At 38.3% G+C, this 72,089-nt stretch overlaps 1 protein-coding gene across 1 annotated transcript; it reads left to right on the top strand.

The window, feature by feature from the left end:
• Nucleotides 1-16,468: 16,468 nt before the first annotated feature.
• Nucleotides 16,469-67,483, top strand: RPF1 (ribosome production factor 1 homolog). The gene is made up of 9 exons (XM_053693309.1): nt 16,469-16,713; nt 24,994-25,050; nt 26,778-26,858; nt 32,616-32,711; nt 32,962-33,115; nt 34,773-34,855; nt 56,283-56,464; nt 56,669-56,795; nt 60,050-67,483. The coding sequence occupies exons 1-9, from the start codon at nt 16,507-16,509 to the stop codon at nt 60,089-60,091; spliced, it is 1,029 nt and encodes a 342-aa protein (XP_053549284.1). The 5' UTR covers nt 16,469-16,506; the 3' UTR covers nt 60,092-67,483.
• The last annotated feature ends 4,606 nt before the right edge of the window (nt 67,484-72,089 follow it).

The raw sequence follows: 72,089 nt of genomic DNA, 5'->3' as shown, positions 1-72,089 counted from the left end.
GTTTCTGGTAATGGCTTCTACCTGAATTGCACCCATTAAGTGGTCAATATTAAGGAGTTCTCCAGTTATGGCTCCTTGTTTGGCTAATGAATCCGCAAGGTCATTGCCTTCCTTATCAGGACCTAGAACTCTGGAATGACCCTTGGTCTTTTTCCAGTGTATGGTTAAATCATTTGATACCACCAGATTATCAATCTCGCAGAAGAACTTGCCATGCTTGACTGGTTTGTTATTGCTTTTCTGTATGCCATTTCTTTTCCAAGTTGGCAGGTATTCAACAAAACTGTCACGCACATAATTTGAGTCAGTTATGATCACAAATTCATGAATACCATGTTCAATAGCCATTTCAATGGTTTTGACAACAGCAGTTAGTTCTGCAACTTGACTGGATCTTGGTCCCAGTTATACCAATGCCAGCGACTAATCTGCGCTCATTATCAATAGTAGCATGGTAAGAACAACCATCAACATATACCCAAGGTAATGTTTGACAATGGTCCTCATTGTACATTTTATATGGGGAAAACAATTGTTCCTCCAGAAAATCATCTTCTGATAATTCTTCCCCAGGATCTCTAGCAGTACAGTCGTGGAGCTCAGCAAGCCCTTGTGCGACTGGATTCTTTTTATTCTGCTTGTAGCAAATTTCTAGTGGCCAGCCTTGTAAGGAAAGAGTCCACGCTGTTATGCGGCTATTAGACAAATTCCCATCTCTTATTCTCTCACTTTGCAAATATAGCAAAGGCTGGTGGGCCATTTCTACAATAATTTTCTCGCCCTGTATAGAGCTGCGGAAATTTTGTAGAGCCCATACAGTAGATAAGAGGGCTTTTTCGCAATCGTTAAACTTTATTTCTACTGGGGATAGATTTTTGCTCGCATAAGCAATGGCTTTGTTCAAATTATCATGTTTTTGGTATAAAACAGCACTCATGCTTATATCTGTGTAACCTGTCTCTAAGAAGAAAGGTTTACCACCTTCAGGGTATGCTAAGCAAGGTGCTTGAGTGAGTTTTCTCTTCAGCTCTCTGATGGCTGTCTCTTGAGACTCACTCCAGTGCCATTTCACATCTCTCTTTAGAAGAAGTAGTAGTGGTTTAGCTAATTCCGCATAATTATCAATGAATTTGCGAGAATAATTTGTCATACCCAGGAATGATCTCAATTCCTTTAAGTTAGTTGGGTTTTTAGAATTCACTATAGCTTCCACCTTTTTCTTTTGGGGATTTAATCCTTCAGAGGTAACTTCATGTCCCAAGAAGTTTATATGAGTGCGGCACCATTGAGCTTTTTGTAGCGATAATTTGACACCTGCCCTTTTAAGTTGGCTGAGGACGTATTTAAGCTCTGTGACGTGTTTTTCAAAGTCTCTGCTTTTGATTAAAACATCATCAACATAAGATAAGGTCCCCCTTTCCAGTGCATCGGGCATAGCCTTATGCATGAATACAGCAAATTCATGTCCAGAATTTATGTATCCAAATGGAAGTCTCTGGAATGCATATTGGACCTTTTGGAAAGAGAATGCCAGCTTATATTGGTCCTCTTCATGTACCTTTATGGTCCAATATCCCTGCGCACAATCAATGGCAGTGAATATTTTGGATCCCTGCATTTGTGCTAGGCATTGGTCAATATATGGCACAGGCCAGCCAGACATGTATACTCGTTTGTTTAGCTGTCTTAAGTCAGCACACAAACGCCATTGTCCATTGGGCTTAAGGACACCTAGAATAGGATTATTATAAGAGCTGTGCACCTGTCTGATAATACCTCTTTCTTCCAAATTCCTTATGATCTCTGCAAGAGAATCATATGAGGCTAAGGGAAGTCTGTATTGTTTGACAAATACAGGTGGTGCATCGGGATCTGTTTGTATTCTTGCAATGTGCAAGTCTGTAGTACCACAGTCATAAGAATCCTTAGCAAAAATATCCTTGTACTCCATCAGGAGTTCTCGCAGCTGTTGGCGTTCATCATCGCTGGAACAGCCATTAGCTAAGGATATTTGCTCTTCGACTATTTGCTGAAATCCTGGAAAGATTTCAGGCTGTCCTATTTCATAGGCTTCTTCCAGTCTAGAGGTGAGATCCCCTTGATTATAATTTACATTGCTCCCATGACTCTGGGTATTGGGGTAATCTTGCTGTTTGATTGGCTGATCAAACACTAGAGAGGCTTCTTCAATTTTACAGATGCCTTCCTCTGAGCTGAAGGGATAAATAGATTGAACATTAAATAGACCCTCTGGCATGGATGCAAAGGATTGTTCTATTAATTGTTCTTCAGTTAAGTATCCTTCAGGTATTAGCCCAATTACATTATTCTGGAATCCAAAAGTGTAATAACTTGATTCCAGTGCATATCTTATGGTAGTTCCCTTGGATAATGTTATATCCTGTGGGGTCATGTTATGCACAACAATATGTATTGGAACAGTTCCAATATTCACCATAGGGGTGTAAGTCACTGTGATACCCAGATTTTGTATTCTATGGGAGAGGCAAATCAGTGTTTCAGAAGTTTTTAATTTCTGACCTCTCTTTACCTGTAAGGGTAAGAGAAATTTATCAGCCCTAGCAGGAATTATGATATCGATAGATACCTGCATATTCACAGCATATGGCAATTGCTGGTTTGATTTCAGGGCTGCATTTTCATCCTGAAATACTTCAGGGTCCCCCTTTAACCTGCTCCAGAGGCAAGAGTTAATCAAATCTATTTGTATGGCATATCTATGTAAGATATCATTGCCAATGTATATTTGATTATGGGGAGTATTTAAAACTAAAAACAGGTGCTTCACTGACTTATTACCAATAGAGATAGATAATAAGCACTTAGCTGTGATGTTATAGCTTTCAGACCTGTCATCCAGGCCGTTGACACAGTGGTCTTGGGGAGAAAGATATTTAATCACTTTAGGTTCAGCTATTTGCGCTAATAAACCTTCGCTTATATAGCTAGCTTCCTGTTTTAAGTTTATTTTAGCATACTTGGTTTTACCAAGGTCATGCACTTGTATAGGGATAAATAGATCCTCTTTAACTCTTTCAATCCCTGTGAGGTATTGAGCGTGGCCTCCCCCCTTAGGGATTTTATGATCCCCCTTGCGGAGTGATATGGTTAATATATCGCCATCTAGGGAAATATTCGCTATCTTTCCAGGCGAAATTTTAAAAGTATTACCATCAGAGCCACTAAAAGGAGTCTGATCATCTATTTGTAGAATAGTGATTTCAGGTGCAGAGTTATTCCTGAAATGAATCTCCACAGCATCTGGTTTCTCTTCCACCACGTGACAGCTATGTCGGGTGCGAGATATACCAGATTTTTCATAATTGATAGGCCGTTTAACTTGTGACCAAATTACATTATTTATGCAATCAATTATGGTGCTTAATCGTTTCAGGAGATCACTACCAATAATTAAACGATCAGTTGGCAGATCCACTATAATGACAGGGTGTCTTATGACCCTGTTCCCCAATTTAAATTTTAACCAGGCAGTACCGTAGACTTTTAGGGAGTCACCCCCAACACCTATTAGAGAACTGTCAAATTCTCTTATTTTAGGTTTGTGGGGTGTTAGCTCATTTAGCTGTGTGTAGTACCTGTGAGATAAGATAGTTGCCTGTGACCCAGTGTCAATTAATCCCCTGATAGGGTTGGAGACTGAATCTTGCAGCTCAACTAATACATAATATCTTCCTGCAGTTTCTACCATTTCACACATAAAATTGGCGTTAGCATACATTTGTGGGCTTCGCCACATGTTACCTGAATTCGCCGTGTCATTCGATGCAGAGGAACCTTCATACCTACCTGTTTCCTCTATGACAGGGTCGGCTGGATTCTTTTGTACTGCATCTGTGGAGATAAGGTTAGGGGAGAGCTGCAAGGGAAGAGCTTTGTTAATTTTTCCCGGATGAGGTTGCCTGTCATCACAGCTATTAATTGTCCGTTTTCAGTCTGTGGGGAGAGAACATGATTAGTATCATTGATATTTATTATTACATTTTGTATATCTCTCCCCTCCCCCTCAGGTGATGCTGCAGTATTTATGACTGTGCCTGTGGTCCACTGCTGACCACTGGCTGTACCCCTAAAAAAGTATTGTTCGGTTGCTGAGCCGTAGATTTTTGACTCATATTAGCGATTTGTTCGCTCAACGATTTAACTGGGTAAACAGCATATCTACCTGATTGTACAAGTTACCTCTACCCCTGGGTCTATCTCCTGGTGCCCCATTGTAATGATTCCTGGACCATTGGGTTCCCTCAGAATCAGGGCCGCTATTTCTATTCTGGCGTGGTTGCCCCTGGGGTTCAGCTTGTTCCGCATTAGTACTTTGGGGGGCATTATATACCTGGGGTGTCTGGTTACCTTGAGAATATCTTCGCCGTTTATTGTATCTACCCTTGCGCGGATACCAATTATTTGGTGAGTATTCTCTTTGTGAGTAATTATTCACCTGATTATGTCCCCCACTTTGGTTATAGTCTCCCTGTGCCTCAACCTGTGTAGGGGGAGGGGCAGAATTAAACCTCTGTGGAGATGGCCTCTTTTTAGACTCCAAATTGAGGGGGCTAGGTGACACCCTAGTTTCTGCCACAATTTTGGGTTTTGACTCCTTTTTAACCCCCTGCTCACTGGACTGCTGAATAGAGTATAACTTCGTACTCTCTTTGATCAGCCATTCCAATGAGCAGTCCTCATCAAAATCTCTAGCTAAGTTGATTTTGATGGGTGTAGGCAGTGCTTCAAAAAATAAATTAACAAATTCTGAGCCATCAAATTTGGGATTATCTTCAGCCATACTGTACGCATTTTTCAATACAGAAAGGAATTCGATTGGACTCTGATTCGCACGACACTTTAAACCATATACCGCTATTTTTGCGGCAGTTTTAGTGCGATATTGCCCGAATTCTTTTCTGCATTGTCGTTTTACCCCATTCCAGGAATGAATATTCATATCCTTTAGTGAAGCAAAGAATTTGTGGTGCTTACTGTCAAATACCCAAGGCAGAAATTCAATTTTCAATTTCTCACTTGTAACATTCATTATAGCTAACGCATTTTCAAAAGCCTCTAAATGATCAATTACAGATGTTGTTCCCTTATTGGAGAATATAGGTACTGCGCGTTGTACGAAGGTGATTATTTTATGGGAATCATATACTTTATTAGAATTATTTTGGGATTCTCTGTTAGAGTTTCCCTCCCCCGCGCCAGCTGCGCTACAGCAGTCCTCTGGATTTGCATCATGAGGTGACTGCCTATTTGGGAAATCTACTTCTGACCCATTAGGGGTCATTTGTCTATACTGTTCCATATGTTTTTGTACCTCGTCCCTGACGCGTTCGCTAAAGGAGTTAGCATTATCTGCATTATTCTCACTGTTAATATAAGGGTTTTCATTATGGCGATATGACCTTTTTAAATCGCTTAATTCTCTCTGGCTTTGCGCAAGCTGTTTATTTAAATCTTGTATCTGCGCGATTAAGTCCATATTATGCTTATCTAAGGTGGCTAGGTTTTGGGCAAATTCATCCATTTTATTTTTGGCTATTTTTAAACCCTCTTCGCGTCTGCGCGAGGAACGAATACTATTTTCTAGCTCCTGTATTTGCAATCGTTTGTCTGTGACACAAAACGACATTTCGGCAATAATGCATATTAAGAGGGGCCAAGATTTTAGTATTAGTTCTTCTCGATTTTTGGGAGCTTTGCATTGATTAATCATTAATAATTCCTGGAAGAATTCATTCTCTTCATTCCACGTATTATTATTAACGGTAATATTTTTAGCCCTAGTTTCAAGCATATCCATAAAATCATTTAATTCACCCGCAATATTAAACTTCCCTTTAAGGTAACTTAAGATATCTTTCTTAAGGACCTGACCTTTAGTAATAGGTATTGTAATGGGACCAATTTCATTGCTATTTATAGAATTAAATGAGTCCCTTCTGGCTACAGACATTATTACATTGGTTTAGTACTTAGTTAAACTAAAACGCTAATACAATTTTTGCCAATAAAAAGAGAGAAGAAAAAACATTTTATATTTAAAAAAAAAATATTATTAATTTTGAAATATGAAAAATTAATATTTCGAAATATGAAAAATTAATATTTTTTATTAACTTTGAAAATATGAAAAATTAATATTTTTGATTAATTTTTAAATATGAAAAATTAATATTTTTATTAATCTTTCAAAAATTAATCTTTAATAATATTTCAAGATATTAATATCAATCTCGAAATATGAAAATCAATATTTCAACTCTTCAAAAATTATATCTTCAAAATATTAATATCGAAATATGAAACTTTTTCTCTCTTTTATAATAATTTCTATCTACCACAAATATATTATATCAAATATGATGGATATTATTAAATCTCAGAAAAGTGCCTCCAATTGTTATGTCAGTATATTTATGAAAATCTTAGTAGTGCTATCCAAATAATATATATCAGCTTATGGCAGGGTTATGACACAATACAACCAATAATTTTCTTTAAAAATAGAAACCCTTAATAAACATGCATCTACTAGAAACAATAAAATTAATATAAATACCTGAACTCTTTTATTTAGTTAATATCCATGAACATTTTTGAAATATATTTACAATATTAGAATATGACACAAAATTTATATGCGTTAAAACCAACTATTAAGATATGCTATCCTTCTTACAAAACCCAGAAAAATATACCTTCACAATTCAGCCTTTTATTTATTTAACACAATGGGACTAAAAACCTTTAACATCCAAGCAATACAATTCTAAACAGTGTTTATAAAACAATAGGATAATATATATATTCTGCTATTTAACTGCAATTTATCCTAATACCAAATTAACTGACAATATCAGAACTTGCATAGATGAGTTACTTAGCCAATCAGACACAGATTTAAATAATACCTAGGCTTATGACTACCAATTTAAAATAAATATACTTCACCAAATAAACAGCAATCCAGTTTCCAATATTTCTTAACAGGTCCAATTCACCTCAGAAATTCAAAATTGGGGTAAAGCATATGGAGTCCAATAGTAGGTGTGTGCTTTTGATTAATAACTGCAGCAGTTACTCCTTTTTGGATCAGTCAACACAACCTAACTTTTTAGTCTCTATGCTGGGGTTTAAATCATCTGATCTCACCCCTCCCCGTTTTTGTTTGTTCTCAGTCATTGGTGAATGTTGGAAACGCCCACGGCCTTGTCCCTTGTCATTTGAATACCTTATATTTAACAGCCAAAAGGCTTTCTGGCTGTAGTTCTCTCATGGCAACACCGGGTGGCAGCATACAGTACAACATAGCAATACAATACAGCATTTCTGAACTTTTTTTTTTTTTTAAACAACTTAATTATTTTCATAAAGTGGTTATTTAATCAGATTACACTCTCTGCATTAATCATATATAACCCCAATTACAGATGGTTAATATTAGGTTATTTTTTCTGATTATTCTGATACCAAATATGTTATATTATTAACATTTTATTATATTAAGGTAATTTAATACTGCTAATTATTAGCTTAAAATGCATTACAATTTTATTGGTATCCTGGCATTTATATGTGAATAATAGCTTATTTTTAATTCAGTATTGTACTGTATTCCAAGTGAATCCTGTCTATGTAGATCTGAAATAAAAAAAAAATGTTAATGATCACTTCTCTTCAGGTCCATAAACATCTATTCATCTTCTTAAACACACAGAGGCTAAGATATTCATGCTTTCAAAATATACATATATATATATACATATATATATATATATATATATATATATATATATATAAATCTCATATACATTAAAATATATACAGTTGTTTTGAAATCATAATGTAAGTCATGTGCCTTCACTGTATTATCCTAACATTCTAACTGCCCTTTCAGTAACTTCAGTTGCCAGACTTTTTGTCTCATACTCACCACATGGGGTCAATCCACGGGTAGTTGTAAAAGTCTTAATGCAGCATATTTCCTGTTTAGCTAGTAGTGCAGATGTGTATTTGATGTTTAAGGATGATTAACACCTATGTGCATAAAAGCTGTTTCCCTATTATTCTGATCAGTTCCAAAAGGGTATTTCAAACATTTTGTCTCCATATATTTTGTGTGGTGTCGCCTATCTGACAATCTATCCTCTTAATTTGCCTTTTATGACTCATCCTGTCTCAAACTGTAAGTTGATTATAGCAAATTTGGTATGGCCTCATGTTCCATTGCCCCCCCCCCCCCCCCCCCCCCCTGTGTGTTTAGCATAACTTTAACAATGAGTGGGGGAGATCTCTTAGGAATACTCCTTTGTCCTACAGACCATGTGCACATCCAAAGATTTATTAAATAAAGATAAATATACTTCTATATATTATTTAATAATATTTCAAATACCTTGGCAATATATAAAATATAAACATACAGTCATTAATGCAGATGTATAATATTGGGTGAGTTATATGATAGAACCTAATATCTCAATGGGTTTTTTGGTATCCAGTGAGAATTGAATGCAATAAAAGCTGTGAATCGCTGAATCAGGCAAAAGGAAATTAGATGAAGAGAGGGTGAGGGAATGTACATAGTAAGTATCTGGTGAGTGTCCAAAGAAACATGGCGTCTATACCTGGTGATAAGGGAATAGGGGAGTGGGTAAGAAGGAAGTAATAGGATAAAGTGAAGATAGGGAGAGACAGAAGAAGAAAAAAAAAGGGGGGGGGGGGGAATAGATAAGCATCAAGCTGAAGTTGTAATAGACAAGTACATTCTAGTCTGAAAAGGATTCTATCCAAGGGTACCACACTTCATAATAGAAATCAGTTTTGTCTAGGGATCTATGGGAATATAGTTCCATCTGTTTAATATAATTTGCAACAGAAAGAGCTTGTGATGTAGGAGGAGGGTCTTCGTTTTTCCATGCTCGGGCAATAGCCAGTTTTGTGGCCATCTACAGGTAAACTTTTTACCTGTAGCTTTAAAACATTTACGTTTGTTTTTACAAAATGAAATGTAAATGTTTAACAAAAATTCAGTATTCGCTTTGTTTAAACAAAAAGAATAATGAATAGTGCAGCCACCGAATATTCAGGAAACTTAATTTTTTTGGCTGCATATGTGTAATGGGTTTTATTCCGGATGTTACACGTTCAAGGCCATTCCAATACATCAGAACACACATTTTTATATTATTTTCTGTTTCATTTTTTTTTTAAATGTATTTAACTCACTCGATTTTACAAGTTTAAAAAAAAAAAAAAGATTTAAAGGGACAGTCTACTCCAGAATTTTTATTGTTTAAAAAAATATATAATCTCTTTATTACCCATTCCCCAGTTTTGCATAAACAACACGGTTATATTAATACACTTTTTACCTCTGATTACCTTGTACCTAAGCCTCTGCAGACTCCCCCCTTATTTATGTTCTTTTGACAGACTTGCATTTTAGCCAATCAGTGCCCTCTCATAAGTAACGCAACGATGTAATCTATATGGCACACATGAACTAACCCCTCTAGCTGTGAAAACCTGTGAAATGCATTCAGATAAGAGGCTGCCTTCAAGGGCTTAGAAATTAGCATTTAAGTCTACCTAGGTTTAGCTTTCAACAAAGAATACCAAAGAACAAAGCAAATTTTATGATAAAAGTAAATTGGAAAGTTGTTTAAAATTACATGCCCTTTCTGAATCATGAAAGTTTAATTTTGACTAGACTGTCCATTTAAGTTTGTGTGCATGCCCAATTTACATTAGGGATGTGTAATTATTTATTTGTTTAGTAAAGAAATGTAGAAATTGTCTCCAGATATATTTGTATAAAAGTGCAACACACAAATATCTGTGTAAATCCAGATATTTGAGTTGCACTTTTGTGCAAATATATCTGGTGTCGAAAATAGCTTAATGCCGTTGACCACGGCCATTTTCGACATTTGTTTACTAAAATATGAAACTTATACAAACCTAATACAATAACTGGCATGTTTATTTATTATTGCAATTAGGTTTTGGATATTATAAAAGATTATTATGATAAGAGGGAGAGAGAGGACAGGGACTGAAGAGAGATGAACATAATTTAGAGCATTTATTTGCAGAAAATGCCAACTAGTCAAAATATCAAAAAAGATGCAGTTTTCATACCTCAAATAATGAAAAGAAAACAAGTTCATATTCATTTTGAAACAACCCAATACTAATGTTTTAACTTTAAGCAAGATTTCAGAAATCAATATTTGGTGAAATAACCCTGGTTTTCAATCACAGCTTTCATGTGTCTTGGTGTGCTCTCCACTAGTCTTTCACATTGCTGTTGGGTGATTTTATGCCACTCCAGGTGCAACAATTCAAGCAGCTCAGCTTTGTTTGATGTCTTGTGACCATCCATCTTCAATGGGGTTCAGGTCTAGAGACTGGGCTGGCCATGACAGGGTCTTGATCTGGTGGTCCTCCATCCACACCTTGACCTGGCTGTGTGGCATGGAGCATTGTCCTTCTGGAAAAAACAATCCTCATAGTTGAGGAACATCGTCAAAACAGAAGTAAGTTTTCTTCCAGGATAACCTTTTACGTGGCTTGATTCGTGCTTCCTTCACAAAGATAAATCTGCCTGATTCCAGCCTTGCTGAAACACCTCCAGATCATCACTGATCCTCCACCAAATTTCACAGTGAGTGATAGACACTGTCACTTGTACCCCTTTCCAGGTCTTCGTCTATCCATTAGACCAGGGGTCTAAACTCACAATTGTGAATCCCATGGACCACTAACGAGTTTTTTTTTTAAAAGGTACAAACCTCTATAATGTGTATGTGTATATATGTATATATACACACACACATACTGTACATAACTAGTATAACCATAGCTAAGTTTACATTATGTATATATTTACAGATTTTTAAGAATTATTTTTTCTAATTAACTAATTGAATGACAGAACTGAGAGAATACTTCCAAATGACAGATGAAGGGTGCGTGCCAACTTTTGAGCTGGAAACAGGCAGAAAGTGGGAAAAAAAGAATTATGTTTAAAAGGACCACAAGACTTCCAAGTTACCTCCCCAGTTAGGAATTATTCAAAACTACTTATGATCATGGTGTCAGTTTTTTCCCTACTTTGTTTGCCATGTGCTGCTGGCAGCCATTTTACTCACCTTTCTTGCTGAATCTGGTTCAGAGTGTGTGATGCTACTCATTTCCTGCACACCCTCTTATGGCCAGACTGTTGTACATCATCCGTGTGAGACAGGTTGCAGTCTCAGAATTGTGATGTTATCACTTATTATTTAAAGGGCCTCTGATTAGTATGCTTTGCCCTTGCGTTGTCTCAGACCTGTTTGTGAGTTCCTGTGTTCCAGTTCCTGTATATTACCTGGCTAGTCTGATGTCTCTTCTGGTTCCTGATTGTTACTGACTTTATTGTTCTTCTTGTTCCTACTTCTGGCTCGTCTGACTACTCGCTTTGGCTCCTGACTTGGCTCGTCTGACTACCAGCTCTGGTTTTGACTCCTGGCTTGTTATTTGACTTGTGGACTTTTTATTATTTTTGTTATTAATAAAGGTGTGATTATTTTTGCAATTCTCGTCTCAGTCTGATTCCTGGCATCCTGACACATGGACAGACATTGGAGTCATAAATTAAGTTTATATCAGAAAGCTCTCAATATGGATGTGAGCTAACCACGACTGATGTTACTGGCAATTACTGGAATTCAGGTGGAATGGCTTTGTGCGCGGGAAAATTATTAGAATGAAAAATCATTTATATTTAATAAATTAAAAAAAGAAGATGGAGGGGAGGAAGACAGTGATTTAAGTCCATCTGAAGGAATTAGGAAAACTACTACAAAGAGACAGGTAAAGGGAAGAAAATAAATAAAATAAAAGGGATAACATTTTTTTTTAAGATTTTCTTTTTTATAAACTTTAATTTCACTATTTCAAGCCAATACTGTACCAACCTCTGCTGGCTTTAGAATGGAAGCATCCTCCTCTGAGCAGCGCGCCAGGCAGGAGTGGTTAAAAATACAATCTAGCTATGCAAGTTGCGCAGTACTACGCGACGTGCATAGGGAGATTGTAATTTAACTCCTCCTCCGTCAGTTTTCACTAATGTCCAGCCAGGCACTGTAGGGAGTTGTGGGGCGACCAGGGTGACACCATCAGAGATTAATTCCTGCTTGATGGTGTCAAGGACCACCAACAGCTTCTCATGGACCACCAGTGGTCAATGGACCACTGGTTGGCGACCGCTGCATTAGATGACTAGGTGCTGGGCAAAGCTAAAAATTGCACTCATCAGAAAAGATAACCTTACTCCAGTCCTCTACGATCAAATCCTTATGGTCTTTAGCAAACCTCAGCCTGTGTCTTTTTTGCTTCTCATTGATGAAGGCCTTTTTTCTAGCTTTGCACGACTTCAGCCCTACCTCTAGGAGCCTTTTTTTAAGCGTCCTCACCATGAACTTTACCCTAGCTTCCATTTGCCATTCTTTTTGTAGGTCATTTAAAATCATTCTACAGTGGTTAAGTGACATTTGAATGAGTTGGTTGTCAGTGGGGAGTCGTATTTGCCCTCTGCCAGTCTTTAGCTTTGTTGTTCCCAATGTCTGCTGCTTGACCTTGTTCTTATGAAACACTGTCTAAATTTTTTTAAAGATGGCAGCAACCTGACGCTCACTGTATCCCTCTGCTAGTAAAGCCAGAACTGAACCCTTCTTTTCCTCACTCAAAACTTTTCAATTCTTATGGCATGGTCAATAGTTATTTTTTTATTCCAATTACTTTTGAGGTACTACTAGCACCGTTTTTGCCACCCAGCTGGTCCTATTGCAAGAGAATAGTGATGACAACATCAGTGGTATAAATAATATAAAATAATATAATAGATGCCCTTAATGACAATATTTTTATTTGGTAGAAATGTTTTCAATAATTTATAGAATAAAACAAAAATGTTAATTTTACTTATAAATATTAAAACCAGATAAACTGAATATTGTAGTGGTCTCTAAATTTTTCCCAGAGCTGTATAATTTTGTGGTGGTGGGGGATCCTCAAAGTGTTTATACCCTATGTTCATTATATAATTTATAATTTTTGTATATAAAAGCCATTGATGTATATCTTCATATTATATTACATTGCATATATGTATTTAAGAAACAACTGTTCAGGTGCTTTTGATCAACATGAAGATCTATAAAAGCAGTCTGGTCAGAGCACTAATCATGCCAGTAAAGAAGGGCTGAGATGAAGCCCAAAACATGTTTGGCATACAGTGCTGACAGAAACTTGGACTTTTTGCTGGACTAACCTTTGATTTTATGGCTTTTTTCGTCTTTTAAAGTTAAATTGTGATAATAAAGGATTTTCTTACTGTTATGGATATGTGCTAAATTGAGACTGCAAGTACTGGATCACATAGTATACACGTGGAAACATTCACCTTTTTGTAAGGCTTTATCTTTCTTTTCATGTATCTAAAAAAAAAAACAACCTGCAAAAACTAATTTCAGGGAGGTGGCTTCACCCGTTACTGCGCCGCCACCCCCCCCTGCCCAGACACCTTGAAACCCTAAATAAGATAGAGACTTATCATTAAAGTAGCTTCCCACTAAAGTCAAATTAAAAAAAGTAGCTTTATTGCACAACCACATAGAATAAACCTATTTTCCAGTGATCGTACGCTTGTTGAATGCTTAACTATTTTAGAATACTACGTTTAATTACGTGCAGTAAATAAGGTAGTATTTGTTTTATTTTATTAAACTCAATGTGTGTGTGTGTGGGGCGGGGTTGCTTACTGGTGCATGCTTTGAGGGTTCTATAACGTCCCAGCACCTAAAGGCATTCCTTAAAGAAACACTTTTACCGATCTGGGCCACATTGGATCATGGTACTTGGAGTTTCAGGGAGATTGCATTCCATTTGCTGGCATCAGGGAGCCGCTATTACAATCAGGGAGACTCCCTGAACTTCAGGGAGAGTTGAGATGTCGGTGTTATGTCTATTTTTAAATGATAATATTGTAAAAACTGAATAAAAAGATATAGAAAATGTTTACCATAACATTGATGAAAATGTATCATTGTACATATCACAAACTGAGATAATTTGTTGTGTACAGCATTATTACCATCGATATTGAATCAATTAGGTACCATTTTCCATTGTCTACATATGTTTTGCTTTCATGTAGGTCTAAATCCCCCCCCCCCCTAAAACCAGCATTGTAAAAGCCAACTTATTTACCAAATTACATAGTTCTTACAGATTTATGTGGGTTTACCTAATCCAAGTATACAAAAGCCTGATATTCTGGTTTTGCCTTATAAATAAGTTGGACAGTCTAATTATTCAAATGTAAGTGCTTATACTCAATTGCAATGCCTTTAAAAAGCCAAAAGCACCCAAGCTGAGGTGTTTACACTGAAGACTCTGACACATTGATGTTTTTTTTTTTTATAAAATTATATTTAACAAATATTAGTGCAGAAATTAGATTCAAAATGGCAAGATAATAACATTTGATTTAATATTGTATCAGCAGAACAATGTAAATAAATCTTTTTATATATACAATATATTTCAGTTACATTTTAAGGCATACATTTGCTGGTTGGATGGAGAGATCTTGCACCCCTAAGCTACATGCATGTGTAGATATGTCTAGGAAAACAAGATCCATGCTATGGGAAATCCTGAGAAATTTGTTTGCAATCCCCAGAGTTCTGCCGTCCTACAATAGGTCTTTTGTACACAATCAAAAATATGCCCATGGGATGCGATAACGTGATGCTACTGTCATATAATACACAGGTAACAATTGCAAAATCTATGTTTATCCCTTTAAGTGTGCAAGATGACATGTGGTCATCATAAACACAATGTATTATATGCAGATGACAAGGAAGTGTCATCATCGGTGGTGGGGGGGGGGGGGGGGGTAGGTGCTTTTGGAGCTCATAGTGGTCTAGGGCTTTGGCATTGCACAGGGACTCCAGTGATGTCCAGTCATGTTACATCATCAAGAAAGAAGAAGAGCTGGATGGAGCAGTTGGTATTTAAAGCCCTAGAAACCTTGAAGAGCGACCATTTGAAAGATAACCTCATGCTCTTTTTTAAATGGTGTGTGTCTTTAAAGGGACATTAAACACTAAATACATGCTAGATAGAATGATGCATTCAAAGAAAAGATTAGTCCATGACTAACATGTAGATGTATTTTTTAAAGTTTCATTAGTTGTTTAAAAAGTGACAAAATAAGTAAAAGTTTTAGTGCCTATAAAACACTGGGAGCTGCCATGTTGTAACTTGTGTTACCTTCTCTGCTGTGGCCAATTAGGGTCAGTTATAAATAGGTCACTAGAGTGTGCAGCCAATGGTTGTGCTGGATTTAACAGTGTTCTGCACTTCCATTTCTAACAGGAACTGAAAAGCTCACAATTTCAGAATGTAATTACAGGCAAAGAGGACAAAATAAATAATGAAAGTATATTGCAGAGTTGTTTTATTATATACAATTTATCATTTTATATTACCATCTCAAAGTGTTTAATGTCCCTTTAAGCACTTAAATACACTTTTATAAAAGTGCAAACCCTCTAACAGGCCTAGAGACCTCCAAGACCCCTTAGTTAACTATGGGTAACTATGCCCTTTATTTATATATGGAGAACCACTTCTTTACACTATAAAGTTCAGGGGGGGAAACACATATTATTATTTATAACCTTGTTAAAATTATTACTAAAAATTGAATTTTCTTCATACTTTCTGTTGCAGGTTTCTTACACCTCATGATATATGCATAAGATAATGGTATAAGTTTGAATCTTCTGGGTCTCCTGAAAAAAAAAAAAAGATATATGTGTTGGTTTCTCACTGATAAAATGGTCTACGTTAGAGCCTAAATATTTGCAGCATTTTAAAACTGCAAAACAGCTCAGCTTTGGTGTGAGGATGGAGCAGCAGTTGATGGGTTAAATAGAAATAATGAAATAAATAAAAACTTGTATTTACTCTAAATGATTCCATTGTTCATCCTCTAGTGTATATTACAGAGGGGAACCACTTGCAATTCTATCAGCAAGCAATTAAGGAGCAAGAACGGTTCATCATTTCTGACTTTTGCCATACTTTTTTTTATCACACACAGCATCCTCAGCTGACAAACTTCAGAAAGATGTTAGCAACTGTGATACACGCAATTATATATTAATGCAATACGCAATGTATCACCAGCTAGCAGTGCATCCTGGCACGTTTTTACGTTTAAATCGATATTTTCTCATAAAATACCACTTTGCCGTTTATAATAAACATTTATATTCCAGTAACTCTTTAGCCTTCGCACAAGCATCGAGACAACTAGTATCCATGGCAACTAGCGCATGACCCGGAAGCGGAAATGTGTGAGGTCAAAGTTGAAGTCGTTCCTTTCCATGCTGCTGCTTAACCAACATGGCTGGTGGTAAAATGTTAGAGCCCAAGAAGCGTAAAAATATGGAGACTGAGGCACAGAATAACGAAACGAAGGGTGGCGAGGAGCCCGGGCCCAGTGAGCAGCAGCAGGCCGCCTTCTTCCCACCCACCTTCAGTGTGTCTGAGATAAAGAACAAGCAGCGCAGGCACTTTATGTTCCTAAAGTTCAAGCAAGAGAGGAGGAAGGTTTGTTGTGCGTTAATAACTAATATATATATATATATATATATATATATATATATATATATATATATATATATACACACACACACACATTCAGTGTGTATACTTATATGGTAATCTGCGGTGGTGTATTTATATGTGTGTGATTTATCTGTTGTTTTTAATAGCTATAATAGTACGGTTTATACATACGTATTAGTGTATTAAAATTTGTGATATTGTGTGTGTGTGTGTATATATATATATATATATATATATATATATATATATATATATAAAGACTTGATATACGACCACATATAGGACTGGAGACAATACTTTTTAATGTATGTTGTTGAAGCAATTTATTGAGATTAAAGGATCAATATAATAAAAACGACATGCTCATATTTGTCAGCGCAAGTAATTTTATTGCTATCAACCCTAAGGTTCAAGTGATTATAAAGTTTACCTATATTGACAGATCCCAAAAATGTATATTTATATATACTTTTATTTACTTGGAGTGCCATATGGCTAGGATGCCTATTGGATAAGAGGTGAAAATGTCACCTCAGAAAAATAGTTTTGAAGTAGGGAGGGGGATAGTGAAACAAATGGAACAGACTTAAAAAAACGTGTTTTAGAGCATCTGCAATTAAACTTGAGATATATATATATATATATATATATATATATATATATATATATATATATATATATATATATAATGGCCCCTTAAAGAACCTGCCATTTCCATAACATTTGCCCAGAAAGGTTACTGTTCTCTAGTATATAGATTTAACAAAAACTGCCCAACAATGACTATAGAACTATTGTACAAACCACAGTAGCTTCTTGTGGACCAAAGCATGAACATATTGCATTCACCACTGTGTATATATAGCCCCTTATCCCTTTCTCAGATAAGCTGTTTCTTTTTTTTTTTTTTTTTGCGCCCAATCAAAAAAAATATAGTAAGCTAATAAATTGAAGCACACAGCTGATTCAAGGTTTGTTGGTAAAAACAATTAGCTCAGACATATTCCATAGATCCTATCCAAACAGATTCTCAATGAGTCTCTGCATATACTTAGAAATTAGCTTGCTTATCAAATAAAGGAACTTGCTTATAGGCTACATTCATAGAATTCTGTTTTAATGGATTTATTCTGTGTTCAAGTCCTTTATGCTTTTAATGATATTTTACCTAATAAAACTGCGTGTTACTATTTTTTTGCACCCCTTGAATGTTGTGGGCCTCTCTTCCTGGTATGCAATTGTGGGCTTTCTAACTAACATGTTTATGGATTGAATGAAGCTCCATTACTTGGCAATTATTTATCCTGCTGTGCAAAGTATATGTATTTTGCCAATGCCTTAAGTTAGGAGAGTGGCTTCATTATTTCTGAATCAAGTGATTAACCACTCTATATATGTGCCCTTTCTAATAGGCTGACTGCTATACACTGTGCGGCCACTTTACTGGGTACAGCTACCTAGTAGCATATTGAGCCTCCTTTAGCCTTCAAAACAGCCTGAATGTGTCTAAGCATGGATTAAACAAGATGCTGAAAACGTTGTGGAGGTATTGTGTACCATGCAGACATGAGTGTGTCACGCAACTCCTGGAAATTCAACGGAGGTGCAGGCCTGCAGCGAATAGCCCTTTCCAGCTCATCCCAAAGATGTTCAGTACGACTGATATCTGGAGACTGAGCGGGCCACTGCACCAAAGAAAAGTAATTGTCATGTTCCATGAACCATCCCATAGTGATGCTGGCTTTGTGCACCAGCACATTATCCTGCTGGAAGTAACCATCTGCCTGAGGATAAACTGTCAATATGAACGGATGCACTTGGTCAACAACAATGTTAACGGTACACTGTGGCATTCAGATGTAAATCTAGGGGTGTCGATGAACCCGTGTGCCAGGAAAACATTCCCCACACCGCCCTCACCACCTTTGTACAGTTTTCATCAGACATGATGGGTCCATGGATTCATGCTGTTTTCACCAAATTTAGAGCCTGCCATTAACATCACGACCACCTAGGAACTTTGACTCATCAGACTAAAATACCTTTTTCCATTCTTCGATGGTCCATTGCTGGTGTTGTGCCCACAGAAGGTGTACTTTCTTGTTCTTCTCTGATAACAACGGCACCCAACGTGGCCACCGGCTGTTGTAGCACATCCGTGACAAGGTGTGCCTAGTGGTGCGTTGCAATATGTTTTTCTCCGCACTAAGGTTGAGTTCTGATGTGATTCGCAAAATTGTGGCCTGTCTGTTTGGTTGCACAACTCTAGCTATCCTCCTCTGACCTCTCATCAACCAGTATATTTCTTCCACAGGACTGCCGCTAACTGGACGTTTTTTTATATTCATTACACCATTCTCGATACACTCTTGAAACTATGGTACGTGAAAAGTTCAGTACTGACGTCTCAAATATTCTTCGTCCAGCAAGTCTTGCACCTACTATCATGTCTATTAGATCAATGCTCTTCCCTATTCTTGCTGCAGTTTGTACGCTGAACTGATAGTAGGAAGGTTGTTTTGCTGTATTTATACCAAAACTGTGGCCACATGACATGCAACGTAATGGAATGAACCATTTGTGTGCACAGCAGGGCTTTACCTTTTAATGTGGCCGCACAGTGTGTATATATAAGGTTTTCATAAGGGTTTAAGACTGCTCTATATATGCATTAACAAATACTATGCACCAGGCCAGGTGGAAACTACAAATTCTGACTTAGTGGTTTTAGTCACATTCACATCTCCCTCCAAAAATCACTGGATGTCATTGTGTTTGACCGTGGTAAAACCTTGCTTGGCAGTGACACCATCCCCCAAGGCAGAACATGCTGTGTTCTGAGATGTCATCGCAGAAAATGCATCATGTCTGCAGAAAGAATAGGACACATGTAGGAACTGTTGGCGCTTTTCCTTTGCAGAGCTGCTCCACGTCAGGCTGTTCTCTTCAAACCGCTTTGTGCTCTGGCTGCACTGTGTAAGTTTTCCTTAACACAGTGTAGCCAGAGCAAAGCTCTGTCTGAAGAGAACACATTATAACTGAGCTGGTAATTTACTGCAACATGCCTAATTTTAGATGGAATTTTATTTTAAAATGAACTGCAGGAAAACAAAAAAAAAATTGTAAATAAAAATCTCATCGCAGAAAGTGAAAAAAATTCTGCTTCTGGGGACACCATCCAACTAAATAAAGTCAGAAACCCAGCACCAAAAATGCCCAGTTCAGCAGTACAGACATGAGATTTGCCTGCAAGAAATAAGGGGCAGTGTGCAGAGGCTTAGATAAAGGTAATCACAGAGGTAAAAAGTATATTAACCCCTTAACGACCAACGACGTATGGGTTACGTCCTGCAAAAAAATGCAGTTAATGACCAAGGACGTACCCCGTACGTCGTTGGTCTTTGAAAGCAGTGGAAGCGATCCTGATCACTTCCAACTGCTTTCATGTTATAGCAGTGATGCCTCGATATTGAGGCATCCTGCTATAACATTTTTTAGCCGTCCGATGCAGAGAGAGCCACCCTGTGGCCCTCTCTGCATCGGCCATCAATGGCCATGTTCGTTGGTGGGTGGGAGCTGATCAAGGGAGGCGGGTGGGCGGCCATCGGTGGGAAGGGGGGCGGGATCGGGTGCGTGCACGTGAGCATGTGCGCGGGTGCGCACGCGGGGGGTGGGAAACCTACACTATGGAACAACAGTGGTACTTGGTGGGAGAGAGGGTGGGAACATTAAACATTTTAACGATCTGGGAGGTTGGGGGTTGAGGGGGGGCTGCTACACTACAGAAAATAGTATTTTTAAAATAATAAAATAAAAACATTGATAAAAAACATATTTGATTTCAAACTGGGTACTGGCAGACAGCTGCCAGTACCCAATATGGCACATAATAAGGCAGAGAGGGGGGTTAGAGAGCTGTTTGGGGGGGATCAGGGAGGTTGGGGGCTAAGGGGGGATCCTACAGAGCAGAATTATTGTTTTTTTTTGTTTTTGTTTTTTAAATCCCAAAAAAACTCTTATTTTAGTACTGGCAGACTTACTGCCAGTACTTAAGATGGCGGGGACAATTGTGGGGTGGGGGAGGGAAGAGAGCTGTTTGGGAGGGATCAGGGGGTGTGATGTGTCATGTGGGAGGTTGATACCTACACTAAAGCTAAAATTAACCCTACAAGCTCCCTAATTAACCCCTTCAATGCTGGGCATTATACACGTGTGGTGCGCAACGGCATTTAGCTGCCTTCTAATTACCAATAAGCAAAGCCAAAGCTATATATGTCTGCTATTTCTGAACAAAGGGGAACCCAGAGAAGCTTTTACAACAATTTATGCCATAATTGCACAAGTTGTTTGTAAATAATTTCAGTGAGAAACCTAAAATTGTGAAAAATGTAACGCTTTTTTTTTATTTGTTCGCATTTGGCGGTGAAATGGTGGCATGAAATATACCAAAATGGACCTAGATCAATACTTTGGGTTGTCTACTACATTATACTAAAGCTAAAATTAACCCTACAAGCTCCCTAATTAACCCCTTCAATGCTGGGCATAATACACGTGTGGTGCGCAGTGGCATTTAGCGGCCTTCTAAATACCAAAAAGCAATGCCAAAGCCATATATGTCTGCTATTTCTGAACAAAGGGGATCCCAGAGAAGCATTTACAACCATTTATGCCATAATTGCACAAGTTGTTTGTAAATAATTTCAGTGAGAAACCTAAAGTTTGTGAAACAATTTGTGAAAAAGTGAACAATTTTTTTTATTTGATCGCATTTGGTAGTGAAATGGTTGCATGAAATATACTAAAATGGGCCTAGATCAATACTTTGGGATGTCTTCTAGAAAAAAAATATATACATGTCAAGGGATATTCAGGTATTCCTGAAAGATATCAGTGTCCCAATTAACTAGCGCTAATTTTGAAAAAAAGTGGTTTGGAAATAGCAAAGTGCTACTTGTATTTATTTCCCTATAACTTGCAAAAAAAACAAAGAACATGTAAACATTGGGTATTTCTAAACTCAGGACAAAATTTAGAAACTATTTAGCATGGGTGTTTTTTGGTGGTTGTAGATATGTAACAGATTTTGGGGTTCAAAGTTAGAGAGTGTGTTTTTTCCATTTTTTTCCTCATATTTTATAAAAAAATTTTTTAAAGTAAATTATAAGACATGATGAAAATAATGGTATCTTTAGAAAGTCCATTTAATGGCGAGAAAAACGGTATATAATATGTGTGTGTACAGTAAATGAGTAAGAGGAAAATTACAGCTAAACACAAACACCGCAGAAATGTAAAAATAGCCTTGGTCCCAAATGGACAGAAAATGGAAAAGTGCTGTGGTCCTTAAGGGGTTAATATAACAGTGTTGATCATGTAAAACTGGGGAATGGGTAATAATGGGATTATCTATCTTTTTAAACAATAACAATTCTGGAGTAGACTGTTCCTTTAATCTGTATCATTGTCACTACCATCCAATATCTCTGGTCTCAGGCAGGTTACAGTAAAGTGATTCCAACAACCAACATAGTGTAGACCCTAGTTTCTCAGACCTGTGGTACGTGTACCCCTGGGGATACTTGGGGCATTGGCAAGGGATACTCCAGGGATTGGCCTGCCTTAATTTTTTTTTTTTTCCCCTGATGTAGTTATTGTAAACTTGACATACAGTATCAAAGAAAGCTATGTTTCTCATTTCTACTCCTGAGTACTCCCAACAGGAAAGAGTGTATTTCCCTGCCTAGGTTGGACCACTGCTCAATCACTGATTCACCTAAAGTTGTTAAAACTTTAGATCCTGGGTTGTTAGTGAAATATAAACAGGAAACAGTGTATTACTGTGACCAAGTGTCCCAAACACAAGTGTCGGATAAATGTGCCACTATGAAATAGGTAAAGAGCATTACACTGAAGTGGGCTACAGAAAAACAAGACAAGCTGTGTATGAAATGTTTATTAAAAATAGAAAGATGCTACCATAAATATTACTTTTCTCATTGTGTGCAAGAGTTTATTTTCGTCATTTTTTAATGTAAGAAGCGCATTAATTGGATATAATTAATATCAATGGACTATATATCTGTGTTTATTATTTTCTGCTGTAATATTGCCAAATGTTAAATTTCGTAAAAAAAATCAAACGGATATCAGATTCCTATATATTTACTTAATTAACATATCTGATATAACCTTTTAAAATCAAATGACACACATGATTTCCATTTTTGCTCATGTAAAAGATCAATAATATCTGTGCTACATTTGGGGTACATATAAATCAAATGTATGCCTATAGGGGTAGTTGCTACAAAAAGGTTAAGAAAAACTGGTGTAGACCATATAACCTGAAATGAAAACACCTGAAAATACAGTGTTGAAATGTCATGAAAAGTTTATTGCAAATAAAACTGCTCAACAGTAATTTTGCATTTGCTCCAACGGTTACAGAAATCTTTATTAAAAGGACAGTATGTACCAATTTTCATATAACTGTATGTAATAGATTCTACTATAAAGAAGAAAATTCACAGATACTGATCTAAAAATCTAGTATAAAACCTTTTAAAAACTTACTTAGAAGAACCCAGTTTAGCACTGTTGATGATGTTAGGCTGGGACACCCACTAAAAGGGGCTGGGAAAGCAGAAAGAGCAGACACCCAGTCCCCTGCATCTGATAAGACACATTACACAAACAATAGCAGCAATACCTGGATCTACAAATTATACTTTGGACTTGGTTATTAGGAGTCTGGAAATCAGCACAATGTTAATAAAAAAAATAAGAAATACTATACATTGTTAAAAAAAAAATACTCCCAGATGTGCTATGTAAAAGGATTATCTACAAAACATTTATGCAAAGAAAAATGTCCCTTTAAGAGCAGTAACTTTTTGGGAAGCCTGAAGTTTACTGTGATAAAAATACTAATTTAGTTTCTAATTTCCTCCGTCCCTCATATTTCTAAAAGGCATTTCTACCTAGTCCAGTGGTTCGCAACAATATACTCGTCAGTATTGAATATGGCTCTACCACAATTGTGATTGCTTAGTAAGAATGCAATTCTGGTTTTGCTAAGCCATTCTCTCTTGGGTGTCCTTTTGTATTTTGTGGATATTGCAGAAACAACAAATCTAAGAGTTCCTATATATATTTATGTATAAACCAATACTAGTTGTGCCACAATTGTCTCTTGCACAAAAGCTTTAAAGGGATATGAAAATTTTTATATTTCTTTTTTGATTCAGACAAAACATATAATTTTAAACCACTTTCCAATTTACTTTAATTATCAGATTTGTTTTGTTCGTGATTATTCCTTGTTGAAGACCATACCTAGGTAGGCTTTAGGTGCAGCAGTGCACTACTGGTAGATAGCAGCTGTGACTGGTGGCTGCACATATATGGCTCTTGTCATTGGCTCACCTGATGTGCTCAGCTAGCGCCCAGTCCATTGCTGCAACTTCAACAAAGGATACAAAAAGAATGAAGCAAATTTGAAAATAGATTTAAAGGGCAATGGTACCCAAATGTTGAAACACTTGAAAGGGATGCAGCATAGCTGTAAAAAGCTGACTAGAAAAAATTACCTGAACATCTCTTTGTAGAAAAGAAAGATATTTTACCTCAAAAGTTCTTCAGTAGCTACATCCCATTGTAAAGGACTTCTAAGCAGCAAATCAGTATGTCTGTCCCTGGACAGCTTAGGGACTGAGCTTCATGAACACTCATGTTCATTCCCTATTCAGTTTAAGGAAGTTTACTATGAAATCTCATAAAAGTTAAGTGAAATCTCATGAGATCACAGTAAAAGAGTTCATGAACTCAGCACTGTTGATGCTGATTGGCTGCTGTTCATTTTTTTTTTTTTTTTTTTTTTTTTTTTTTACCTGCAGCTGGGCAGCAGCTGAATTATATTTTTTTAAACAGAACTTACTCTGCTGATCTGAGGAAGCTGTGATGTAAAATATCTTCCTTTTTTACATAAAGATGTTCTGGTGATATTTTCCTGTCAGCTTTTTACAGTTATACTGCATCAGTTTCAAGTAAATTAGCATACAAGTATTATGTCCCTTTAAATTGGAAAGTTGTTTAAGTTCTAAGCTGTATCTGAATCACGAAAGAAACATTTTGGCTTCATGTCCTTATTAATCCTTTACAGATTTATTTTACTTTTAAAATTATGGTATTTCACAATACTGTTTTCATAATGTGGACTTTGCTTTTAAATTTCTCTTAATTTTACTTTCAATTTTTCAGGAAAAGATTGCTCTTAAGAAAAAACGCAAGAAGGAGAGGGAGGCACTTGGAGACAAGGTATGCTGGCTGCATTTATGGAATTGTTGCATATTTCTGCACAAAAAGAAATATTTATTTGTATATAAATATGATCCAACTAATTATTAGTATGATTAGTTTTCAATTTATTTTTGACTAAGTGGACTTCACTGGGCATTATTTAGGAACATATATGATGTAAGAGAATTTGTAGTTAAAGGGACAGTATACAACAATTTTTATTTAACTGCATGTGATAGACACTACTATAAAGAAGAATATGCACAGATACAGATGTAAAAAGCCAGTATAAAACTTACTTAGAAGCTCTCAATTTAGCACTGTTTGAGGTTAGAGGGGACACCCACTGAAAGGAGCTGAGAGCAGACCTTCCGCCCCCCCTTCCCTGCATATGAAAATACCCATTATACAAACAGAAGCAGTCTGTATACATCAGTATACATCTAACATTTGGAGGCTTGGTTTGGAGCCTGAAAATCAGCACAATGTTATTTAAAAAATAAGCAAAACTATACATTTTTTACAAAAACACTCCCAGATTGGCTATTTAAATGGATCATCTACAAAATATTTATGCAAAGAAAAATCTTGTGTACAATGTCCCTTTTAACTCTATTAACATTGAGGGATAGGAGTCGGAGAAAGAGAACTGCATGGGAGACGAGGGTTACAGAGCTGCATAAAATGTTTTTTTGTTTTTCCTGTCTTTGAAAGAGAGATTTTGAGCACTAGATAATAGCAGGGGTTTTAGAGTGTATACAATTGTTAAAGGGACAGTAAAACACACAAAATTTAAATGATGCCATTTTAAACAACTTTCCAATTTTCTTCTAATCTAAATCAATGTTCACTTGGTATCCTTTGTTGGAAAACATGCCTAGGTAGGTTCAGGAGCTGCAAGGCTCTACTGGAAGCTAACTGTGGACTGGCGTCTACACATATATTCCTCATTTTTGGTTCACCCAATATGTTCATCTAGCTCCCATTAGTGCATTGCTTCTTCTTCAGCAAAGGCTACAAAGAGAATGAAGCAAACTTAAAAGTTGTTTAAAATCGTATGCTCTGTCTCAATCATGAAAGAAAATTTTTGGGTTTCATGTCCCTTTTTAGGAGAGGCAGTTATGCAAATTTCACTATAAATTTCCTTATCTGTTAACCAAAGGGTATAAGACGTATATTTCAAATGAAAAAAAAAAAAAAATTATATATATATATATATATATATATATATATATATATATATATATATATATATATATATATATATATATATATATATATATATATATATATATATATATATATAAAAATTATTTTATTTTTTTTTCCTCTGTGTATCTGCACTCACAATTCAAAAGTGTCTTCCACCAGGGTGCAAAGTCAAATTATTGTAGAAGATCCAGATCCAAACAGGGACTGCACTCACTGGATTTAGAAAATAAATTAATATTTATTAAATGGTGACGTTTCGGGGTTCACAGACCCCTTCCTCAGACCAGAGGAATAAATAATAACAAAAATAAGGCACATTTTTAGAAAGGCAGGGAAGATAGTCATGTCCTGTTACTTGCTTGGCATGAAGACATCCAAATGCATTTTATAAATAAGAATTTCATTGCAAGCTGAAAACATACATAAGAGTTGGTGAACGTACAACTTCAAATAAAACACTATTTCACTTTTCATGAGCTGTGGGATTTATGCTTTGTTACAAAAACTAATATATAGTTTTATTTCTGTTCAAGGCTCCTCCAAAACAAGTTCCAAAAACAATTGAAAACCAGCGTGTATATGATGAAACAACTGTGGACCCCGCAGATGAAGAGGTAATGTCAATCAATACATTACTGCAATCACCATACTACAGGCTTGCTCTGCATTTGTATTGATAGGAAGCAAAATTAGCTACTAAAGTTTTTACTCTAACTTGATTTTAGAATAAGTTTTCTTTGAGTTCTTGTAAAAGGGAACTTTATAAACAAGATTATATGTCAGTTATTTGTTTTCTTTGTGGATGCATTTGGTAATGTGACTTTTATTGTTTTATGCAAAGCCATAATAAATTGCAAACAATGTTCCTCTACATTGCATCAGTAGGGGAGCACACCCATATCGGACGTTAATTTGCTGTGTACAAGAACACTTGCATGGTTATAACTCGCCATACTATTGCATGTCCTCTTGTAGCTGCTGCTCTCTTTAAAGCCGTTCTTTTATTTTAACTCATTAAAAAATTCTGCTGCTAAAGCTCTGCATTTTATACTGGGCGCCGCCATCTTGTTGCATCATGTCACAGAAGCAGTGCACTTTCTTAGATCTGGCTTTTTGACAGCTGTACCTTTTCACTTCAGTTTAGCTCACAAAATAAAGAGCATAAGTGTTAGATTTTTTTTAAAAGTTACATAACAAATATAAGTTCCAAGATGGCGGCGCCCAGTGTGAAGATGCAGTGCTTCACAAACTGATTTTTATAATGATTTTAAATAAGAGAACAACTTTGAAGACAGCAGCCGGCACGAAAGGAAAACAGTATCATGGTGAGTATTAACCCTCCTATTGTAGTTGTATATCCCTTTAAGTGGCTATTCAGACATAGTTTGTTGCAAGCTGCCTTAACCGGCCATGTGATTTACTTTTTGGCCTTCTACAGAGAGTGGAACAAGCGCAAATTATACACAAAAGCTAGTGGTTCCTAATGTCCTTTAAACATAACTACCGTTTTAAAAGAATATAGTACTGTATTTTTTCTCTCAGTGCCCAGCTATCAAAAATTTGCCAACATGGAAAGAAATCGCAAAAACTTTTTTTTGTTCTGATTTTTGGAGACCTTGCAACACTGACAAGACTTTCTAGATAATCTCGCCAAACAAGTTAGTTTTAGTGTTTCAGCCCATTAATGTGTTAACAATGACTTACTCTCCGGCTGCATAGTATTGAATGTATTGGGGGGGGGAAGCAGATGCAATGTGTAGTGTAAGGAAGAGGCACCCAAATGTTTTGTATGTAGAACTGGTCATATTACATTATACTCGGTCTTATGCTAAAGATAATGCCTCAAAATAAAATTAGATTGTAATCACATTTTTAGTTAAATTGAGTAACTATTAACCCCTCAACGACAGACTACCCTGTATATTGCATGGTCGCTAAGGGGTTTCTTAGCACAGTTTTGCTGAAAGTGTCAAGACTTTGCTAGTACTGCATGCCTCACATCCGGAGGCAGGCCGATATAGGGCAGTCTTGCCGGCATCGGCAAGACCTGAGCTATAAACAAGCCTGATAAGAGATATTGTTTAACAACCACCAATGTACAGGGTACATTGGTAATCACTCAAACAAAAGTTTCCTATATCAGCGCTCCAACAATGCTTGTTGTTATTAAACAAACAGAAGATCTGCTAAGGGGGTATAGGAACACTGAGTGCTATTTTTTATCACTATGTGTGGCAATAAAAGTTGTTATAATTCTTAACCTGTGGCCCGACTCGCCTTTTTCTACAGACCGCTGCTGTCCTAGCTCTTTTTGTTTTTAACGCTGAGTGCTATTTTTTATCACTATATGTGTGGCAATAAAAGTTGTTATAATTCTTAACCTGTGGCCCCGACTCGCCTTTTTCTATTTTTGTGGCTCTGTGTACATTGGTAATCGTTAAGGTGTTAATGACTAGTGTGTATATACTACACAGGTGGACAAATACATATGCTAAATTAACTTATGCTAAAGGTGGAACTTTTTTTTCTATAAACTGCCAATGTCTGTTTTCCGCTTAGAGGGCGAGATAAGACTCGAGGACTAACTTTTTGTAGTGTAAATTTCAAACATTACTTGAGTATTGACATATAAAACGTCCTGGGTCTGTGTGTACAGGTACGATAAATACAGTTGAAGAAAACTTCTTTAACCCCTTTCTGCTGGTACTTATTTGTTACATCGGAACAAAGTTCCAATGTAAATAAATAACTAGAAAATTGAAATCATGTGACCATACACGCAATTGCGAGATTTCAATGATGGTATCGGGTCTGGGAAGTGTGCCTATGACACTAGGCACGCCCTCCAGTCCGCGATCCCAGTTAGGAGGCAGTAGCTGCTTCAGTAAAGCAGAACGGCTAGGGGGTTCCATGCCGTCCTAACAGCTATAAAGCCCAGCACGGTTAGGACGGCATGGGACGTCCTAATGGGGTTAAGGAGTTCAAAGAACATTAGTCATATTAATATATACAGTTGTGCTCATAAGTTTTATATACCCTGGCAGAATTTATGATTTCTTGGCCATTTTTCAGAGAATATGAATGATAACACAAAAACTTTTCTTTCACTCATGGTTAGTGTTTGGTTGAATCCATTTATTATCAATCAACTGTGTTTACCCTTTTTAAATCATAATGACAACAGAAACTACCCAAATGACTCTGATCAAAAGTTTACATACCCTGGTGATTTTGACCTGATAACATGCACACAAGTTGACACAAAGGGGTTTGAATGGATATTAAAGGTAACCATCCTCACCTGTGATCTGTTTGCTTGTTTTAAGTGTGTGTGTATAAAAGGTGAATGAGTTTCTGGACTCCTGACAGACCCTTGTATCTTTCATCCAGTGCTGCACTGACATTTCTGGATTCTGAGTCATGGGGAAAGCCAAAGAATTGTCAAAGGATCTGCAGGAAAAGGTAGTTGAACTGTATAAAACAGGAAAGGGATATAAAAAGATATCCAAGGAATTGAGAATGCAAATCAGTGTTCAAACTCTAATCAAGAAGTGGAAAATGAGGGGTTCTGTTTGATAACATACTGCATTCATCTTGCCATCAATTCTGACCAAGCTCACACATCCCCCAAAACATCAGCGATCCACCTCCGTGTTTCACAGTAGGAATGGTGTACCTTTCATCGTAGGCCTTGTTGACTCCTCTCCAAATGTAGCGTTTATGGTTGTGATCAAAAAGCTAAATTTTGTTCTCATCGCTCCAAATGACTTTGTGCCAGAAGGTTTGAGGCTTGTCTCTGTGCTGCTTGGCGTATTGTAAGTGGGATACTTTGTGGCATTTGCGTAGTAATGGCTTTCTTCTGGCGACTCGACCATGCAGCCCATCTTTCTTCAAGTTCAGAGAGTCCTTTATTTCACCTAAAGTTATTTGTGGGTTTGTCTTTGCATCCCGAACAATTTTCAAGGCAGTTGTGGCTGAAATTTTAGTTGTTCTACCTGACCGTGGTTTGGTTTCAACAGAACCCCTCATTTTCCAATCAGAGTTTGAACACTGCTGATTTGCATTCTCAATTCCTTGGATATCTTTATATATCCCTTTCCTGTTTTATACAGTTCAACTACCTTTTCCCGCAGATCCTTTGAAAATTCTTTGCTTTCCCCATGACTCATAATCCAGAAACGTCAGTGCAGCACTGGATGAAAGATGCAAGGGTCTGTCAGGAGTCCAGAAACTCATTGACCTTTTATACACACATACTAATTACAAGCAAACAGATCACAGGTGAGGATGGTTACCTTTTAATAGCCATTCAAACCCCTTTGTGTCAACTTGTGTGCATGTTATCAGGCCAAAATCACCAGGGTATGTAAACTTTTGATCAGGGTCATTTGGGTAGTTTCTGTTGTCATTATGATTTAAAAAGAGTAAACACAGTTGATTGATTATAAATGGCTTCAGCCAAACACTAACCATGAGTGAAAGAAAATATTTTGTGTTATCTTTCATATTCTTTGAAAAATGGCCAAGAAATCATAAATTCTGCCAGGGTATTTAACCTTTTTAGCACAACTGTACATAGCATATCAGAAGTATATATATATATATATATATATATATATATATATATATATATATATATATATATATATATATATATATATATATATATATATATATATATATATATATATATATATATATATATATATATATATATAATGTTATATATATATATATATATATATATATATATATAATGTTATATATATATATATATATATATATATATATATAATGTTATATATATATATATATATATATATATAATGTTATATAATATATATATATATATATATATTGTTATATAATATATATATATATATATATATATATATATAATGTTATATAATATATATATATATATATATATATATATATATATAATGTTATATAATATATATATATATATATATATATATATATATATATAATGTTATATAATATATATATATATATATATATATATAATGTTATATAATATATATATATATATATATATATATAATGTTATATAATATATATATATATATATATATAAGTATTTTAAATTGTTATTGTTAGCAAATTATGTAGGGTTTTGCCAGTTCACAGCACTCCAGAAAGTCACTTTGGAGGATTGTGAGAGCAAAAGCCTTTTATCTCGAGTGGAACTTCTTCATGACATCTCCTGCATTATGTTTTGTCTTTTCTAGTTTCATAATTCACTCAGTATTTTAGTAGAAAAAAATATTATTGAACAATGGTGCAAAGATTTTGATTGGACCAAACTGACTTGTGCAATATACTGTATTCATAGTGTGTTTGTGTCACTGGGATAGAATTGTAGAAAGTCACTTTCTCAAAAATAAATACATTTATTTATTTTAATTATAGATAAACTAGTCCTAAAGCCTGTTCACACGGGCCATTTTTTGCAGTACAGCGGTCCCACCCCTTGCTCCTCCCCCTCCCGCCTCCTCCTCCTTCCGTCTCTCTTGCCTCAAACCCTCTCGTCTCTCTTGCGCCTCAAACCCTCTCGTCTCTCTTGCGCCTCAAACCCTCTCGTCTCTCTTGCGCCTCAAACCCTCTCGTCTCTCTTGCGCCTCAAACCCTCTCGTCTCTCTTGCGCCTCTCACCCTCTCGTCTCTCTTGCGCCTCTCACCCTCTCGTCTCTCTTGCGCCTCTCACCCTCTCGTCTCTCTTGCGCCTCTCACCCTCTCGTCTCTCTTGCGCCTCTCGTCTCTCTTGCGCCTCTCACCCTCTCGTCTCTCTTGCGCCTCTCACCCTCTCGTCTCTCTTGCGCCTCTCACCCTCTCGTCTCTCTTGCGCCTCTCACCCTCTCGTCTCTCTTGCGCCTCTCACCCTCTCGTCTCTCTTGCGCCTCTCACCCTCTCGTCTCTCTTGCGCCTCTCACCCTCCCCCTTTTGCCACAAACAGTATGGATTGTTGGGTAAGGCCAGAAGTGTTTGTCCTCGTGCTGTCTCTACTTTGCATGACAGCTTTGGACAATCACACTTTTATATAATAGGATATGCAGTACATGTTAGTATCATGTTGTATGTTTAACAGTTACTGAATAGTAAAGAGAGTGCGTTGTCTTGAGTGTCCTATTGATTAAAAAAAAAACATTTCTGTTATAAAAATTGTAAAGGTTTTGTTTTATTATATTTTTTCCCATGTTAAATACTAAAAATCTAGAATAAGCACAAGCGCTTGTCTATGAAGGGGAATCGGTACAAGCGCTTGTCTATGAAGGGACATTGTACAACATGGAATGGCCGCTGTAGTGGTAAAGTTTCTTAGTTTTTGTTAATCTATTTTTGCACCTTCAGGTAGCATATGATGAGGCTACAGATGAATTTGCACCTTACTTCAACAGACAGACCACTCCCAAGATCCTTATTACAACATCTGACCGCCCCCGCGGGGTAAATATTTTTACATATTTAATTTCCCTTAATCTGTATATATATTTTTTTTCTTTATTTTTTTTCTTCAAATTCACATATAACATTAATGATTACAAAGTAGTTTGTATGGTTTTTTTTTTGTTTAAATATTTTAGAAATGTGAAACAGTAGTTACATGTTTTCCAATACATACTATGCAGTTATCTGACACCAAATATTGTTTATTATATTATTTATTCAGTGTTCATAAAAACTTTGTATTTTACAGAGAACCGTGAGGTTTACAGAACAACTAGCTACTGTTATTCCTAATTCACATGTATACTACAGAAGGGGTCTTGCTTTAAAGAAAATTATCCCACAATGTATGGCTCGAGATTTTACAGACCTTATTGTTATCAATGAAGATCGCAAAGTGCCAAGTATCCTTTAATTATTTTATTTATGTGTTTTGTGTCGGGCTTGACCAGTTTGTTTTCTGCTGAGCAAATAAGGACGCAAAGACCTGAAGGTAAAATAAATACACTACGTTTGAAAATTTTAATTTTTTTGCTTGGCTACCAGTAGTTGGACACAGGCATTAGTAGGAACACATTAATCCCATTGTCAATACTGCCAATGTTATGTCTTCTATTGTACCACATAGCCATGCAACGAGCATTGTTTTTGTGTCTGCAGTGCCTAAACCAAGAGTGAAACTCTGATGCAGATTGTACGTGCATACTGCTGATTTAGTTCTGTTTTGTAGCAGCAGAAAGTGCTGTTTGCTAGCCCTTTCGCTCTGTTGCGGAATGACTGTGCGCCCTGTCTGCCGATGCATGATATTGTTTACCCTAGTACAGAGATTAGGTCTCATGCATTAACATAAGTGTTTGGATCAGACAAATGAATCTGTAAATCAAGAGTCCAAAATTATTACTTACATAATTTAAAAAATATGGAAAAAAATCTAAACCTGGAAGCTGAAATGCTCTATGCACAGTAACGGCTACATGATATTAATCACTCATGGAAACCATACTCTTATATTTTTTTAAATGGACATAAAGTGCTTTTTGTTACCCTTTTTTTTTTTTTATCATTAATCTGCATTGTGTGCATTAGGGCTGCACGATTAATCGCATATGCGATTTAAAACCGCAAGAGAGTGCTATTTTTAGCCCCGCCCCTTTGACGTCACCTATGATGTACAGGAGGGCTGGTGTTGTGTCGAATTGTCAAACTCTTCGGAATTTGAAACCCTGTCACTTCCGGTGACATTGCTCCGCATGCGCAAGAGGCCCAACCTCCTAAAATCAGCTGTTCCAAGTTGCTCCATCGCGCCCCACCAACTTGGTGTGCCCGCATTGCAACATTGAGCCAACTTACCGGAGAGCGCTGATGCTGGTTACAGGGAGGGGGTTGCGCTGGGACTTATGTGGGTTGGGGGCTGATGGTGGTTACAGGCGCTGCTTATGATGTTAAAGGGGGGGGTTACAGTGGGAGCTGATGGGGCTTATGTAGGTTACAGAGGGGGGTTACAGGGGGTGCTGACGTGCACTGACTTTAGTAATCCAGCCTTAGCGCCTCTGCAGTACAGTAATCGCTCAGTGAAGGAGCCAGCCACCGTGAGCGACATTTAACTGCTGTGCAGTTGTTGTTTTTTTAATTCCCCTCCCGGGTTGCAAACATTCTAGTGGAGATATATATATATTCTGTAGTGTTAAATACATTTTTTAATGAAAAATGAGGGTGTTATAGTTTTTGTAATCAAATCGCGATTAAATCGAAAAATTAACCCCCCCTATATCGCCCAGCCCTAGTGTGCATGAACATGGGCACTAATTGGTAGGATTGCTCTGTGCAGTTTTTTTGTTTTTTTTGTGATGTACTTAGTTCAAGTTTCTTACATTTCTTTTGAAATCGCTCATAAATAAGCAGAAGTTTATAAACTGTTGGAATAAAATGTTTCATATTTGTGCGTGCTGGTTTCTCTGTATTTACATCTGTGATGTGACAGCCATTTGGCAGCAAATATAGTTGTCTTGTGGAGTTGTTTGTTGCCTTCATCATTGCGTATCCTTAACCCACTTACACCAGATGGACTTATTCTTAGTCATCTACCTGACGGGCCAACAGCTCACTACAAAGTGAGCAATGTGCGCTTACGCAAGGAAATAAAAGTAAGTTTATTAGAAGACCGCTGATGCCATCTTTCTATCTCATGTAGTATTTTTTTCTTTGCAATAACCATTCCCTTTGTTTAAAAGGCGCAATTAGTATTTTTATTTTCTTCTATCAAAGGAGGTAGCGTGCACGTGCCTCGATCACTGCAAGGCAGCTAACACTGCTTCCATCTAGTGCTCTTGCAAATGTATAACATTATTAAAATTATTCTTGCTCCAGACACATGCACATTTCAGAGCCGTCTTACACGCTTTTCAACAAAACAGAACAAAATTAGATTATTTTTTTTTTAAAGTAATGTGGAAACTTTTTAAATTGTATGCTGTATATAAATCACAAAAGAAACATTTTGAGTTTAATGTCCCTTTAAATAAACTAGATTTTTAACTATTAATGAGACCTTCTTGGTCTGTTACCTATGACGTTGAAAAACGGGAAAATAATACACTGCTCGCCTAAACTGCAGCCCCCCCCCCCCCCTGCTCTCGATACTCAGATGCCTGTGTGATGTCACCCGTATACCTATGTTTTTACTGGAAAAAAATAAAAGTTACGTTTTACAAGCCAACCCATCTTTGACTCTTTCCTGGAATTTACTAAACATCTATAATTTCATACTTGACGTGGATTTGGACAAACAAAAGCACATTATTTCCATATTTGTTGCATTTTTAAAAAAAAAAAACAAGATAAACAAATGGGCCTTTATCACAAAATGAATGATGAAAATCATGCAACAAAAAGAGCACTGCTATATTCTACACAGCCTTCATTTGCACCGTTTATTTGACATTTATTGTCCTGAGAAGATATTGGATAAAGTGCTGCCATGTTGAAACCTAGGTTTCCAATTACTTTTATAGAAACTTAGGTAAATTGTAAAACCCACATTTTATTAGTTATGCTACAAGAAAGGGGAAAAAATAAAAGCTTAGTAATAGGCTTTCCTAACTTTTTATATAATCTTACATTTTATATTACAATTAAAACCCTTTAAAATACAATATGCAATGTTCTTTGTTCTGTATTACCCACTCTTTATTAACCCCTTTGCTGCTGACTACAGGTAGTCATCATCCACACATTGCTTTTACTGCAAGTGTTGCCTGTGCTGCTTAGCACCATTTAAAAATAAAACATATGTTTAAAAAAAGACAGCGCCCCCATGAACCCTTGTTATAAAGCCCATAAGCCCCTATATTAATTTTAGTTGTCAGGTAATCACTGTGATAATTGATGTGCACATATGGGCTCCCGTAAACCTGGTGATCAATAAGATACATAAATATCCCGAGAGGCTCTGATGTATGGGATAAACCCTTCTTGTTTTGACTATAGCGTTTAGAAAAAAAAAAAATTTCAACCTTGTTTGTTAAACTTTAAAGGGACAGTCAACACCAAAAATTGTTATTGTTTAAAAAAAAATAATACCTTTACTACCCATTCCCCAGCTTTTCACAACCAACATAGTTGGTTATATTAATAAACTTTATAACATTTAAACCTCTAAATTTCTACCTGTTTCTAAGCCACTAAAGACAGTCTCTTCTCACATGGTTTATTTGCTTTTCACAATAGGAGACTGCTTGTAAATGTTCACGCCCGAAAAGTGGTGGCTGACATTGCACTAATTGGCTAAAATTAAAGTCAATAGATAATAAATAAAAAAGTCATGTGATGATCAGGTGCTGTCAGAAGAGGCTTAGATACAAGGTAATCACAAATGTAAAAAGTGTATTAAAGGGACATTAAACACTAAATACATGCTAGATAGAATGATGCATTCAAAGAAAAGATTAGTCCATGACTAACATGTAGATGTATTTTTTTTAAAGTTTCATTAGTTGTTTAAAAAATGACAAAATAAGTGTAACGTTTTAGTGTCTATAAAACACTGGGAGCTGCCATGTTGTAACTTGTGTTACCTTCTCTGCTGTGGCCAATTAGGGGCAGTTATACATAGGTCATTAGAGTGTGCAGCCAATGGTTGTGCTGGATTTAACGGTGTTCTGCACTTCCATTTCTAACAGGAACTGAAAAGCTCACAATTTCAGAATGGAATTACAGGCAAAGAGGACAAAATAAATAATGAAAGTATATTGCAGAGTTGTTTTATTATATACAATTTATCATTTTATATTACCATCTCAAAGTGTTTAATGTCCCTTTAACATAGCAGTGTTGGTTTTGCTTAACTGGGGAATGGGCAATAAAGGGATTAACTATCTTTTTAAACAATAAAAGTTTTGGAGTTGACTGTCCCTTTAATGTATTTCTTTAATAAGTCTCTAGGCACTTATAGCAGGCCATCAAAAAGCCACAGAGAACTCCAAGATAACTTGTTTTAAAGCCTAGATGCCACTATTTAAAACAAAGTGTCTATATAGATTTTAATAGCCCAGGCGATCATTGTGGTAATAGTGATCACCGGGTGTGAATAAATGTGCGTGTGTTTGAGCAGAGGCTTATGGGATCCTTTATGTGCACATCAAAGTTATATAACTACACCCAAAGGCCCTTAATTATGAGGATTACCCCAAACAATTGTAATATAAATGTTTGTGGAAAATAAAACAACTTTGCAATTATATTTTATTCCCCCCCCCTGTAATTTAAGACAGAACTGATTAACATGGCAGGGTTTACAACCCTATCCCTGCTACATATCCGTCCATAACTGGCTTCAGTAGAGATGATTAGATAAGAACTGCAAAACAATACAGAGTTTGATAACATAATGACAATGGCTAACCTTGTCTAATCCAATAACAAGTCTGTATTGGCTCCTCTAGCAAAGGTAAAGGATGGGTGGAGTTTGGCTTTTGAAAAACAATTGTAGCAAATAAGGTGATAATGCATGCAAAGCATTGTCAGATTTACCTAGTATGTTAGTTTATTGAAAGACAGCTTGGTTAAAAGAAAAGAAAAAACTTTTGATGTAAGACAAAAAGTAAATTTATGCTTACCTGATAAATTAATTTCTTCTATGGTACGACGAGTACACGGATTCATCCTTTACTTGTGGTATATTATCCTACTGCTAACAGGAAGTGGCAAAGAGCACCACAGCATAGCTGTCTATATAGCTCCTCCCTTAGCTCCACCCCCCAGTCATTCGACCGAAGGTAAAGGAAGAAAAAGGAGAAACTACAAGGTGCAGAGGTGACTGAAGTTTAAAATAAAAAAATATAATCTGTCTTAAAATGACAGGGCGGGCCGTGGACTCGTCGTACCATAGAAGAAATTAATTTATCAGGTAAGCATAAATTTACTTCTATAAGGTACGACAAGTCCACGGATTCATCCTTTACTTGTGGGATACAATACCAAAGCTACAGGACACGGATGAACGGGAGGGACAAGACAGATGGTTAAACAGAAGGCACCACTGCTTAAAGAACTTTACTCTCAAAAAAAGCCTCAGAAGAAGCAAAAGTATCAAATTTGTAAAATTTGGAAAAGGTATGAAGCGAAGACCAAGTCGCAGCCTTACAAATCTGTTCAACAGAAGCATCATTTTTAAAAGCCCATGTGGAAGCCACCGCTCTAGTAGAGTGAGCTGTAATCCTTTCAGGAGATTGCTGTCCAGCAGTCTCGTATGCCAAATGGATGATACTTTTCAGCCAAAAAGAAAGAGAGGTAGCCGTAGCTTTTTGATCTCTACGTTTTCCAGAATAGACAACAAACAAAGAAGATGTTTGACGGAAATCTTTGGTTGCTTGCAAGTAAAACTTCAAAGCACGAACCACGTCCAAGTTGTGCAACAGACGCTCCTTCTTAGAGGAAGGATTAGGACACAGAGAAGGAACAACAATTTCCTGATTGATATTCCTATTAGTAACAACCTTAGGAAGGAATCCAGGTTTGGTACACAAAACCACCTTATCAGCATGGAAAACAAGATGAGGCGAGTCGCATTGCAATGCAGATAATTCAGAAACTCTTCGAGCCGAAGAGATAGCAACTAAAAACAGAACTTTCCAAGATAGAAGCTTAATATCTATGGAATGCAAAGGTTCAAACGGAACCCCTTGAAGAATTTTAAGAACTTAATTCAAACTCCATGGCGGAGCAACAGGTTTAAACACAAGCTTGATTCTAACTAAAGCCTGACTGAACGTCTGGAACATCTGCCAGACGCTTGTGCAGTAGAATTGATAAGGCAGATATCTGTCCCTTTAAGGAACTAGCTGATAGCCCCTTCTCCAATCCTTCTTGGAGAAAGGACAAAATCCTAGGAATCCTGATCTTACTCCATGAGTAGCCTTTGGATTCGCACCAGTAAAGATATTTACGCCATATCTTATGATAAATTTTCCTAGTGACAGGCTTTCGAGCCTGAATCAAGGTATCTATGACCGACTCTGAGAAACCCCGCTTGGATAAAATCAAGCGTTCAATCTCCAAGCAGTCAGCCGCAGAGAAACTAGATTTGGATGCTGGAACGGACCTTGAATCAGAAGGTCCTGTCTCAGTGGCAGAGTCCATGGTGGAAGAGATGACATGTCCACCAGGTCTGCATACCAAGTCCTGCGTGGCCACGCAGGTGCTATCAAAATCACTGAAGCTCTCTCCTGTTTGATTCTGGCAATCAAACGAGGAAGGAGAGGAAATGGTGGAAACACATAAGCCAGGTTGAACGACCAGGGTACTGCTAGAGCATCTATCAGTACTGCCTGAGGATCCCTTGACCTGGACCCGTAACAAGGAAGTTTGGCGTTCTGACCAGACGCCATCAGATCCAATTCTGGTGTGCCCCATTGCTGAATCAATTGTGCAAACACCTCCGGATGGAGCTCCCACTCCCCCGGATGAAAAGTCTGACGACTTAGAAAATCCGCTTTCCAGTTCTCCACTCCTGGGATATAGATTGCTGATAGATGGCAAGAGTGAGTCTCTGCCCATCTAATTATTTTGGTAACCTCTATCATCGCTAGAGAACTCTTTGTTCCCCCCTGATGATTGATATATGCTACAGTCGTGATATTGTCCGACTGGAATCTTATGAATCTGGCCGAAGCCAGCTGAGGCCATGCCAGAAGCGCGTTGCATATCACTCTCAGTTCTAGAATAGTTATCGGGAGGAGAGCCGCCTCCTGAGTCCACAAACCCTGTGCTTTCAGGGAATTCCAGACTGCACCCCAGCCCAATAGGCTGCCGTCCGTCGTCACTATGACCCATGCTGGCCTGCGGAAACACATTTCCTGGGACAGATGATCCTGTGACAACCACCAAAGAAGAGAGTCTCTGGTCTCTTGATCCAGATTTATCTGAGTAGATAAATCTGCATAATCCCCATTCCACTGTTAGAGCATGCATAGTTGCAGTGGTCTGAGATGCAAGCGAGCAAACTGAACTATGTCCATTGCCGCTACCATTAGTCCGATTACCTCCATACACTGAGCCACTGACGGCCGAAGAATGGAATAAAGAGCTCGGCAGATGGTTAAAATCTTTGATTTCCTAACCTCCGTCAGAAAATTTTTCATGTCCACCGAATCAGAGTTCCCAGGAATGGAACTCTTGTGAAAATTCTGGGAGCTGTGGCCAACCCAAAGGGAAGAGCCAAAAACTGGTAATGCTTGTCCAGAAAGGCGAACCTGAGGAACTGGTGATGATCTTTGTGGATAGGGATGTGTATATACGTATCCTTTAAGTCCACGGTGGATATATTGACCCTCCTGGATCATTGGTAAAATAGTCCAAATGGTCTCCATCTTGAAGGATGGGACTCTGAGGAATTTGTTTAGGATCTTGAGATCTAAAATTGGTCTGAAGGTTCCCTCTTTTTTGGGAACCACAAACAGATTGGAGTAGAACCCCTGCTCCTGTTCTGTTTTCGGAACTGGGCAGATCACTCCCATGGTATATAGGTCTTCTACACAGCGTAAGAACGCCTCTCTTTTTGTCTGGTTTACAGACAATTGAGAAAGATGGAATCTCCCCCTTGGATGAGAATCTTTGAAATCTAGACGATACCCCTTGGTTACGATTTCTAAAGCCCAGGAGTCCTGAACGTCTCTTGCCCAAGCCTGAGCAAAGAGAGAAAGTCTGCTCCCTACTAGATCCGGTCCCGGATCGGGGGCTACCCCTTCATGCTGTCTTGGTGGTAGCAGCGGGCTTCTTGGCCTGTTTACCCTTGTTCCAAGTCTGGTTAGGTCTCCAGACTGACTTGGATTGAGCAAAATTCCCCTCTTGCTTTGCAGCAGGGGAAGAGGTAGAGGGACCACCTTTGAAGTTTCGAAAGGAACAAAAATCATTTTGTTTGGTCGTCCTCTTATTTGTCTTATCCTGAGGAAGGGCATGGCCTTTCCCTCCAATGATGTCTGAAATGATCTCTTTCAGTTCAGGCCCGAATAGGGTCTTACCCTTGAAAGGGATGGCTAAAAGCTTAGATTTTGATGACACATCAGCTGACCAGGACTTAAAGGGACAGTCAAGTCCAAAAAAAACTTTTATTTTTCAAATAGGGCATGTAATTTTAAACAACTTTCCAATTTACTTTTATCAACAATTTTGCTTTGTTCTCTTGGTATTCTAGTTGAGAGCAAACCTAGGAAGGCTCATATAATTTCTAAGCCCTTGAAGGCCGCCTCTAATCACAGGCTTTTGTATTTGCTTTTCACAACAGGGGAGAGTAGTTAAGGTAAACCATAAAGATAACATTGTGATCATGCCCATGGCTAGTGGCAGACACTGCACTAATTGGCTAAAATGCAAGTCAATAGATAATAACTAAAAGTCATGTGATTAGGGGCGGTCAGAAGATGCTTAGATACAAGAGAGTCACTAAAAAGATAGCAGTAAAAAGTATATTAATATAACAGTGTTGGTTATGCAAAACTGGGGAATGGGTAATAAAGGGATTATCTATATTTTTAAACAACAAAAATTCTGGTGTTGACTGTCCCTTTGAGCCATAACGCTCTACACGCTAAAATGGCAAAACCTGAATTCTTTGCCGCTAATTTAGCCAGTTGAAAAGCGGCATCTGTAATGAAAGAATTAGCTAGCTTGAGAGCCCTAATTATATCCAGAATATCATCTAATGGGGTCTCAACCTGAAGAGCCTTCTCCAGAGCCTCGAACCAAAAAGCAGCTGCAGTAGTTACAGGAACAATGCACGCTATAGGTTGGAAAAGAAAACCCTGATGAACAAATATTTTCTTTAGGAGACCCTCTAATTTTTTATCCTTAGGATCTTTGAAAGCACAACTGTCCTCAATAGGTATAGTTGTACGCTTAGCCAGGGAAGAAATAGCTCCCTCCACCTTTGGGACCGTCTGCCACGAGTCCCGCATGGTGTCTGATATGGGAAACATTTTCTTAAAAGTAGGAGGGGGAGCGAACGGAATACCTGGTCTATCCCACTCCTTAGTAACAATGTCCGAAATCCTCTTGGGGACCAGAAAAACATCAGTGTAGGCAGGAACCTCTAGAAATCTGTCCATTTTACACAATTTCTCTGGAACTACAATAGGGTCACAATCATCCAGAGTCGCTAAAACCTCCCTGAGCAATAAGCGGAGGTGTTCTAGTTTAAATTTATTAGCTGTCACATCTGAGTCTGTCTGAGGGAACATCTTTCCTGAATCAGAAATCTCTCCCTCAGACAGCAAATCCCTCACCCCCAACTCAGAACATTGTGAGGGTACATCGGATATGGCTAATAAAGCGTTGGAGGGCTCAGCAGTTGTTCTCATACCAGACGTACTGCGCTTCCCCTGCAGCCCAGGCAGCTTAGATAAAACCTCTGTGAGGGTAGTATTCATAACTGCGGCCATATCTTGCAAGGTGAAAGAATTAGACGCACTAGAAGTACTTGGCGTCGCTTGTGCGGGCGTTAATGGTTGTGACACTTGGGGAGAATTAGATGGCATAACCTGATTCCCTTCTGACTGAGAATCATCCTGCGACATACTTTTAGTAGCTAAAATATGTTCTTTGCAATTTATTGACCTTTCAGTGCATGAGGGACACATTTTAAGTGGGGGTTCCACAATGGCTTTTAAAGATATTGAACAATGACTTTCTTCAATGTCAGACATGTTGAACAGGCTGGTAATGACTACAAACAAGCATGAAAACACTTTATTTAGTGAAAAAAATAACAATCTTAAAAAAACGGTACTGCGCCTTTAAGAGAAAAAAAGCATACACGTTCTGCAAAACTGCTTTAAAATGCACCAAATTTTTCAAATTTTTGAAAACAGACTCAATATGTGTAGTTAAGTTTGCCCCACAAGGAAATTTAACATTTAACCCCTTAATGTGCAAACCGGATTGAAATTAGGCCTAAATCCGGAAAGAACACCCCCAGCACCTTGCCACAGCCCTGCTGTGGCTCCTACCTGCCCTCAGGGATAGTAAATATGGGTTTAAAGCTTCAATTTGGCCCAAAACATCCACAAGGGCCCTCAGGAGTTGGAGCTTGCTGAGTGAAAACAACTGCGCATCTGAGGCGCGAAAATAGGCCCCGCCCATCTCACTCGATGTCTTTACAGCCTCAAAGAACCGCACCAGAGCGATTTTAAACTAGCCATGTGGGTTCTGAGACCCAAAAAATAAGCCAAGTGTACCCTCAATAAAGTTGCCCAAAAAACGTTATTGCCCACAAAACGTTAACAGCGCTCCCATTTCATAGAACGTTTGCCCACAAACATTCAAAACTCAGTGTCAGCCATTTTTGTAATTAGCTCCTTATGCAAGCTTAGTAATGCCTTTCTATAGCTCTTAGGATTACTGCTTACCCCTACCCTCATGGGGAAACTGTCAGCCTTTCTGAAATACAGTCTCTCCAGAAAAAATGACTGAACATACCTCGCTGCTATATAGCATGAAAACGTTTCTCACACTGAAGTTTCTTGTACCCCTCAGCCTCTGTGGGAACAGCACTGTATCTTAGTTACAAATGCTAAGATCTTCATTCATCTGCTGCCTGAGAGTAAATAGTACACACCGGTACCATTTAAAACAAAAAACTCTTGCTTGAAGAAATTAAAAACTAATATTTCTCTTGTAAGGTGTATCCAGTCCACGGATTCATCCATTACTTGTGGGATATTCTCCTTCCCAACAGGAAGCTGCAAGAGGATCACCCACAGCAGAGCTGTCTATATAGCTCCTCCCCTAACTGTCACCTCCCAGTCATTCTCTTGCAGCTCTCGACAAGGGAAGTAGCTAGAGAGATGTGGTGCATTAATGTAGTTTATCTTCAATCAAAAGTTTATTATTTTCAAATGGTACCGGAGTTGTACTATTTTAGCCTCAGGCAGAAAGTTGAAGAAGAGTCTGCCTGTGGTTTTTTGATGATCTTAGCAGCTTGTAACTAAGATCCACTGCTGTTCTCACACATAACTGAAGAGATGGGTAACTTCAGCTGGGGAAATAGCGTGCAGGGTCTCCTGCTCTGAGGTATGTGCAGTTTTAAATTTTTCTAGAGAGATGATAAGCTAGAAAATGCTGACAATACCAGATTTATTTAAGGTAAGCCTGATTACAGTGATTTAATAACGATTGGTATCATGCTTGCTGTAAATGGTAATATTTTTGTTATTTACTCCCATTACTGAATAGATATAACGTTTGCTTGAGGTATTTAAACGTTTATTACATATTGGTGATAAAACTTTATTCTGGGGCCCAGTTTTTCCACATGGCTGACTAAATTTTGCCTAGGGATAGTTTTTTTAAGGCCCTCTCACTGTGAGTACAGGTTGGGAGGGGCCTATTTTCTCGCCTAAATTGCGCAGTAGTTTTTGCAGCTTGAGACATCCAGCTTCCCCGAAGGAGTCCCCTGAACATATAGGACCTCTCTAAAGGGTTTTTGTGCCTTCCAAAGTCGTTGTATGGGCAGGTAGGGCCACAGCAGAGCTGTGGCAGTTGGTTGTGACTGTTTAAAAATGTTTATCGTTTTTTTGATCCGGTTTTGAAACTAAGGGGTTAATCATCCATTTGCAAGTGGGTGCAATGCTATTTCAGTCTATTATACACACTGTAAAAATTTCGTAAAATTTACTGCTTTTTTCACTGTTTTGCAGTTTCTGTGATTGTTTTTTTTTCTCTTAAAGGCACAGTACCATTTTTATTTTTTGCTTGTTCAGTTATTAGTGTTTTCCAAACTTGCTGGTCTCATTACTAGTCTGTTTAAACATGTCTGACATAGAGGAAACTCATTGTTCATTATGTTTAGAAGCCATTGTGGAACCCCCTCTTAGAATGTGTACCAAATGCACTGATTTTACTATAGATTACAAAGACCATATTCTGGCTTTAAAAAATGTATCACCAGAAGAAATTGACAAGGAGGAAGTTATGCCGTCTAACTCTCCCCACGTGTCAGAACCTATAACTCCCGCTCAGGGGACGCCAAGTACATCTACCGCGCCCATTGCGTATACCTTGCAAGACATGGCGGCAGTTATGAATCATACCCTTACAGAGGTATTATCTAAACTGCCAGGATTGCAAGGAAAGCGAGACAGCTCTGGAACTAAAATAAATACAGAGCTCTCTGACGCTTTAGTGGCTATGTCTGATACACCCTCACAATGTGCTGAAGCAGGGGAGCTTCAATCTGTGGGTAATTTTTCTGATTCAGGGAAGATACTTCAACCTGATTCTGATATGTCTACATTTAAATTTAAGCTTGAGCGCCTCCGCGTATTGCTCAGGGAGGTCTTAGCAACTCTGGATAACTGTGACACTATTGTAGTCCCAGAGAAATTATGTAGATTGGATAAATACTATGCAGTACCTACTTACACTGATGTTTTTCCAATCCCTAAAAGGTTTTCTGAAATTATTACTAAGGAATGGGATAGACCAGGTGTACCGTTCTCTCCCCCTCCTGTTTTTAAAAAGATGTTTCCCATAGACGCCGCTACACGGGACTTATGGCAGACGGTCCCTAAGGTGGAGGGAGCAGTTTCTACTCTAGCTAAGCGTACCACTATCCCTGTCGAGGACAGTTGTGCTTTTCTAGATCCAATGGATAAAACATTAGAGGGTTACCTTAAGAAAATTTTTATTCAACAAGGTTTTATTCTCCAGCCTCTTGCATGCATTGCCCCAGTCACTGCAGCTGCGGCTTTCTGGTTTGAGTCTCTAGAGGAGGCTCTACAGGTTGAAACCCCGTTGGAAGATATTATTGACAAGCTTAAGGCTCTTAAGCTAGCCAATTCATTTGTTTCTGACGCCGTTGTTCATTTAACCAAACTAACGGCTAAAAATTCAGGCGCGTAGGGCGCTATGGCTTAAATCCTGGTCAGCTGACGTGACTTCAAAGTCTAAACTTCTCAACATTCCCTTCAAAGGAAGACCCTATTCGGGCCTGGACTGAAGGAGATCATTTCTGACATCACTGGAGGAAAGGTCACGCCCTTCCTCAAGATAGGTCCAACAAATTAAGGACCAAACAGTCTAGTTTTCGGCACTTTCGAAACTTCAAGAGTGGCGCAGCTTCAACTTCCTCTAACACAAAACAAGAGGGAACTTTTGCCCAGTCTAAGCCGGTCTTGAGACCTAACCAGGCTTGGAACAAGGGGAAACAGGCCAAAAAGCCTGCTGCTGCCTCTAAGACAGCATGAAGGAGCAGCCCCCAATCCGGAAACGGATCTAGTAGGGGGCAGACTCTCTCTCTCTTCGCCCAGGCTTGGGCAAGAGATGTCCAGGATCCCTGGGCATTGGAAATTGTGTCCAAGGGTTATCTTCTGGAATTCAAAACCTCTCCCCCAAGAGGGAGATTTCATCTCTAACTTTTATCTGCAAACCAGATAAAGAGAGAGGCATTCTTACATTGTGTTCAAGACCTCCTAGTTATGGGAGTGATCCACCCAGTTCCGCAGGAGGAACAGGGACAGGGCTTCTATTCAAATCTGTTTGTAGTTCCCAAAAAAGAGGGAACATTCAGACCAATCTTAGATCTCAAGATCTTAAACAAATTTCTCAGTCCCATCCTTCAAGATGGAGACTATTCGAACCATCCTTCCTATGATCCAGGAGGGTCAATATATGACTACTGTAGACTTAAAGGATGCTTATCTTCACATCCCGATACACAAAGATCATCATCGTTTTCTCAGGTTTGCCTTTCTAGACAGGCACTACCAGTTTGTGGCTCTTCCCTTCGAGTTGGCCACGGCACCAAGAATCTTTACAAAGGTTCTAGGGTCCCTTCTAGCGGTCCTAAGGCCGCGGGGTATAGCAGTAGCCCCTTACTTAGACGACATTCTGATACAGGCGTCGACTTTTCAAATTACCAGGTCCCACATGGACATTGTTCTGGCATTTCTGAGGTCCCATGGGTGGAAGGTGAACGAAGAAAAGAGTTCTCTATCACCTCTAACAAGAGTTTCATTCCTAGGGACTCTGATAGATTCGGTAGAAATGAAGATTTACCTAACGAAGGCCAGATTGTCAAAACTTCTAGACTCTTGCCTTGTTCTTTATTCCACTTCTCGTCCTTCAGTGGCTCAGTGTATGGAAGTAATTGGTTTAATGGTAGCGGCAATGGACATAGTACCGTTTGCCCGCCTACATCTCAGACCGCTGCAACTTTGCATGCTCAGTCAGTGGAATGGGGATTACACACATTTGTCCCCTCTTCTAAATCTGGATCAAGAAACCAGGGATTCTCTTCTCTGGTGGCTATCTCGGGTCCATCTGTCCAAGGGGATGAGCTTCCGCAGGCCAGATTGGACTATAGTAACGACAGATGCCAGCCTTCTGGGCTGGGGTGCAGTCTGGAACTCCCTGAAGGCTCAGGGCTTGTGGACTCAGGAGGAGGCACTCCTCCCGATAAACATTCTGGAACTAAGAGCGATATTCAATGCTCTTCAGGCTTGGCCTCAGCTACCTGTGGTCAGGTTAATCAGATTTCAGTCGGACAACATCACGACTGTAGCCTATATCAACCATCAGGGGGGAACAAGGAGCCCCCTGGCAATGTTGGAGGTTTCAAAGATAATTCTATGGGCAGAGGTTCACTCTTGCCATCTCTCAGCTATCCATATCCCAGGAGTAGAGAACTGGGAGGCGGATTTTCTAAGTCGGCAGACTTTTCATCCGGGGGAGTGGGAGCTCCATCCGGAGGTATTTGCCCAGCTGATTCAACTATGGGGCAAACCAGAACTGGATCTCATGGCGTCTCGTCAGAACGCCAAACTTCCTTGTTACGGGTCCAGGTCAAGGGATCTCCAGGCAGCGCTGATAGATGCTCTAGCAGCGCCCTGGTCCTTCAGCCTGGCTTATGTGTTTCCACCGTTTCCTCTGCTCCCTCGGCTGATTGCCAAGATCAAGCAGGAGAGAGCTTCGGTGATTTTGATAGCTCCTGCGTGGCCACGCAGGATTTGGTATGCAGATCTGGTGGACATGTCATCCTTTCCACCATGGACTCTGCCGCTGAGGCAGGACCTTCTACTTCAAGTCCCTTCAAGCATCCAAATCTAATTTCTCTGCGTCTGACTGCTTGGAGATTGAACGCTTGATTTTATCAAAGCGTGGTTTTTCCGAGTGGGTCATTGATACCTTAATTCAGGCTCGAAAGCCTGTCACCAGGAAAATCTATCATAAGATATGGTGTAAATATCTTCATTGGTGTGAATCCAAGGGTTACTCATGGAGTAAAGTCAGGATTCCCAGGATATTGTCTTTTCTCCAAGTAGGATTGGAGAAGGGATTGTCAGCTAGTTCCTTAAAGGGACAGATTTCTGCTCTGTCTATTCTTTTGCACAAGCGTCTGGCGGATGTTCAGGCGTTTTGTCAGGCTTTAGTTAGAATCAAGCCTGTGTTTAAACCTGTTGCTCCGCCATGGAGTTTGAATTTAGTTCTTAAAGTTCTTCAAGGGGTTCCGTTTGAACCTCTGCATTCCATAGATATCAAGCTTTTATCTTGGAAAGTTTTGTTTTTGGTAGCTATCTCTTCGGCTCGAAGAGTTTCAGAGTTATCTGCCTTGCAGTGTGATTCCCCTTATCTGATCTTCCATGCAGATAAGGTAGTTTTGCGTACCAAACCTGGGTTTCTTCCTAAGGTGGTATCTAATAAGAATATCAATCAGGAGATTGTTGTTCCGTCAATGTGTCCTAATCCTTCTTCAAAGAAGGAACGTCTGTTACACAATCTTGACGTGGTTCGTGCTTTAAAGTTTTATTTACAAGCTACTAAAGATTTTCGTCAAACATCTGCATTGTTTGTTGTCTACTCTGGACAGAGGAGAGGCCAAAAGGCTTCAGCAACTTCTCTTTCTTTTTGGTTAAGAAGTATAATCCGCTTAGCTTATGAGACTGCTGGCCAGCAGCCTCCTGAAAGAATTACAGCTCATTCCACTAGAGCGGTGGCTTCCACATGGGTTTTTAAAAATGAGGCTTCTGTGGAACAGATTTGTAAGGCGGCGACTTGGTCTTCGCTTCATACTTTTTCTAAATTCTACAAATGTGATACTTTTGCTTCTTCGGAGGCTATTTTTGGGAGAAAGGTCTTACAGGCAGTGGTGCCTTCCGTTTAAGCGCCTGCCTTGTCCCTCCCTTCATCCGTGTCCTATAGCTTTGGTATTGGTGTCCCACAAGTAATGGATGAATCCGTGGACTGGATACACCTTACAAGAGAAACCAAAATTTATGCTTACCTGATAAATTTATTTCTCTTGTGGTGTATCCAGTCCACGGCCCGCCCTGTCATTTTAAGGTAGGTGTTTTTTATCTTTTAAACTACAGTCACCACTGCACCCTATAGTTTCTCCTTTCTCTTGCTTGTCTTCGGTCGAATGACTGGGAGGTGGCAGTTAGGGGAGGAGCTATATAGACAGCTCTGCTGTGGGTGATCCTCTTGCAGCTTCCTTTTGGGAAGGAGAATATCCCACAAGTAATGGATGAATCAGTGGACTGGATACACCACAAGAGAAATAAATTTATCAGGTAAGCATAAATTTTGTTTCTTTCATGTAATTAGCAAGAGTCCATGAGCTAGTGACGTATGGGATATACATTCCTACCAGGAGGGGCAAAGTTTCCCAAACCTCAAAATGCCTATAAATACACCCCTCACCACACCCACAATTCAGTTTTACAAACTTTGCCTCCGATGGAGGTGGTGAAGTAAGTTTGTGCTAGATTCTACGTTGATATGCGCTCCGCAGCAAGTTGGAGCCCGGTTTTCCTCTCAGCGTGCAGTGAATGTCAGAGGGATGTGAGGAGAGTATTGCCTATTTGAATGCAGTGATCTCCTTCTACGGGGTCTATTTCATAGGTTCTCTGTTATCGGTCGTAGAGATTCATCTCTTACCTCCCTTTTTAGATCGACGATATACTCTTATATATACCATTACCTCTGCTGATTCTCGTTTCAGTACTGGTTTGGCTATCTGCTATATGTAGATGAGTGTCCTGGGGTAAGTAAGTCTTATTTTCTGTGACACTCCTAGCTATGGTTGGGCACTTTGTTTATAAAGTTCTAAATATATGTATTCAAACATTTATTTGCCTTGACTCAGAATGTTCAACTTTCCTTATTTTCAGACAGTCAGTTTCATATTTGGGATAATGCATTTTAATTTAACATTTTTCTTACCTTAAAATTTGACTTTTTCCCTGTGGGCTGTTAGGCTCGCGGGGGCTGAAAATGCTTCATTTTATTGCGTCATTCTTGGCGCGGACTTTTTTGGCGCAAAAATTCTATTTCCGTTTCCGGCGTCATACGTGTCGCCGGAAGTTGCGTCATTTTTTGACGTTTATTTGCGCCAAAAATGTTGGCGTTCCGGACGTGGCGTCATTTTTGGCGCCAGAAAGCATTTAGGCGCCAAATAATGTGGGCGTCTTATTTGGCGCGAAAAAATATGGGCGTCACTTTTGTCTCCACATTATTTAAGTCTCATTTTTTATTGCTTCTGGTTGCTAGAAGCTTGTTCTTTGGCATTTTTTTCCCATTCCTGAAACTGTCATTTAAGGAATTTGATCAATTTTGCTTTATATATATGTTGTTTTTTCTCTTACATATTGCAAGATGTCTCACGTTGCATCTGAGTCAGAAGATACTACAGGAAAATCGCTGTCAAGTGCTGAATCTACCAAAGCTAAGTGTATCTGCTGTAAACTTTTGGTAGCTATTCCTCCAGCTGTTGTTTGTATTGATTGTCATGACAAACTTGTTAAAGCAGATAATATTTCCTTTAGTAAAGTACCATTGCCTGTTGCAGTTCCTTCAACATCTAAGGTGCAGAATGTTCCTGATAATATAAGAGATTTTGTTTCTGAATCCATAAAGAAGGCTATGTCTGTTATTTCTCCTTCTAGTAAACATAAAAAATCTTTTAAAACTTCTCTCCCTACAGATGAATTTTTAAATGAACATCATCATTCTGATTCTGATGATTCCTCTGGTTCAGAGGATTCTGTCTCAGAGGTTGATGCTGATAAATCTTCATATTTATTTAAAATGGAATTTATTCGTTCTTTACTTAAAGAAGTACTAATTGCTTTAGAAATAGAGGATTCTGGTCCTCTTGATACTAATTCTAAACGTTTAGATAAGGTATTTAAAGCTCCTGTGGTTATTCCAGAAGTTTTTCCTGTTCCTAATGCTATTTCTGCAGTAATTTCCAAAGAATGGGATAATTTGGGTAATTCATTTACTCCTTCTAAACGTTTTAAGCAATTATATCCTGTGCCGTCTGACAGATTAGAATTTTGGGACAAGATCCCTAAAGTTGATGGGGCTATTTCTACCCTTGCTAAACGTACTACTATTCCTACGTCAGATGGTACTTCGTTTAAGGATCCTCTAGATAGGAAAATTGAATCCTTTCTAAGAAAAGCTTATCTGTGTTCAGGTAATCTTCTTAGACCTGCTATATCTTTGGCTGATGTTGCTGCAGCTTCAACTTTTTGGTTGGAAACTTTAGCGCAACAAGTAACACATCGTGATTCTCATGATATTATTATTCTTCTTCAGCATGCTAATAATTTTATCTGTGATGCCATTTTTGATATTATCAGAGTTGATGTCAGGTTTATGTCTCTAGCTATTTTAGCTAGAAGAGCTTTATGGCTTAAAACTTGGAATGCTGATATGGCTTCTAAATCAACTTTACTTTCCATTTCTTTCCAGGGTAACAAATTATTTGGTTCTCAGTTGGATTCCATTATTTCAACTGTTACTGGTGGGAAAGGAACTTTTTTACCACAGGATAAAAAATCTAAAGGTAAAAACAGGGCTAATAATCGTTTTCGTTCCTTTCGTTTCAACAAAGAACAAAAGCCTGATCCTTCATCCTCAGGAGCAGTTTCAGTTTGGAGACCATCTCCAGTCTGGAATAAATCCAAGCCAGCTAGAAAGGCAAAGCCTGCTTCTAAGTCCACATGAAGGTGCGGCCCTCATTCCAGCTCAGCTGGTAGGGGGCAGGTTACGTTTTTTCAAGGAAATTTGGATCAATTCTGTTCACAATCTTTGGATTCAGAGCATTGTTTCAGAAGGGTACAGAATTGGTTTCAAGTTGAGACCTCCTGCAAAGAGATTTTTTCTTTCCCGTGTCCCAGTAAATCCAGTAAAAGCTCAAGCATTTCTGAAATGTGTTTCAGATCTAGAGTTGACTGGAGTAATTATGCCAGTTCCAGTTCCGGAACAGGGGATGGGGTTTTATTCAAATCTCTTCATTGTACCAAAGAAGGAGAATTCTTTCAGACCAGTTCTGGATCTAAAAATATTGAATCGTTATGTAAGGATACCAACGTTCAAGATGGTAACTGTAAGGACTATCTTACCTTTTGTTCAGCAAGGGAATTATATGTCCACAATAGATTTACAGGATGCATATCTGCATATTCCGATTCATCCAGATCATTATCAGTTCCTGAGATTCTCGTTTCTGGACAAGCATTACCAATTTGTGGCTCTGCCGTTTGGCCTAGCTACAGCTCCAAGAATTTTTACAAAGGTTCTCGGTGCCCTGCTGTCTGTAATCAGAGAACAGGGTATTGTGGTATTTCCTTATTTGGACGATATCTTGGTACTTGCTCAGTCTTTACATTTAGCAGAATCTCATACGAATCGACTTGTGTTGTTTCTTCAAGATCATGGTTGGAGGATCAATTTACCAAAAAGTTCTTTGATTCCTCAGACAAGGGTAACCTTTCTGGGTTTCCAGATGGATTCAGTGTCCATGACTCTGTCTTTAACAGACAAGAGACGTCTAAAGTTGATTGCAGCTTGTCGAAACCTTCAGTCACAATCATTCCCTTCGGTAGCCTTATGCATGGAAATTCTAGGTCTTATGACTGCTGCATCGGACGCGATCCCCTTTGCTTGTTTTCACATGCGACCTCTTCAGCTCTGTATGCTGAAGCAATGGTGCAAGGATTACACGAAGATATCTCAATTAATATCTTTAAAACCGATTGTTCGACACTCTCTAACATGGTGGACAGATCACCATCGTTTAATTCAGGGGGCTTCTTTTGTGCTTCCGACCTGGACTGTAATTTCAACAGATGCAAGTCTCACAGGTTGGGGAGCTGTGTGGGGATCTCTGACGGCACAAGGAGTTTGGGAATCTCAGGAGGTGAGATTACCGATCAATATTTTGGAACTCCGTGCAATTTTCAGAGCTCTTCAGTTTTGGCCTCTTCTGAAGAGAGAATCGTTCATTTGTTTTCAGACAGACAATGTCACAACTGTGGCATACATCAATCATCAAGGAGGGACTCACAGTCCTCTGGCTATGAAAGAAGTATCTCGAATTTTGGTTTGGGCGGAATCCAGCTCCTGTCTAATCTCTGCGGTTCATATCCCAGGTGTAGACAATTGGGAAGCGGATTATCTCAGTCGCCAAACGTTGCATCCGGGCGAATGGTCTCTTCACCCAGAGGTATTTCTTCAGATTGTTCAAATGTGGGAATTTCCAGAAATAGATCTGATGGCGTCCCATCTAAACAAGAAACTTCCCAGGTATCTGTCCAGATCCCGGGATCCTCAGGCGGAGGCAGTGGATGCATTATCACTTCCTTGGAAGTATCATCCTGCCTATATCTTTCCGCCTCTAGTTCTTCTTCCAAGAGTAATCTCCAAGATTCTGAAGGAATGCTCGTTTGTTCTGCTGGTAGCTCCGGCATGGCCTCACAGGTTTTGGTATGCGGATCTTGTCCGGATGGCCTCTTGCCAACCGTGGACTCTTCCGTTAAGACCAGACCTTCTGTCACAAGGTCCTTTTTTCCATCAGGATCTGAAATCCTTAAATTTAAAGGTATGGAGATTGAACGCTTGATTCTTGGTCAAAGAGGTTTCTCTGACTCTGTGATTAATACTATGTTACAGGCTCGTAAATCTGTATCTCGAGAGATATATTATAGAGTCTGGAAGACTTATATTTCTTGGTGTCTTTCTCATCATTTTTCCTGGCATTCTTTTAGAATACAGAGAATTTTACAGTTTCTTCAGGATGGTTTAGATAAGGGTTTGTCCGCAAGTTCTTTGAAAGGACAAATCTCTGCTCTTTCTGTTCTTTTTCACAGAAAGATTGCTATTCTTCCTGATATTCATTGTTTTGTACAAGCTTTGGTTCGTATAAAACCTGTCATTAAGTCAATTTCTCTTCCTTGGAGTTTGAATTTGGTTCTGGGAGCTCTTCAAGCTCCTCCGTTTGAACCTATGCATTCATTGGACATTAAATTACTTTCTTGGAAAGTTTTGTTCCTTTTGGCCATCTCTTCTGCCAGAAGAGTTTCTGAATTATCTGCTCTTTCTTGTGAGTCTCCTTTTCGGATTTTTCATCAGGATAAGGCGGTGTTGCGAACTTCTTTTGAATTTTTACCTAAAGTTGTGAATTCCAACAACATTAGTAGAGAAATTGTGGTTCCTTCATTATGTCCTAATCCTAAGAATTCTAAGGAGAAATCGTTGCATTCTTTGGATGTTGTTAGAGCTTTGAAATATTATGTTGAAGCTACAAAATCTTTTCGTAAGACTTCTAGTCTATTTGTTATCTTTTCCGGTTCTAGAAAAGGCCAGAAAGCTTCTGCCATTTCTTTGGCATCTTGGTTGAAATCTTTAATTCATCTTGCCTATGTTGAGTCGGGTAAAACTCCGCCTCAGAGAATTACAGCTCATTCTACTAGGTCAGTTTCTACTTCCTGGGCGTTTAGGAATGAAGCTTCGGTTGACCAGATCTGCAAAGCAGCAACTTGGTCCTCTTTGCATACTTTTACTAAATTCTACCATTTTGATGTATTTTCTTCTTCTGAAGCAGTTTTTGGTAGAAAAGTACTTCAGGCAGCGGTTTCAGTTTGAATCTTCTGCTTATGTTTTTCGTTAAACTTTATTTTGGGTGTGGATTATTTTCAGCAGGAATTGGCTGTCTTTATTTTATCCCTCCCTCTCTAGTGACTCTTGTGTGGAAAGATCCACATCTTGGGTAGTCATTATCCCATACGTCACTAGCTCATGGACTCTTGCTAATTACATGAAAGAAAACATAATTTACGTAAGAACTTACCTGATAAATTCATTTCTTTCATATTAGCAAGAGTCCATGAGGCCCGCCCTTTTTTTGTGGTGGTTATGATTTTGTATAAAGCACAATTATTCCAATTCCTTATTTTATATGCTTTCGCACTTTTTTATCACCCCACTTCTTGGCTATTCGTTAAACTGAATTGTGGGTGTGGTGAGGGGTGTATTTATAGGCATTTTGAGGTTTGGGAAACTTTGCCCCTCCTGGTAGGAATGTATATCCCATACGTCACTAGCTCATGGACTCTTGCTAATATGAAAGAAATGAATTTATCAGGTAAGTTCTTACATAAATTATGTTTTTTATCACCTCTTTCACTTTACCCTTCCTAGTACTTAGAGTAGGCAAAGAGAATGACTGGGGAGGGTGGAGCTAAGGGAGGAGCTATATAGACAGTTCTGCTGTGGTGCTCTTTGCCACTTCCATTTAGCAGGAGGATAATATCCCACAAGCAAAGTATGAATCTGTGGACTCGTCGTATAGAATATATATATATATATATATATATATATATATATATATATATATATATATATATATATATATATATATATATATATATATATATATATATATATATATATATATTTTTTATGGATATTTAAATGAAAATATATATTATGTATAGAACACTCCCAGCTCTGTTGGTGGAGAGTGGCAAGGCCAAATAGCATATAAACAGTGTTGTTGTTTTTTTTAGCATAAACGTTTATTTTCATGTTAAATATAGATAGCAAGAGAATGAGGAACTGAATTTTAAAGTACCCCTGCAAGTGCAATGATTGGTACACAGAACATCTGATTTAATAAAGTAACTTTTATTATTTTTTTTTACCTAAATAGACATTTTAACACTTTTTTTTATCCCCTTGTTGAAACCTACTAAATGCTGACAAAATTATTTTCCCCTAACTTGTTATTTACAGAGAAAAGGAAAACAGCCAAGTGAGCACAAACCTGAAGTCATTTTAAATAACTTCACAACACGGTTGGGACATTCCGTCGGTCGAATGTTTGCCTCTCTCTATCCACATGATCCACAGTTTGTAGGAAGACAAGTGGCAACTTTCCACAATCAACGAGACTACATCTTTTTTAGATATCACAGGTATTTGAATTTCTTTCACAACCAAATGACCTAGAGCTTGTTCCAGTACAAATCTATTTTTTTTCCTTCTGCTAAACATGGGTAACTTATTGTTAAATGGTCGTGCCCAAATACTGGTTGTAAAAGGAAATGTTTTAATTTATTTGTATGTACGTGTATGGCCACAACCCTTTAAGTACTGACATTTTATGAAATCTTTTTCAGGTACATTTTCAAAAGTGAAAAGAAAGTAGGTATACAAGAACTTGGACCGCGCTTCACATTGAAACTAAGGTCCCTTCAAAAAGGAACGTTTGACTCGAAGTTTGGAGAGTATGAATGGATTCACAAGGTACAGTATGCAAATCTGCCATATCAACAAATAGCACATTCCTCCTTCAGGATTTTTTAACTTAATCATTCAAAATACCCAGTAAAGGTGTTCAATTTATCTATACTCCATTATAGGGATACAGTTAGAGATCTTTAATTAACAAAATGTTTATAATCCTTTTTTAAAAAAAAAAAAAAAAAAAAAAGCTCTAGTTAAACAGGTTAAAGGGACAGTGTACTCAGACAAGCAGCAGATAACAATTAATTGTATTTAAAGCTGATTATGAACACAAACATCTTTTATTAGGGCAGTGCTCTCCCAACCCCACTGGGAGGCTGATTTCTTCTTAAAGCGTTTTGTTTACATTGCTGTTCTATGTAGCTTTTGCTGCAGTATTGACATGTTCAGTATAGGTTTGGGTTTTAAAAGGAAAAGCAGCAATTTCTAATGAAAAAATAAAGGTAAATTAGCTATTTGTAAGCTACTTAATACACCTCAGCAGGTAAAATAGATCCTTGTGAGCACTTTAAAGGAGATACAATTTTATTTTAAAATGTTCCAGAATTGCTGGTAAAGTTGTGCCCAATCTCAATAGAACTGCCAGGACCTGTAAACATTTCTGTTTCAATTTGCTTTAAAGGGACAGGTCAGTAAAAATTAAACTTAAATGGTTTGGATAGAGCATTAAATAGTTCTCTGTTCTTTGTTAAATAGCAATCCTAGGTGAGCTCAGGAGTGTTCACTTGTCTATTTAGTCTATTTAGTCATCTGACAGCAATGTTTACAACAATGTTTATGTTTTATATATATATATATATATATATATATATATATAGTTGCAAACATTGCTGCCGTAAAATACTAAAGACCTGCACTCTCCAAAGCTACTATCAGCCTACCTAGGTTTACCCTTCAACAAAGGATACCAAAAGAACATTTGATAATACAGGTTTATATCCCCAAATCCAAACTTTTTAATTAAAGGGATAGGAAAGTCAAAATTAAACTTGCATGATTCAGATAATGTAATTTTAAGACACTAAATTAACTACTATTTTCAAAATACAAAGTATTAAAAATGATATAAAATTACCTTTAAGTAGTAGGTAGTACCTTTTTAACTACCTTTAACCTCTTCACGCAGTTAGGACGTTCCATGCTGTCCTAACAGGGCCGGGCCTAAATGCCTTAGGACAGCATGGAACATCCTATCTTATGAGTGTCCTGCACCCTCCCTCTTTCACGCAAGCTAGAAGCGTAGGCAGTCCCCCATGATCTTTTTGCATATATCCCCGTGATCCTATCCCTGCCTTGAAATCGCGTGAAAACATTGACGATCGCATGATTTCATTTTTACATTGTGTATTACATCTGAATTTTGTTCCGATGTTAATACTTCCCGGCATGAAGGGGTTAAGCTGTTTTATCACATGTAAATATTGCCCAAATGACATAAGAGATTATACTTGGTTCTATTCCCTCTCCAAATTGTCACATTTTAAATATACAAATATTCTAGAATCCAAATTTATTCCGAAATCCAAACCTTTTCTGGTCCCAAAAGAAGATTGGCTAAAGGGTTTTCTACCTGTATAAGTAAATTGGAAAGTTGTATGCTCTAATTTTGACTTTACTGTCCCTTTTAAAACTGTCAATCCAACTAAATATTTGTGATAATTAAACAGTTATACTTCCTGTTACTGTTGTGTGATTAACTTTGTTTTGCAATATTATGCTTTTTTTTTTTTTTCTACCACTTCTACTAACCCAGAAGCTTGCAGATAAAATGTTCAACTTCTAGAGAGGTTGATACTTTGACATATTAATAACTAATTACAATATTAATGGTAATAATTAAGCCAAGAGTGGCCTTGATATGTCTAGGCTTTTGCTGTAAAACAGGATCCTTTTTAAATATATTATTTATATTCTGATGCTAGTCTAATGTTGTTGTTCTTCAGTGGTACCCATACATGCAGTGCCTAACAGAGAAATCTACAGTGTATCAGATGAGTTATTGCACAATACAAGCGTAAAGTTTTAATTTATAATTTATAAACACCATCATGTTGGAACAAAGTTATCCTAGGTAAAAGAAAAACAAAACAAAATTCTGATCTTTCCTGAGGAGGCCAACTAGGGGTAAAGAGTTGGAGTAACAATCTCAGAAGTTTTGCTAGGGGTGTAAACCATATGTCCTTATTCTGCCTAGAGTAGGGTAGCTTATCATGAATAGCACACATGTCTCAAAGTGGCAACCACATGATAGGGTTAATATTAAAAGGCAGAAACATTATTTTCTATAATTAGTAAAAAAAAAAAATACAGATTTACAGAGCCTTGTAGATATTTGTATAGTCCATTTTGCTGTTGAGCAATGTGAGCTTTAGACTTTAACCTAAATAATGTATCATTCATTTGTATAAAACTTTTTAAATTTATTATAAAATCTTCCACAAGTTAATAACTGGGCCGTATTTCATCAGAAGTTAAAAGTAATCAGTGGTGAGCACAATTTTGTATATGAGATGGGGAAGTATTTAAATAGCTTATGGGTGGTTAGTCTGTTATTTTTTGGGTACCTTTTTTAGGGGCTTGACCAAGGAGTACAAATAGATTAGAATTAGAGGGACATAATACTCATATGCTAAATGACTTAAAAGTGATGCAGCATAACTGTAAAAAGCTTACAGGAAAATATCACCTGAACATCTCTATGTAAAAAAGGGAAGATATTTTACTTCACAATTTCCTCTGCTCACCAAAGTAAGTGCTGTGTTAAGTTATTTTTCAGCTGCTGTCCAGCCGCAGGTAAAAACAAAACAAAAAACATTAACAGCAGCCAATCAGCAGTGCTCTGAGGTCATGAACGGTTTTACTGTGATCTTATGAGATTTCATAGTAGTCTTCCTTAAACTGAATAGGGAAATGACATGAGTGTGCATGAGGCACTCTCCCTTGCAAGTTCCAAGACAGTCATACTGATTGGCTGCTTAAAGTCCTTTACAAGAGGATTTGAATTCTTAGGACATTTTGAGGTAGAATATCTTTTTTTTCATAGAGATTTTCAGTTGATATTTTCTAGTCAGTTTTTTTTTTATAGCTATGCTGCATCACTTTCAAGTATTTCAACATTTGGGTATCTTGTCCCTTTAATACTATTTTGCATTTAAACTCATGTTTAATTTGCTTTCCTTAATTTAACATATATATTTTTTTGTATTGTAAGATCTAAATATATCATCTTCCTTAAACCTCTTATTCTCTTACAGCGACATGAAATGGACACAAGCAGAAGGAAATTCCACTTGTAAACCTGGATATCTCAACTTTTTTAAATGTACAATATGCTGAATTCAAATTCGGCAGTCTTATAACGTTGCCATCTTACACCTGGAATTACAGTGGTCAAATTGTGGACTCTTGCAATATGTTGGTGGATTCTTATGAATTTCTACTCTGTCATGTCAAGAGGAGGATGTGCGGTGCCTAAATTTAAAATATTATGTTTTTGGAATATTTAGTGTGACTATTGTCTTTGATACTGGTTCTGTCACCAAGTGTGGTTGATACCTCTAGTCACAATGATTTTATATTTCAAATACAACTTCAGAAAAAACATGGACAATTAAATCAAATGAATTTATTAAGACAATGCTCATTACATTTTTTTCTTTTTTAATGAAGTAATTGAAAGCTATTAAAATGATAGGCACATTTAGGAGTACTATTTAGAGGTATAGTCAATAACAACCTGCTCCTTGCTATGTTTAAACAAATAACGGATTTCAGAAATGACAATGTATTTTAGATCCTGGGCAAGGCAAGGGAACCAGTTTAGGGGTTGGTCGCAGTCTTCTACTTGTTTCTGAACTTTAACTTGTATTGTCAGTGTGTTTTTTTTTTTTCTAGTGATCACAATTCCAAAATGTATTCTGCCATTAATACCCTATAATCTTGAAATCACCACCTCCTGAAATCAAACAAAATTATCTGCATGCAATTGAAAAATAAAATGGCATTTTTGGGGAGTTTAGTTATTACATCACAAGGTGAAGTGCCTATATATTGATTATATTTGTGTAGTGATGGTACTAGGTGATGAGTGCTGTTAAAATACCATTAGTTTATATTTCACATATTTTATTTATTTTTTTCTGTCAAATTTCAGTTAGTTCCCTTCTGAATCATGTGACAGGTATCCGCTAATCACAATGTATATACGGTGCATCTTGCAAATTAAATTCTGATTTAGGAAATGCGTATAAAAAGAAGTAAACTGGAGAAAAAAGCATGCTCTGTGAATCATGAAAATTTGACTATGGGGTCCCTTTAACCTGTTGTGCCAAAAACCTTAGAGAAATACACATAAGGGATGTGAAAAGTGATATTATAGGTACAGTGCGCATTTATTTTTATTAGTGTAAAAGTGTTTTCTCTCTCTAACTTTAATAGAGCAAGAAGACTTTGTTTGGTGACCACATCCAATATGTGTGGGGTAATTTTAGTGTATTTTGCTCAATGGGGGGGAACTGAGGTTGAGCAAGTCCTTTTCACTGCTGGAAATGGCCCTGAAGGTGTCTTTATTTCTCTTACAAGGTGTATCCAGTCCACGGATTCTTCCTTACTTGTGGGATATTCTCATTCCCTACAGGAAGTGGCAAAGAGAGCACACAGCAGAGCTGTCCATATAGCTCCCCCTCAGGCTCCGCCCCCCCCAGTAATTCTCTTTGCCGCTCTAACAAGTAGCATCTCCACGGGAGGGTAAAGTGAATGTGGTGTTAGATTTGTAGTTTTTATTTCTTCAATCGAGAGTTTATTTTTAAAATAGTGCCGGTTTGTACTATTTACTCTGTGGCAGAAAGTGATGAAGATTTCTGCTGAGAGGAAAACGATTTTAGCATGTTGTAACTAAAATCAATTGCTGTTCCCACACAGGACTGGGGAGTACCAGAAAACTTCAGTTGGGGGGAACAGTTTGCAGGCTTAACTGCTATAAGGTATGTTTCAGTCATTTTATTCTAGTCAAGACTTAGTAATGCTAGAAGACTGACAAGAATCCCCATGTGGGAAAGGTAAGCCATATTCTGAGACTTAGTATAGAAGGAAGGCTTATTTAAAAGGGCTCAAAACACTGGTGGACACTGTTAAGGGGCAATCGATTATTTTATAACAAAAATCTAATCTTTTTACAAGTTTTTATTACATTTGGAACGTTTTATGGGGTTTATTCCACATGGCATATATTTAGACACCTATTTAGGCTTGTGAAGGCCCCACAACTCCAGAGTGGAGAGGGAGGGGGGCCTAAATTCGCGCCTCAATTGCGCAGTTGTTATTGCAGAGTGGAGGGTCTAAAGATTACTTGAGGACTTCATAGAGGCTTATTTTCGATCAAAACTAATCCCCAAGGAAGGTAGGGCCACAGCAGATTGCTGTGGCATGGTGCTGTAGTTTGCTAACCGGTTGCCAGCTTTACTTTGCTCCGGTTTGGCCATTAAGGGGTTAATTGACTTGACTTCACTGTGCAATCATTTCAAAGCATTAGGATCATATGGTGAAAATTTCATAAAGATTGGGTTATTTTTTGAGATTTAGTAAAAAAGTGTGCGCTTTTTATTATTTAAAGGCACAGTACTGTTTTTTTCTAAAATTGTATTTTTCTGTATTTGAGTGCTGTCTAAGTCTGTTTAACATGTCTGAGCCTACAGATAGACGTTGCTCTATGTGTTTAGTAGCCATGGTGGAACCCCCTTTACATTTGTGTTTTAGTGTGCTAATGTTGTCTAAGCATTTTAAAGATCACGATGTTTCACTTATAAATGTATCCCAAGATGATTCTTTAACAGAAGGTAATGAGGATAGCCCACCTTCCTCTCCCCATGTGTCGACACCAGTTACGCCCGCTCAAGCGATGCCTAGTACCTCTAGCGCATTGGCCCTTATTACATTACAACAATTGGCAGCAGTCATGGATAATTCCCTTGCTGCATTTTTATCCAAACTGCCAGTTTTTCCTAAAAAGCGCGATAGCTCGGTCTTAAGAACAGAGTGTGAGCAATCAGAAGCTTTGGAGGATTTATCTGTTATACCCTCACAACACTCTGAAGTGTCGGTGAGGGATGTGCTGTCCGAGGGAGAAATTTCTGACACTGGAAAGGTTTCTCAGCGGGCAGAATCAGATTCCTTAGCATTTAAATTTAAGCTGGAACACCTCCGCGTGCCGCTTAAGGAGGTATTAGCTACGCTGGATGATTGCGACCCCATGGTGGTCCCAGAGAAATTGTGTAAAATGGACAAATATCTGGAAGTCCCTGTATACACTGATGCGTTTCCGATCCCGAAGAGGGTGGCGGATATTGTGGATAGGGAGTGGGAGAGACCAGGTGTACCCTTTGTTCCCCCCCTATCTTTAAGAAAATGTTCCCCATTATTGATCCCAGGCGGGACGCATGGCAGACGGTCCCTAAGGTAGAGGGGGCAGTTTCAACACTAGCCAAGCGCACAACCATACCAATTGAAGACAGTTGTGCGTTCAAAGATCCTATGGATAAAAAATTGGAAGGTTTACTAAAGAAAATATTTGTGCAACAAGGTTTTCTTCTCCAGCCTATTGCCTGCATTATTCCTGTAACTACTGCAGCGGCTTTCTGGTTTGAGGCGCTGGAGGAGTCGCTCCAGACGGAGACCTCATATGACGAAATTATGGATAGAATTAAGGCGCTAAAGCTGGCTAATTCTTTTATCACAGATGCCGCTTTTCAATTAGCTAAGTTAGCGGCGAAAAATTCTGGTTTTGCCATCATGGCGCGCAGATCGCTTTGGCTTAAATCATGGTCGGCCGATGTGTCGTCTAAGACAAAGTTACTGAATATTCCTTTCAAGGGAAAGACCCTTTTCGGGCCCGAGTTAAGAGATTATTTCGGATATCACTGGGTGAAAGGGCCATGCCCTCCCGCAAGATAGGCCTTTTAAGGCTAAAAACAAGGCTAATTTTCGTTTCTTTCGCAACTTCAGGAGCGGTCCTGCTTCAACCTCTGCGACCGCAAAGCAAGAGGGTAACTCTTCACAGCCCAAGGCAACCTGGAAACCTTTGCAGGGCTGGAACAAGGGTAAACAGGCCAAGAAGTCTGCAGCTGCTACTAAGACAGCATGAAGGGGTAGCCCCCTATCCGGGACCGGATCTGGTAGGGGGCAGACTCTCTCTCTTTGCTCAGGCTTGGGCAAGAGATGTTCCCGATCCCTGGGCATTAGAGAGAGTTGCTCAGGGATATCTTCTAGAATTCAAGGACTCTCCTCCAAGGGGAAGGTTCCACATTTCTCGTCTGTCTACAGACACGACAAAGAAAAAGGTGTTCTTACGCTGCGTAGAAGATCTACTCAAGATGGGAGTGATATATCCAGTCCCAATTACAGAACGAGGACTGGGTTTTTACTCAAACCTGTTTGTGGTTCCCAAAAAGGAAGGAACTTTCAGACCAATCCTGGATCTAAAAATTCTAAACAAATTCCTCAGAGTTCCATCATTCAAAATGGAAACCATTCGGACAATTTTGCCGATGATCCAGGAAGGTCAATATGACTACTGTTGATCTAAAGGATGCGTACCTACATATTCCTATCCACAAAGATCACCATCAGTTCCTAAGTTTCGCCTTTCTGGACAAGCATTACCAGTTCGTGGCCCTTCCTTTTGGGTTGGCCACTGCTCTCAGAATTTTTACAAAGGTGCTAGGGTCCCTCCTAGCGGTACTAAGACCGCGGGGCATTGCAGTAGCACCTTACCTAGACGACATCTTAATACTGGCGTCGTCTTTTCACAGAGCCAAGGCTCATACGGACATTGTTCTGGCCTTTCTAAGGTCTCACGGGTGGAAGGTGAACGTCGAAAAAAGTTCTCTGTCCCCGCTCACAAGAGTTCCCTTCCTGGGAACACTAATAGACTCGGTAGAAATGAAAATATTTCTGACAGAGGTCAGGAAGTTAAAGCTTTTAGCTACTTGCCGAGTTCTTCATTCCATTCCTCGGCCTTCTGTAGCTCAGTGCATGGAGGTAATCAGATTAATGGTTGGGGCAATGGACGTGGTCCCTTTTGCCCGAATTCATCTCAGACCACTGCAACTGTGCATGCTCAAACAGTGGTATAGGGATTATGCAGATTTGTTTCCTCAAATCCAACTGGACCAGAAAACCAGAGATTCTCTTCTCTGGTGGTTGTTTCAGGATCACCTGTCTCAGGGAATGTACTTCCGCAGACCGGAGTGGATCATTGTAACGACCGACGCAAGTCTGTTAGGCTGGGGCACGGTCTGGGGCTCCCTGAAAGCTCAGGGCCTATGGTCTCGGGAAGAGTCTCTTCTCCCGATAAACATTTTGGAACTGAGAGCGATATTCAACACGCTCCAAGCATGGCCTCAACTAGCGGCGACCAAATTCATCAGATTCAGTCGGACAACATCACAACTGTAGCGTACATCAATCATCAGGGAGGAACAAAGAGCACCCTAGCGTTGAAGGAAGTAACCAAGATCATCAAATGGGCGGAGGATCACTCCTGCCACCTATCTGCAATTCACATCCCAGGAGTAGACAACTGGGAGGCGGATTTTCTAAGTCGCCAGACTTTTCACCCGGGGGAGTGGGAACTCCACCCTGAGGTTTTTGCTCAGCTGACCCAGCTATGGGGCATTCCAGAATTGGATCTGATGGCGTCCCGTCAGAACACCAAACTTCCTCTTTACGGATCCAGGTCCAGGGACCCCAAGGCGGCACTGATAGATGCTCTAGTAGCGCCTTGGTCCTTCAGTCTGGCTTATGTCTCTCCACCGTTTCCCCTTCTCCCTCGGCTGGTAGCCAAAATCAAACAGGAGAAGGCTTCGGTAATTTTGATAGCGCCTGCGTGGCCACGCAGGACTTGGTATGCAGACCTAGTGGACATGTCATCTGTTCCACCTTGAACACTGCCATCGAGGCAGGATCTTCTAATTCAAGGTCCATTCAAGCATCCAAATCTAGTTTCTCTGCAACTGACTGCTTGTTGATTGAAAGCTTAATTCTATCTAAGCGTGGGTTCTCTGAATCGGTTATAGATACTATGATCCAGGCTAGAAAGCCTGTCACCAGGAAGATTTACCATAAGATACGGCGGAAATATCTTTGTTGGTGTGAATCCAAGGGTTACTCGTGGAGTAAGATTAGGATTCCCAGGATATTGTCTTTTCTCCAAGAAGGATTGGAGAAAGGTTTATCTGCTAGTTCCTTAAAGGGACAGATATCTGCTCTGTCTATCCTGTTACACAAGCGTCTGGCAGAAGTACCTGACATTCAAGCGTTTGCACAGGCTTTAGTCAGAATTAAGCCTGTCTATAAACCTGTGGCTCCTCCATGGAGTCTTAATTTAGTTCTTTCAGTTCTTCAAGGGGTTCCGTTTGAACCTTTACATTCTAGATATTAAGTTATTATCTTGGAAGGTTTTGTTTTTGGTAGCTATTTCTTCTGATCGAAGAGTTTCAGAATTGTCTGCTTTCCAGTGTAATTCACCCTATCTGGTGTTCCATGCAGATAAGGTTGTTTTGCGTACCAAACCTGGTTTTCTTCCGAAAGTTGTTTCTAATAAGAATATTAACCAGGAAATCATTGTTCTTTCTCTGTGTCCTAATCCAGTTTCTAAGAAGGAACGACTATTACACAATCTTGATGTGGTTCGTGCTTTAAAACTCTATTTAAAAGCAACTAAAGATTTCAGACAAACATCATCCTTGTTTGTTGTCTATTCTGGTAAGAGGAGAGGTCAGAAAGCGACTGCTACTTCTCTTTCCTTCTGGCTGAAAAGCATCATCCGATTGGCTTATGAGACTGCTGGACAGCAGCCTCCTGAACGAATTACAGCTCATTCCACCAGAGCTGTGGCTTTTACATGGGCTTTCAAGAATGAGGCTTCTGTGGAACAGATTTGTAAGGCAGCAACGTGGTCTTCATTGAATACTTTTGCCAAATTTTACAAATTCGATACTTTTGCTTCTTCGGGGGCTATTTTTGGGAGAAAGGTTTTGCAAGCAGTGGTGCCTTCCGTTTAGGTGACCTGACTTGTTCCCTCCCTTCATCCGTGTCCTAAAGCTTTGGTATTGGTATCCCACAAGTAAGGATGAATCCGTGGACTGGATACACCTTGTAAGAGAAAACAGAATTTATGCTTACCTGATAAATTACTTTCTCTTACGGTGTATCCAGTCCATGGCCCGCCCTGGCATTTAAGTCAGGATAAAAAAAATGTTTGTTTAAAACTAGTCACCACTGCACCCTATGGTTGCTCCTTTTTCTCCTAACCGTCGGTCGATGACTGGGGGGGGAGCTATATGGACAGCTCTGCTGTGTGCTCTCTTTGCCACTTCCTGTAGGGAATGAGAATATCCCACAAGTAAGGATGAATCCGTGGACTGGATACACCGTAAGAGAAAGTAATTTATCAGGTAAGCATAAATTCTGTTTTATCAAGAATTTGCATTTTACATGAAAATAGGGAGAGGGAAAAAATAAATAATTGAAACTTGAAAGGCTGATTGTGATCACATCAAAAATGGTTCCACTGGCAACTGTTAACATACTTATACATAATTATGAACGGATAGATTGTGACCGTTTTCTAAGAGCAGCATCACTTTCCATGTCCTGCTTTGGACCAATAAAGAAGTTTTCCTGGTCCTCCATTTTTATTCTGTTTACGTCTTTCCCAGGGTACAAAAAAAAGTCAATGAATTTGTTTAGGAACATGCTGTAATGAATTTGAGAACCATTTTCATGCAAAAATATTTACATTAAAGCTGTTCAAAAATGTGTATTGAAATAGAAAAATTAATATAAGAACAAAATAGTTGCTCACTTGCTGATAGATACAACTGCTACAGATTTATTGCTGGACATTCACAATCCTAAAATCTTATGGGTAGTTTAGTTAATGTATATTTAGTATACTCTTGTTATAATTACTTCAACCCTTTATCAGCCACAATGTATGTTGCTGGTCATTAAAGGGACATAAAACAAGTTGGGATAGAGACAAAATATAATATGTACTTTAATCACTTTACCTACAAATGTATACTGCAGTGCCTCACCATTAACCCTTTAAGTTTCCGAATTGTACAGCTCTAACTCCCCCCACACAATTCCTTTTATGGTTGCCTCTATATCCACTATTGATATGGTAGCATGCAATATTTTAACACTCATTATCTGCTGGAGCATGTCTAGAAGCAAATAAGCTGATGTGAACTCAGTTGAAATTTATACAATGCCTGTGTTTCTAATGGAAAACACTGATGAGGGGTGGATCAGTCATCTCCAGACTGCATGGCTTTGTAAGCAAATTTGCTTATTATTGAAAAAATATTTTAAAATATTTGCTAGCAATTTCTAAACAATTTTTTTATGCAAACTATTTTTACTTAAAGGGTCATGAAACCCAAATTTTTTCTTTTATGATTTAGAAAGAGTATGTGATTTTAAACAACTTTCTAATTTACTTCTATTATCTAAATTGCTTCATTCTCTTGATATCCTCTGCTGAAAAGCATATCTAGATAGGCTCAGTAGTTGCTGATTGGTGGTTGCACATAGATGCCTCGTTTGATTGGCTCACCCATGTGCACAACTATTTTTTCAACGAAGAATATCTAAAGAATACAAACCAAGAAAAAGATACGTGTGCAATTAAGTGACACACAACCGGGCGCTAACTTAAAATGAAATAAGGTAAAATGAAGCCTAGATATCAAATAATACTAATTGGCACAATATGCATACCCTAGTACATAAAACGTTACAATCATGTAAATAATTCAATTGGTGTTTAAATGAATACTTCAGTCCATCCTATGTAAAAAAAAAAAATATAGTCTGTTTCGATGAATTACTTACAGCCTTTGCATGTCATGAATATCAATAAAGCCAAATAATATGTTTTCAAACAAGGTAAACGGTCGCTGCTCCTCCAAATAGGGGTAGACTCCAGAGTCCCCAACAAGATAGACTGTAAATGATAGAAGGGGAAAAGCGCAGACTCAAGTGCAGTATATAAAGTTTATTCAAACAATTGACAAAAAACAAATTGAACACTCACAAGATAGTGCATAAGTCTATGCATATATTAGCCGACTACTATGTCCCAAAAACTGATCCCTTGTGGCGGTACTTCCAGGAATGTATGACAGGTCAGTTCTGTTTCTATAGTATGAGTGCCGCTTCGCCGGCTTTACAAACAAACCCGCTCTGCAGTCGCGGGGTAAATGACGTTTCCTGTAGCCGTCTGAAGGAGTGCTTGGATCACTGACGACTCCTGGACTACGGATCCCGCCAGGGATCAAAACAGCTAAGCAAATTACTTCTACGCGTTTCGTCTCGTATCGTCGAGACTTTGTCAAGAATGCTTAGCTAGACATCTTTACTCCTTATATACCCAAGGGGGATAGAGATAATGAATCTCAGGTAATTCATATGTATTATATGTTGAGGTATATAGAGAGCAGAGAGTATCGGACAGTTAATAATATTATAAATACAAAGTGAATACTTAAAACAATTTCTAAAAAGTGGCATTAAATGTGGGAGCAAATATATCTTGTTCTATATTGATAATACACAATGTCAAATTAATATATTTACACAAAATTAAAGTTATGTACAAAATGCTAAGATACATACACACAAATTAATAATACTCCAAAATTAAAAAATATATATGTGTGATTGTTAAAATACATCAAAAGACCACAGCAAATAAATATCATAAAATAACTGATAATTTCATAAAAAAAAGCCTGGATATCTAGTTCTATATTTAACCCTTTGGGTTCCAGACAGTCAAGAGTTTTTATCCAAAAGGTTTCCCTTTGTCTTAACTTAAGCAATCTATTAGTATCCCATTTATCTGGTGCAACCCATTCTATAATTTTAATGCTAAGATCATTAGGGTTCTGATTGTGACAAATTTTAAAATGATAAGATACACTATGATTATCAAAACCTGACTCTATGTTCCTTATATGTTCTCTCAATCTATACTTTATTTTTCTTTTTGTTCTTCCTACATAGATTTTGCCACATTTACAAGTGAGTAGGTATACTACATACGTAGAGTGGCAAGTGCATCTATATTTGCATTTGTAAGTGTCATTGCCATCAGAATTTGAGAAACTTGTATGTTGTGTATCTATGAGGGGACACATAACACACTCTGAAGCTTTACACGGATACAGCCCTACTTGTCCCCCACACCAATTAGTCAATGTTCCATTGTTTGCTTTATGTCTGAGTTTAGTGGGAGCTAGATAATTTTTAATATCTTTACTTTCTTCTGTTAAGTGTGATCAGTCCACGGGTCATCATTACTTCTGGGATATTAACTGCTCCCCTACAGGAAGTGCAAGAGGATTCACCCAGCAGAGCTGCATATAGCTCCTCCCCTCTACGTCACTCCCAGTCATTCTCTTGCACCCAGCAACTAGATAGGTCGTGTGAGAGGACTATGGTGATTATACTTAGTTTTATATCTTCAATCAAAAGTTTGTTATTTTAAAATAGCACCGGAGTGTGTTATTACCTCTCTGGCAGAGTTTGAGGAAGAATCTACCAGAGTTTTGCTATGATTTTAGCCGGAGTAGTTAAGATCATATTGCTGTTCTCGGCCATCTGAGGAGTGAGGTAAACTTCAGATCAGGGGACAGCGGGCAGATGAATCTGCATAGAGGTATGTAGCAGTTTTTATTTTCTGACAATGGAATTGATGAGAAAATCCTGCCATACCGATATAATGTCATGTATGTATACTTTACACTTCAGTATTCTGGGAGAATGGTACTTCACTAGAATTACACTGTAAGAAAGACATAAAGCTGTTTAATAACTAGAGATTATGTTTAACGTTTTTGCTGGAATGTAAAATCGTTTTCATTTGCTGAGGTACTGAGTGAATAAATGTTTGGGCACCATTTTTCCACTTGGCAGATGCTTAAATCTGTTTTTTCTGTCAGTTTCTGTTCTCCCTCACTGCTGTGTGTGTGGGGGAGGGGCGCTTTTACTATGCATCAAATATTTCAGTCAGCAACTCATTGTATTCCCTGCATGATCTGGTTCATCTCTACAGAGCTCAGGGGTCTTCAAAACTTATTTTGAGGGAGGTAATTTCTCTCAGCAGAGCTGTGAGAATTATAGTTTGACTGAAATAAAAACTTTTATTCTGTAATTTGTTTCCTGCTTTCAGAAATTGTTATCTTTGCTAATGGGATTAAACCTTTGCTAAAGTTGTGTTGTTTACAAGGATTGAGGCTATAACTGTTTCAATTTATTAATTTTTAACTGTCATAGATCTTCTGTGCTTCTTAAAGGCACAGTACGTTTTAATATTATTCTATTTGAATTCTATTTCCAAGTTGCAAGTTTATTTGCTAGTGTGTTAAACATGTCTGATTCAGAAGATGATACCTGTGTCATTTGTTGCAATGCCAAAGTGGAGCCCAATAGAAATTTATGTACTAACTGTATTGATGCTACTTTAAATAAAAATCAATCTGTACAAATTGAACAAATTTCACCAAACAACGAGGGGAGAGTTATGCCGACTAACTCGCCTCACGTGTCAGTACCTACATCTCCCGCTCAGAGGGAGGTGCGTGATATTGTAGCGCCGAGTACAGCTGGGCGGCCATTACAAATCACATTACAGGATATGGCTACTGTTATGACTGAAGTTTTGGCTAAATTACCAGAACTAAAAGGTAAGTGTGATCACTCTGGGGTGAGAACAGAGTGCGCTGATAATATTAGGGCCATGTCAGACACTGCGTCACAGGTGGCAGAACATGAGGACGGAGAACTTCATTCTGTGGGTGACGGTTCTGATCCAAACAGACTGGATTCAGATATTTCAAATTTTAAATTTAAACTGGAAAACCTCCGTGTATTACTAGGGGAGGTGTTAGCGGCTCTGAATGATTGTAACACAGTTGCAATACCAGAGAAAATGTGTAGGTTGGATAAATATTTTGCGGTACCGACGAGTACTGAGGTTTTTCCTATACCTAAGAGACTTACTGAAATTGTTAATAAGGAGTGGGATAGACCCGGTGTGCCGTTCTCACCCCCTCCGATATTTAGAAAAATGTTTCCAATAGACGCCACCACAAGGGACTTATGGCAAACGGTCCCTAAGGTGGAGGGAGCAGTTTCTACTTTAGCTAAGCGTACCACTATCCCGGTGGAGGATAGCTGTGCTTTTTCAGATCCAATGGATAAAAAGTTAGAGGGTTACCTTAAGAA

This window comes from Bombina bombina, chromosome 10, assembly GCF_027579735.1.
Source record: "Bombina bombina isolate aBomBom1 chromosome 10, aBomBom1.pri, whole genome shotgun sequence".
NCBI lineage: Eukaryota > Metazoa > Chordata > Amphibia > Anura > Bombinatoridae > Bombina > Bombina bombina.
This window is presented reverse-complemented; position numbering and strand designations above follow the sequence as displayed.

Excerpts from the sequence above, each read along its gene's own strand:
- RPF1 (XM_053693309.1), top strand. The coding sequence starts at position 16,507 with ATGGCTGGTGGTAAAATGTTAGAGCCCAAGAAGCGTAAAAATATGGAG. Across the intron at positions 16,714-24,993 it reads TCAAGCAAGAGAGGAGGAAG|GAAAAGATTGCTCTTAAGAA; the intron begins GTTTGTTGTGCG and ends TCAATTTTTCAG. Across the intron at positions 56,796-60,049 it reads AGTATGAATGGATTCACAAG|CGACATGAAATGGACACAAG; the intron begins GTACAGTATGCA and ends ATTCTCTTACAG.